This window comes from Lolium perenne, chromosome 2, assembly GCF_019359855.2.
Source record: "Lolium perenne isolate Kyuss_39 chromosome 2, Kyuss_2.0, whole genome shotgun sequence".
Taxonomy (NCBI): domain Eukaryota; kingdom Viridiplantae; phylum Streptophyta; class Magnoliopsida; order Poales; family Poaceae; genus Lolium; species Lolium perenne.
Window position 1 is genome coordinate 192,977,013 of NC_067245.2, and position 72,089 is coordinate 193,049,101.

Sequence of the window (72,089 nt, forward strand, 5' to 3'; positions counted from 1 at the left end):
ATCTTGTTATTCTTAATGCTTGTCACTAGGGCCCGAGTGGCATGATCTTAGATTTAAGCTCTATACTTATTGCTTAGATTGTATCTACAAGTTGTATGCACATGTCGCTGTCCGGAACCAATGGCCCCGAAGTGACAAGAATCGGGACAACCGGAGGGGATGGCGGTGATGTGAGGGACACATGTTTTCATGGAGTGTTAATGCTTTGCTCCGGTGCTCTATTAAAAGGAGTACCTTAATATCCAGTAGATTCCCTTGAGGCCCGGCTGCCACCGGCTGGTAGGACAAAAGATGTTGTGCAAGTTTCTCATTGCGAGCACGTACGACTATATACGGAAAACATGCCTACATGATTAATGAATTGATGTTCTATCTTAATGCTTTGAATCCTATCAATTGCCCAACTGTAATTTGTTCACCCAACACTTGTCACTTATTGGAGAGTTACCACTAGTGTAGATCGCTGGGAACCCCGGTCCATCTCTCATCATTATATACTCGTTCTATATGTCATTGGAAGTAGTATCAACTATTTTCTGGTGCCATTGCTCCTGTGCTACTGCTGTTGTGTTACTGTTACTATTGCTCTCATATTACTGCTACTTTCACATCACCCCTGTTACTAGTGCTTTTCCAGGTGCAGCTGAATTGACAACTCAGTTGTTAAGGCTTATAAGTATTCTTTACCTCCCCTTGTGTCGAATCAATAAATTTGGGTTTTACTTCCCTCGAAGACTGCCGCGATCCCCTATACTTGTGGGTTATCACACACCGTCACCGTCAGGCTATGAAAGGGGGAATAGATCGCATCAATACTATCATAGTAATAGTTAACTTCATAATCTACAAGAGATCACAATCATAGATTATACCAAGTACTACATGATGCACACACTGTCAACATTACATCATGGAGGAGGAATAGACTACTTTAATAACATCACTAGAGTAGCACATAGATCACAAAGAGAGAGATGAACCACATAGCTACGGTAGAGCCTTCAGCCTCGGGGGAGAACTACTCCCTCCTCATCATGGGAGACAGCGATAGCGATGAAGATGGCGGTGATGTCGATGGACATGACTCCGGGGGCAATTCCCCATCCCGGCAGGGTGCCGGAACAGAGACTTCTGTCCCCCGAATTGGAGTTTCGCGATGGCGGCTGTCAACACCCGGATTTTTAAGTCCGGATGCCTATTATGTCATACATCGCAATCCCAGGAATATTGTTGTTGCGAGGCATAATAGTTAAGTATCACAGTCATCATTCATTACAAAGCATAAGTCTTACAAATTTGGAATCACATGATCCATATTACACGAATAGTTGATCTATTGATCAACGAACAAACACAAGTTCATAGTTCAACATAGCGGAAGCGTAAGATACAAGGACTCTCTAGTCCACAGGCCAACGCTTGACGTCGGAAGGCGCTTAGTTGTCGTAGGCGTCCTGCTGGTCATCTCCTTGGTCATCTTCATACTCTGGCCATTTGAATAGCCAGGGACAAAGCCGTGAGTACTTTAAGTACTCGCAAACTAATACTAATGTAAGTGCTAGACATTCTAGTATGGTTTGCTAAGCTCTAGTTTATTTGCATAAAGCTAGTTTTAGTTCACAAAATTTGAGAAAAGCTTATTCAAGAGCTAACTAACTCAAGTGGGAACATTAGTGTCATTCCCACCATTCAAGTGGTGATTTCAATTCAATTCACCACAAGTCATTTCACCATCATCTTTCAACATCATTTTCAAAGATATGACATTGGAAACTGTATGGCCTTTCCAACCGTCCGTAACCGTGGACGCGGCTATTCGAATAGGTTTACACTCTGCAGAGGTTGCACACTTGTGCCACAACATTTGATTTCATCCGTCGGGATTACCCCGAATCATCGTAACACGCATCGCGGATCATCAACCATAACCTTTCACTTACAAATCCTAGTATGAGCACCTCTCCCCATGAGCTTGGCCTCCCGGTGAAGACAGACAGTCGGCACTGAGGCCCGCATTGTGGCTTGGGCCGGACATTCACCTCTTTTCACGTCATATCTCATCATTCCTTCTGTTGTAGAGGCAGCTTTCGGCATAACCCCGATGACGTTTGTTTAGAGGGAACCCATACTAAGACGCATAAACTTCCAGTTAAGCCCTACCCATAATCAGGTATTGTGGGGGTACTTAATAATTGGAAAGGTATCGCATTCAAACCAACACCATTGTTTTATCAAAAATCACCATCTTCTCTTGTTCACATTCACCTTTAAAAATCATTCAATGGAATGCATCTTCATTCCAAGGTTTCAAAATCACTTCAAATTCACATTGTTCCATTCTAGAGTAGTCAAGTTTTAATTCATTAGCACTAGCTCTAATTCATGAGGGGTGCTAACTTGCTTTGCTTGGAGAAGACTAACTCACTACTCTAGTAATCAACTTGTACTTGGACCAAAGTTAACTATCAAAGTAACTCATTTAGAAAACAAGTAAAAACTTGTAAAGTAAAAACTTGGGATGGGTTCATATAAGAAAAGATAAGAAACATGGTGCCTTGCCCCAAGGGGCTTTGCACTTTGCAAGAATATTAGCTTGCCTTGGTAGTTCTCAAACTGTTCCTCCTCCTCCTCTTGGTAGCAACCTTCTTCTTCGGCGTACTCTCCGGTGCTACCGTCTAAATTTGAATACGAGTATAATTACTCACTAATTCAATGGCTATTCCATACATCACATATAACACACAAACTACTCTATGCACACAAATAAATTAACTAGAGTACATGGGTTGTGGGGTTTAAATAGAATTCACTTCTTTGTATTTTATATGTAAATGATAGTTTCCATAGGGTTCTTGAGAAATAATTTCCTCTCATTGAAATCTTCTTAAGATTTAATTTCTCAAACAATCATGTATGAACTCATATTGACCTAAGTCAAATGTTCATCATCATCATTTGTGAAAAGGATTTATATGAGGTAGATCACCTCATACTATTTAAATAACACTACATTTGATTTAAATCTCAAGTAATTCATATAAGAGAGTTTGGGACCAGGGGTCCAAACATCCCATGAATTCATGTGAGACAAGTTTAAATGAAGTATAAGACTTCACAAAATTTACTTTAATAGTTTTGTACAATATCAACTAGTTAAACTAGTCAAATGATCCTTTAATTAAACTATGGCATGATCATGCAAAGTGACCACACCATTTTATTGCATAATCAATTAGTGTAAGTCAAATGTGAGCTATTAGAGTTGGAATTAACTTAATATCTATTTTGGTTGATTTTTAATAATTATTTGAATAGGGAAAAGTCCCTGCCTTGTTATTTTTATCACATTAATTCTACAAAGAATCTGGTCATGGGACCAGTGGCATTGGTTAGATAATTTCTCTAGCTGTCCAACCATATAAAGTTCATAAATTTTGGTTTAGCCAATTTAAATCTATTGAATTTCAAAGTGGAGGCAGTATTGAAAATCATTTGGAATTGTTTAAAAGGAGTTTGAATTAAGAGGGCCGGCGGGAAACAAAATTGGGCCAAATTCGAATAAAAACGGCCCAGTCCAGCCCAGCCACGGTCCACAGACGCGCAGCGCGCTGACAGGGTGGGGTCCAGGCGTCAGTGGCTCATAACGCCCGAAGCGGTATGTTTTAAAGTGGAGCGTTGGATTAGAACGCAGATCGACGGTCGAGGTTCATCGTCTTCTCCGACGAGAACCCGACGTGCTGGCGGCGAGGGTAGGGGGTCGGAGAGCTCACCGTGGCTCCAGCTAGGGTGGGCAGTGTGCGTGGTGAAGTTGTGGACGACGGCGGAGCTCCTGGTACCGGCGGCAGCTCCTGGTTCGGCTCCAATCGACGGCGGCGTCCACCAGGTACTGGCGGCTCCGATCTCCAAATTGGGGCGGCTCCGGCGACGATCGAGTGAGTGGAGTGGTGGTGGCGAAGCAGTGAGAGGTGGGGAGTGAGCTGGTGTGGTTGGTTTGGTCCAGGGAACCTCCTATTTATAGAATCGCATGAGGGTTGCGGGGCAGGGACGAAGTCGACACGCGCGCGGCATCTCCGGCGTGCTGTCGAGCTAGGCGGCGATGCTGTCGGGTTCTCCTCGTCCAGGCGAAGCTAATCGTGGCGACAGCGTGGTCGGGGAGGGCCTGGTTATGTCGCGTTGCTTCCGTGTCTGTCGCGCCCGCGGCGGAGCAGGGTCTCCTTCTCCGGCGGTGGTGGGCGCGGGTCGTGGTCTTCGCCGTGTCTGGCGGCTTCCAGGTGTCGAGTGCGTGCTCAAGGCGTTGAGAGCAGGGCCAGGGAGTGAGCGAGGTGGTGGCGCGGCGCGTGTGCTGGGCGTGTCCGCGTCGTGCATGCGTGCGACGTGAGCGGCTTTCAGGGCGTGTGCTGGCGCGCGTCGTCCGGCGTCTGGTCGCCGTTCCTTCGACCATGGCGGTGCTAGGGCTTGCTAGGGGACGCGTTGGCGCACGGTGGCGAGGTGGTCCTGGCAGAGGAGCAAAGGGAGAAGAGGGAGGTCGACGAGCTCGGGGACATGGCCGGCATGGCCATGCCCTAGCTTGCTCTCTCTCTCTCTTAGCCTCACTATGCTCCACTTAGGGCTTAAGGGGACCAGGGAACATAATGGGATAGGTTAGGGTAGTTTAGGTTAGGTAGATTCACTATTTGCAACTATTGCAAATAGTGCCCGAATTTGTGAAATTCAAAAATACCCAAATTTGAAATAATTCAAAAGGTGAAAGTTTTTGAAATGTGAGTGTTGATATAAGTTGTAAATGACCAGAGAGGTTTTGAGGTGGTGGTAGAAAAATTAGAATTCAAGAATTGGCCAAAAATTGCTAAGTGTAGAATGTTCCATATGTTAAAAAGTTGGGACTTTGGATGAGCATGGCTCTTGATCCAAGATGATTTTGGCATGGTGATCTTCACCAAAGTTGTTCACCTTGATGTATACTTTGAAATGGTGCAAAGAGTTAGCAAGAGTTGGTTTGGGAAAAATGAATGGCAAGGGCTCAAAGTGGTGATCAGACTAGAATTGTCAAAATTGACCATTATCATATGTGAGTGGGATTTGTGTTTGAAATCCATTTGAATTGTGAATCTTTGATTCCAAAAGTTGTAGTAAGTGTTTAATAACATTACCCAACTAATGGTGAAGACCAAATAGGTCTAGGGTCAAAATTCATAAAAATGCCATAGGGCATATGTGAGGGTTTTTAGGGTTTTCCATTTAATGGAATTTCTTCCTCTTTGATCTATTTGGGTTGGTGATCTTCATATGATCACACTAGGGTTTTAGAGCATATCAAATACAAGTAATAACAATCATCATGGCATATCACTCAAATGCACAAGTCCTATGCATGGTACTATATGCAAAAAGAAAAGTTTTTGTTGGTTTGAAATTTTGCTTTCTGGATTTCTCTAACCTTCTTTTTATTGAAATTTGGGGTGTTACAAACCCTTCCCCCTTACAAAAGATCTCGTCCCGAGATCGAAAAGAAAGTTAGGTACTAAAGAGATCTGGGTACTCCTTCCTCATGAAGTCTTCGCGTTCCCATGTGGCTTCATCCTCGGTATGATTCACTACTAGGAAAAGGCTTATTGCCGGCGCACCAAAATTGCTTATTGCCAGCGCACTAGCGCCCGCCGTTGGGAACAGGCTGGTGATAATGGCTTACCGCCGGCGCACCTGATGGTTCGCCGGCAGAAACTCGATTTATCCCCGGCGCACCTGCCTTGTTCGCCGGCGGTAAGTTATACCAGAAAACAAAAAAATTTAAATCTAGATCTAGATCTATATCTAGATCTAGATCTCGTGAGCTGCGGTTGTGGTGCCATTTTTGCGTCATTCTAGTAGGCTGAGGTTGTTGTTCTTGTTGCTGCGCCGGTGTAGGAGGTGGAGGAGTGGGAGGCCGGAGGTGGAGGAGGCCGGAGGAGGTGGTGGTGGCCATGCGGAGGAGGCCGGAGGAGGTTGAGGCCGGTGGAGGAGGCCGGAGGAGGTGGACGACACCGGAGAGGAGGTTGAGGCTGTTGGAGGTGGCCGGAGGAGGCCATGCGGAGGAGGCCATGCGGAGGAGGCCATGCGGAGGAGGCCGGAGGAGGAGGCATGCGGAGGAGGCCATGCGGAGGAGGCCGGAGGAGGTCGACGGTGCAGCAGTTGGTGGAGTCCGTCGGAGGTGGAGGAGGAGGAAAAGAGAAGGAAGAGGGGAAAGTGAGGAAAGTGAGGAGGAGGTCGACGGTTTGCATTATATATAGGAGATGTTACCGCCGGCGCACCAAGTAGGGTGGTGCGCCGGGGGTATTTTTTCTTTTTTTTTCACCCAAATCTTAAACCTCAAAAAAGTCCTGTTTCTGTTTTCCAATTGACGAATCCATTTTTTCTCCAAACGGCCGTAGGCCGTTGAATTCGATATAAAAAAGTTTCGCGTAGATCGATTTTGATATAAAAAAGTTTTTCATCGGAGGTCGTATGCAACCAGAAATCCCGTTTTACCGAAAGATGACGCCATTTTGCATAATACATCGAAATTCAAATTTTCAAATTTTTACTAAAACTAGATCACATATTACATGGGCATTTCAAAGGATTTTATTTTTTGAATTTTCTATTATTTTTTCGAAAACTGAAAAGGCGATTCCCGGGGGGGGGGGGGTGGAGAGAAAAATCTAGGCAGCTTACCCCCGGCGCACCTCTATGGTGGTGCGCTGGTGGTACATTGTCTACCACCGGCGCACCACCATAGAGGTGCGCCGTGGGTAAGGTGCCCAGATTTTTACCTGTTTCAGCAGATCTCTTCGAATTTTATCCCCGGCGCACTAATTTTTTTGTGCGCCGGCAGTATAGGTCCATCGCCGGCGCGGCGCTTATTTGGTGCGCCGGCAACATGTTCCACCGGCGCATGCCTATGGTGGTGCGCCGGCACCACTTGCGTGCAGCTATAGCCCTTTTCCTAGTAGTGATTGCTCCATTGGATCTTTAGAAACTTGATGCTTCGGGTGCGGGTGGTTCGGTAAGCTTCTTCCAGGATGCGAATCGGCTCTTCGCGGTAAGTCAGATCCTTGTTGATATCCACCGATCGGTGATCGATGTTCTTGAACACTTCGGTCTTCTCCGGGACTTCAAGGCACTTCCGGAGAAGTGAGATGTGAAACACGTCGTGCACAGCCGACATTTCTTCAGGCAACTCCAGTTGATAAGATACTTCACCTCGGCGGCTAAGGACTTGGAAAGGTCCGACATAGCGGGGTGCAAGCTTTCCTTTCATCTGGAATCTCTGCATTCCTTTCAAGGGGGATACCTTGAGATAGACAAAATCTCCGATCTCAAAGGTCATCTCCCGACGTCTCTTGTCGGCGTAGCTCTTCTGTCTGGATTGCGCAGCCTTGAGGTACTCTCGGATCTTGTGGACTTTCTCTTCGGCTTCGCGAAGAACATCTGGGCCAAAAACTTGGCTCTCTCCGACTTCCGACCAGTTCAGGGGGGTACGGCACTTCCTTCCGTACAAGGCTTCAAAGGGGGCCATCTGTAGGCTGGCTTGATAGCTATTATTGTAGGAGAATTCTGCGTAAGGTAGGCAGTCTTCCCACTTGGATCCGTATTCCAGTACGCATGCTCTCAGCATGTCTTCCAAAGATCTCGGTTTACTCTCTCAGTCTGTCCGTCGGTCTGAGGGTGATAGGCGGTGCTGAAATTTAGGCGGGTGCCTAGTCCTTCATGCACTTTCTGCCAGAACCTTGAGGTGAACTGTGATCCTCTATCTGACACTATCAATTTGGGGGTTCCGTGCAGAGCGACTATTCTGGAGATGTAAAGTTCAGCTAACTTGGGGCCTTGATAGGTGGTTTTGACGGCGATGAAATGGGCGACTTTGGTCAATCTATCGACCACTACCCATATTGAATCATTGCCTTTGCTGGATTTGGGCAGTCCGGTGATAAAGTCCATTCCTACGGAGTCCCATTTCCATTCCGGAATCTGGAGGGGTTGTAACAATCCGGCGGGTCGTTGATGTTCTGCCTTGACTCTCTGACAGATGTCACACTTGGCGATATAGCTACCGATCTCTCTCTTCATTCCGTGCCACCAAAATTGTTCTTTTAGGTCTTGGTACATCTTGGTACCTCCGGGGTGGATTGAATAAAGGGTGTCATGGGCTTCTTGCAGAATGACTTGTTTCAAGTCAGAGTCCGATGGTACGCAGAGACGTTCTTTGTACCAAAGAACTCCGGCTTCGTCTACGGTGAATCCGGGGGCTTTTCCTGCGGCTATCTGTTTCTTGATTCCGTCAATGCTAGCGTTGTCCTTCTGGGCTTCCTTGATTTGACCAACCAAGGTGGGTTGCAGTTCTATGCTGGCTAGGAATCCTTCACTTACAAGTTCAAGTCTGAACTGTTCAAACTCTTGATGCAAGCTGGGCTGTTCGGTTGCGAGCATGGAGTTCAACTGGCACGGCAGTCGACTCAAAGCATCCGCTACCACATTGGCCTTGCCGGGGTGGTAGTGAATCTCCATGTCGTAATCCTTGATCAATTCGATCCAACGGCGTTGTCTCATGTTTAGCTCTTTCTGGGTGAATATATATTTGAGGCTTTTGTGGTCGGAGTAGATCTCGCAGTGATTACCCATGAGGTAATGACGCCAAACTTTCAAGGCTAAGACCACGGCTGCAAGCTCGAGGTCATGGGTTGGGTAGTTCTGTTCATGTTGCTTGAGTTGTCTGGAAAGGTAGGACACAACCTTGCCTTCTTGCATAAGCACGCATCCAAGTCCAGTCTTGGAGGCGTCGCAATATACGTCAAAGGGCTTTGCGATATCTGGCATGATCAGGATTGGGGCTGTTGTCAGTCTACTCTTGAGCTGTTGAAAGCTCTCTTCGCATTTGTCGGTCCACTCAAACTTTCTGTCCTTTTTCAGCAGTTGGGTCATTGGTCGAGCGATGCTCGAAAAACCCTCTACAAATCTGCGGTAGTATCCGGCTAATCCAAGAAAAGCGCGGACCTCGGTTTGGGTGGTTGGGGCTTGCCATTCTGATGTCTACGTTCCCCCTCCTTTCCTGTAGACAGTGTTGGGCCTCCAAGAGCAGAGGTTTGTAGGACAGCAGCAAGTTTTCCCTTAAGTGGATCACCCAAGGTTTATCGAACTCAGGGAGGAAGAGGTCAAAGATATCCCTCTCATGCAACCCTGCAACCACAAAGCAAGAAGTCTCTTGTGTCCCCAACACACCTAATAGGTGCACTAGTTCGGCGAAGAGATAGTGAAATACAGGTGGTATGAATAAGTATGAGAAGTAGCAACGGTGCCAGAAAATAGCTTGCTGGCGTGTAGTTGATGGTGGTAGTATTGCAGCAGTAGTAACGCAGTAAAATAGTAAACAAGCAGCGATAGCAGTATTTAGGAACAAGGCCTAGGGATTACACTTTCACTAGTGGACACTCTCAACATTGATCACATAACAGAATAGATAAATGCATACTCTACACTTTTGTTGGATGATGAACACATTGCGTAGGATTACACGAACCCTCAATGCCGGAGTTAACAAGCTCCACAATAATGCTCATGTTTTAGTAACCTTATAGTGCAAGATAGATCAACATAACCAAATAGATCACATCAATACCATCATAGTAATAGTTAACTTCACAATCCACAAGAGATCATGATCATAGCCTACGACAAGAACCACATGGTGCACACACTAGTCACCTTTACACCAATGCAGGAGGAATAGAATACTTTAATAACATCACTAGAGTAGCACATAGATGAATTGTGATACAAAACTCATATGAATCTCAATCATGTAAAGCAGCTCATGAGATTATTGTATTGAGGTACATGGGAGAGATGAACCACATAGCTACCGGTACAGCCCCGAGCCTCGATGGAGAACTACTCCCTCCTCATGGGAGCAGCAGCGGTGATGAAGATGGCAGTGGAGATGGCAGCGGTGTCGATGGAGAAGCCTTCCGAGGGCACTTCCCCGCTCCGGCAGCGTGCCGGAATAGAGACTCCTGTCCCCCAGATCTTGGCGTCGCGATGGCGGCGGCTCTGGAAGGTTTCTGTGGTTTTCGCCGAACGTCTCAGGGTTTTCGATCCAGGGGCTTTATATAGGCGAAGAGGCGGCGCAGGAGGGTCGAAGGGGCGACGACACCATAGGGCGGCGCGGCCAGGGCCTGGGCCGCGCCGGCCTATGGTCTGGGGGCCCAGTGCCCCCCCTCTGGTCCTTCCCGGGTGTTCTGGATGCTTCCGGTGAAAATAGGAACTTGGGCGTTGATTTCGTCCGATTCCGAGAATATTTCGTTACTAGGATTTCTGAAACCAAAAACAGCAGAAAACAGGAACTGGCACTTCGGCATCTTGTTAATAGGTTAGTTCCAGAAAATGCACGAATATGACATAAAGTGTGCATAAAACATGTAGATAACATCAATAATGTGGCATGGAACATAAGAAATTATCGATACGTCGGAGACGTATCAGCATCCCCAAGCTTAGTTCTTCTCGTCCCGAGCAGGTAAAACGATAACACAGATAATTTCTGGAGTGACATGCCATCATAATCTTGACCATACTATTTGTAAAGCATATGTAGTGAATGCAGCGATCAAAACAATGTATATGACATGAGTAAACAAGTGAATCATATAGCAAAGACTTTTCATGAATAGCACTTCAAGACAAGCATCAATAAGTCTTGCATAAGAGTTAACTCATAAAGCAATAATTCAAAGTAAAGGCATTGAAGCAACACAAAAGAAGATTAAGTTTCAGCGGTTGCTTTCAACTTGTAACATGTATATCTCATGGATATTGTCAACATAGAGTAATATAATAAGTACAATAAGCAAGTATGTAGGAATCAATGCACAGTGCACACAAGTGTTTGCTTCTTGAGGTGGAGAGAAATAGGTGAACTGACTCGACAATGAAAGTAAAAGAATGGTCCTCCATGGAGGAAAAGCATCGATTGCTATATTTGTGCTAGAGCTTTGATTTTGAAAACATGAAACAATTTTGTCAACGGTAGTAATAAAGCATATGCATCATGTAAATTATATCTTATAAGTTGCAAGCCTCATGCATAGTGTACTAATAGTGCCCGCACCTTGTCCTAATTAGCTTGGACTACCGGATCATCACAATGCACATGTTTTGACCAAGTGTCACAAAGGGGTACCTCTATGCCGCCTGTACAAAGGTCTAAGGAGAAAGCTCGCATTGGATTTCTCGCTATTGATTATTCTCAACTTAGACATCCATACCGGGACAACATAGACAACAGATAATGGACTCCTCTTTTATGCATAAGCATGTAACAACAATTAATAATTTTCTCATATGAGATTGAGGATATATGTCCAAAACTGAAACTTCCACCATGGATCATGGCTTTAGTTAGCGGCCCAATGTTCTTCTCTAACAATATGCATGCTTAACCATAAGGTGGTAGATCGCTCTTACTTCAGACAAGACGAACATGCATAGCAACTCACATGAAATTCAACAAAGAGTAGTTGATGGCGTCCCCAGTGAACATGGTTATCGCACAACAAGCAACTTAATAAGAGATAAAGTGCATAAGTACATATTCAGTACCACAATAGTTTTTTAAGCTATTTGTCCCATGAGCTATATATTGCAAAGGTGAATGATGGAATTTTAAAGGTAGCACTCAAGCAATTTACTTTGGAATGGCGGAAAATACCATGTAGTAGGTAGGTATGGTGGACACAAATGGCATAGTGGTTGGCTCAAGTATTTTGGATGCATGAGAAGTAATCCCTCTCGATACAAGGTTTAGGCTAGCAAGGCTTATTTGAAACAAACACAAGGATGAACCGGTGCAGCAAAACTCACATAAAATACATATTGAAAACATTATAAGACTCTACACCGTCTTCCTTGTTGTTCAAACTCAATACTAGAAATTATCTAGACCTTAGAGAGACCAATTATGCAAACCAAATTTTAGCAAGCTCTATGTATTTCTTCATTAATGGGTGCAAAGTATATGATGCAAGAGCTTAAACATGAGCACAACAATTGCCAAGTATCACATTACCCAAGACATTATAGCAATTTACTACATGTATCATTTTCCAATTCCAACCATATAACAAATTAACGAAGAAGTTTCAACCTTCGCCATGAAAATTAAAAGCTAAGAACACATGTGTTCATACGAACCAGCGGAGCGTGTCTCTCTCCCACACAAGCATGATGTAATCCAATTTATTCAAACACAAACAAAAATAAAAGCATACAGACGCTCCAAGTAAAGCACATAAGATGTGACCGAATAAAAATATAGTTTCAAGGGAGGAACCTGATAATGTTGTCGATGAAGAAGGGGATGCCTTGGGAATCCCCAAGCTTAGACGCTTGAGTCTTCTTTATATATGCAGGGGTGAACCACCGGGGCATCCCCAAGCTTAGAACTTTCACTCTTCTTGATCATAGTATATCATCCTCCTCTCTTGACCCTTGAAAACTTCCTTCACACCAAACTTCTCATAAACTTCATTAGAGGGGTTAGTACATAATTAAAAACTCACATGTTCAGAGGTGACACAATCATTCTTAACACTTCTGGACATTGCTCAAAGCTACTGGAAGGTAATGGAACAAAGAAATCCACCCAACACAGCGAAAGAAGCAATGCGAAATAAAAGGCAGAATCTGTCAAAACAGAACAGTCCGTAAAGACGAATTTCTAATAAATACTTCCGTTGCTCAGATCAGAAAACTCAAAACTAATGAAAGTTGCGTACATATCTGAGGAACACGCTCGTAAATTGGCATATTTTTCTGATTTTTCTACAGAGAAAACAGCCCAGATTCGTGACAGATAGAAATCTGTTTCTGCGCAGAAATCCAAATCTAGTATCAACCTTCGATTAGAGGCTTCACTTGGCACAACCAAACACAAAACTAAGATAAGGAGAGGTTGCTACAGTAGTAAACAACTTCCAAGACACAAATATAAAACAAAGTACTGTAGCAAAATAACACATGGGTTATCTCCCAAGAAGTTCTTTCTTTATAGCCATTAAGATGGGCTCAGCAGTTTTAATAATCCATTCGCGGGAAATAGTATTTGAAGCAAAAGAGAGCTTCAAGAGGCAAATTCAAAACAAATTTAAGTCTAACATGCTTCCTATGAAGAGGAATCTTGTACACAAATGAATTCATGAAGAACAAAGTGACAAGCATAAGAGGATAAAACACGAGTAACTTCAAGATTCTCAACATAAAGAGGGGAAACTCAATATTATTAAGATGCATACGACCATATTTCCCTCTCTCATAATAACTTTCAGTAGCATCATTGATGAAATCCACAATATACCCATCACTTAAAACATTCTTATCATGGTTCATATGCATAGAAGTATCATTAAATTTGGCATAAGAAGAGTTCTTCTCATTAATAGTAATTGGAGCAAGATTATTATCAAGAATTTGAACATGGTAAACAAGTTGCATATTAAAAGAATTGTTTTTAGTAATCCAATCATGACTATGACAAGTTTCATAAGGGTAATTATAACCTATATCATAGCATTCTTTATAATAATCATCAAAGATCGGAGGCACAGTGTCATCATAAGAAATAGAATAGTTATCTTTCACAATCGGTTTATCTATGACCATACCATCATTGTTATTAGAAGGAGATGTATCAAACACATAATGATCAGTAGCAAAAGGATTTTCAAACACCTCTTCCCCAAGCTTAGAGCTTTCTATATCATTATGGGAGGAAGCATGGATAGCACTGACACTATGGCAATTATTATCATCATCATTTTCAGAATTAGTTTCCCAGAGATTTGCAATATCAAAAGTAGTGTGCTCATTCAAATCATGATCTCTAATGTATGTGAAGGGCATAGGAAGATCATCATATTTAGATTCATTATCACAATAATCATTAGGAGCAACATACTTACGGTTACTTAGCGTTATCTCATTCACGCGGGGATACGCCGTTACCTCTTTCTTTTTATTCTCCTTCTTCTTCCTCTTCTTCTTTTTCGTTCCCTTCTTCTTCTTCTTCTCTTCCTTCTCCTCATTTCCTTCTTTAGGAGGAAGAGGCTTGAAGGGTGGCTTGTCCGCATAACCTGATTTATTTTTAGAAACAATAGAAGAAACTTGGGAGGATTCCTCCTTTTCATTAATTAGTTCAAAACACATGGCGGTCCTATCATATTTTGGCAAGGTGTCATCTTCTAAAATATTTTGTATGTAAGTATTTGTATGGCTATTATCAATGCAATAAGAAAAACACCCATGCAGGACATCATCAATATCAGGATCACTCATATGTAACAAAGAGATTTTTCTCGACAGGTCTTCACACCCCAAAAACAAAGTAAGTTCATCATGCTGATTAGGAGTAATTTCATCATCACAATACAAATTTGCAGCACTCATTGGGTTCAAATTATCATTGGAGGAGCATTGAAAATTAAAATGACCTACTTCATGGCAAACTTCACAAATAAAAGGATAGAGGGCACAAACTTTTTTACCAAGATCATCTAGAGACCTAAGCCACTTTCTAGTTTTTTCATTAATATGATGGATGCAATATTCATCTTTGACTTGATTAATTCCACAAGGTCTATGCATTCCACAAAAATTAACATGCTTATAGGAAATAGCATTCTTAGGAGTTTGAGCATGCTTATTGCAATAATTAACAACAATTTCATTCTTCATGCAAGCCTCTTTAAAAGGTTCATGATACTTATCAAAATTATTTTTAGGCAATTCAAAATGAGAAGCAAAGGCTTTATAAAGATTTGCAGCAACTTGAGAGTCAAGACCATAAGTAGCACTCATATTTCGAAATTTATCGGTATCCATAAAAGCTTCAATGCATTCATAATCATAATTTATACCTGACTCTTTACCTTTGTCGTTCTCCCATCCTTCAGCGTTGTCCTCAATCCGATCAAGAAGGTCCCACCTAGCTTCAACCTCCTTGCTTGTGAAAGATCCCTCCGAACACGCGTCCAGATAGTCCTTGTGTTGTCTTGAAAGCCTCGCATAAAAATTGTTAACAATAACATTACGGGGGAGCTCATGAATGGGACATTTGAGCATTAGTGACTTCAGTCTCCCCCACGCTTGAGAAATACTCTCTCCATCTCGAGGATAAAAGTTATAAATATAATTCCTATCAATATGCACTTCATGAGGAGGATAAAATTTAGAATAAAAGAGAGATGCAATTTCCTCCCAACCAAGAGAATGTCTATTCTCCAACAATTTATACCAATGCGCTGCTTTACCGCAGTAAACAGAGAATAGCTTCTTCCTCACTTCATCCATAGAGATACCTGCACACTTGAATAACCCACATAATTCGTGCAAAAACAGTAAATGATCTCTAGGATGGACAGTTCCATCCCCTTTATAGTGGTTGTCCATAACACGTTCAATAATTTTCATGGGTATTTTATACGGAATACTTTCAGCAGGTGGATTTAAAATATCAGAAGCATTATTAGAGTTATCGCATATGGGAGATAAAGCATTATCAGAACAAATTTTCTCCCCTAAAGATGGGAAGCTAAAAAGATCACGAAAACTAGCTTCCCCAAGCTTAGACTTCTCCATAGCATCAGCAGTAATTGCATTCATACTAATAACATCGCTACTAACATGCAAATAAGGTTCCATAGGTTTTTTAATTTTCGCATCAAACAATTCTAAATCAGGAAAAAGATTAAAAAGCTCACCAATTATTTTGTTGTTTTCCATTATGCCTAACTAGTGTAAACAAGAAACAAAAAGTTGCAATTGCAGGATCTAAAGGAAATAGCTTCGAGTACTTACAACGGCGGAAAATAGCTTAGTAGCCGAGATCCGGAGTGTGAGTACCTTTTACCTTTCCTCCCCGGCAACGGCGCCAGAAAATAGCTTGATGTCTACGTTCCCCCTCCTTTCCTGTAGACAGTGTTGGGCCTCCAAGAGCAGAGGTTTGTAGGACAGCAGCAAGTTTTCCCTTAAGTGGATCACCCAAGGTTTATCGAACTCGGGGAGGAAGAGGTCAAAGATATCCCTCTCATGCAACCCCTGCAACCACAAAGCAAGAAGTCTCTTGTGTCCCCAACACACCTAATAGGTGCACTAGTTCGCGAAGAGATAGTGAAATACGGGTGGTATGAATAAGTATGAGCAGAGTAGCAACGGTGCCGAGAAAATAGCTTGCTGGCGTGTAGTTAATGGTGGTAGTATTGCAGCAGTAGTAACGCGATAAAACAGTAAACAAGCAGCGATAGCGATATTTAGGAACAAGGCCTAGGGATTACACTTTCACTAGTGGACACTCTCAACATTGATCACATAACAGAATAGATAAATGCATACTCTACACTTTTGTTGGATGATGAACACATTGCGTAGGATTACACGAACCCTCAATGCCGGAGTTAACAAGCTCCACAATAATGCTCATGTTTTAGTAACCTTATAGTGCAAGATAGATCAACATAACCAAATAGATCACATCAATACCATCATAGTAATAGTTAACTTCACAATCCACAAGAGATCATGATCATAGCCTACGACAAGAACCACATGGTGCACACACTAGTCACCTTTACACCAATGCAGGAGGAATAGAATACTTTAATAACATCACTAGAGTAGCACATAGATGAATTGTGATACAAAACTCATATGAATCTCAATCATGTAAAGCAGCTCATGAGATTATTGTATTGAGGTACATGGGAGAGATGAACCACATAGCTACCGGTACAGCCCCGAGCCTCGATGGAGAACTACTCCCTCCTCATGGGAGCAGCAGCGGTGATGAAGATGGCGGTGGAGATGGCAGCGGTGTCGATGGAGAAGCCTTCCGGGGGCACTTCCCCGCTTCGGCAGCGTGCCGGAATAGAGACTCTGTCCCGGATCTTGGCGTCGCGATGGCGGCGGCTCTGGAAGGTTTACTGTGGTTTTCGCCGAACGTCTCGTGGTTTTCGATCCAGGGGCTTTATATAGGCGAAGAGGCGGCGCAGAGGGTCGAAGGGCGACGACACCATAGGGCGGCGCGGCCAGGGCTGGGCCGCGCCGGCCTATGGTCTGGGGCCCAGTGCCCCCTCCGGTCCTTCCGGTGTTACGGATGCTTCCGGTGAAAATAGGAACTTGGGCGTTGATTTCGTCCGATTCCGAGAATATTTCGTTACTAGGATTTCTGAAACCAAAAACAGCAGAAAACAGGAACTGGCACTTCGGCATCTTGTTAATAGGTTAGTTCCAGAAAATGCACGAATATGACATAAAGTGTGCATAAAACATGTAGATAACATCAATAATGTGGCATGGAACATAAGAAATTATCGATACGTCGGAGACGTATCACATTCCATAACAGTTTTGATTTTGGCGGGATCTACGGCAATTCCTCCTGCAGACAAGATGTGTCCCAGCAATCCAACTTCTTCCAGCCAAAACTCACACTTGCTAAACTTGGCATATATATAACTTGTGCTGTCTAAGGGTTTCTAGGACAATCTCCAAATGTTGTTCATGTTCCTCTTCGGACTTGGAGTAGACGAGGATGTCGTCGATGAATACAACGACAAACTTGTCCAAAAAGTTCATGAAGATCTTATTCATGAGATTCATGAAATAAGCGGGGGCGTTGGTCAGTCCAAACGACATGACGTTGTACTCATACAACCCATATCTGGTGGTAAAGGCAGTTTTTGGAATGTCGGTGGCTCGGATCTTCAGTTGGTGGTATCCAATTCTAAGGTCAATCTTGGAGAAAACTCGGGATCCGGTGAGTTGGTCAAACAAGTCTTCGATCTTGGGTAGGGGGTATTTGTTTTTGATGGTGACATCGTTAAGTTTATGATAGTCCGTGCATAAACGATTTGCACCATCTTTCTTGTCTACAAACAAGACAGGGGATCTCCAGGGGGATGCACTTGGTCTAATCAAACCTTTGGCTAACATGTCATCTATTTGCTTCTTCAGTTCCACGAGCTCGGTTGCGTTCATGCTGTAAGCTATCTGGGCTATGGGTCCAGTTCCGGGGATTAACTCGATGATAAACTCGATATCCCGATCCGGGGGCATACCGGGTAGATCATCCGGAAACACATCAGGGTAGCGACAAACGACCCTGATTTGATCCAGAGTTGGCTTGGATACACTTTGGTTGCAGGTAAATTTTCTGGGTAGTTTTTCAGAGACGTGCTCAACTACGATGCCGGTGCTGCTAGTCATGGTTATGGCTTTCTTGGCACAGTCTATCAATCCATTGTGTTTTGACATCCAGTCCATTCCTAGGACAACTTCCAAACCTTTGGTTCCAAGTATGATTAGATTTGCAAAGAAATCTACATCATGGATTTTGATTGGCACATTTTTGCAAAATTTTCTGGCTTTGGTGGTTGATCCGGGGATTTGAACTATCATAACATGCTTCAAACTGAGGGGTTGAATTTTACTTGTTGATGCAAAGTCTTCGGTGACAAAAGAATGAGATGCTCCGGAATCAAACAACACTCTGGCAGGGATGTGGTTGACAGAAAACATACCCAGTACAACATCTGGTGCTTCCTGGGCTTCTTCAGCGTTCATGTGGTAGAGGCGGACGTTGCGGTTGTTGGGGTTGTTGGGGGCGAACTTCTTGCCGGTGGAAACACGGCGTTGCTGCTGAGCAGGTGCAGCGGTGTTGCCGGCGAGCTTGGCAAGACGCTTGGGACACTCGTTGGAGTAGTGCCCCACTACACCACACTCATAACAAGTGATAGTGGTCTTGTCCTGCTTGTTCGCAACGGGCACGGCATTGCTTCCGGTTCTGGGGGCGGTGTTGGTGTTGGTGTTGTTGTTGTTAGGGGCTCGGGGTGGAGCGCGGTTGTAGTTGTGGTTGTTGTAGTTGTTGTTGTAGCCTCCTGGCTTGGAGTTTCCTCCACTCCGGTTCTGATAACCGGGGCGAGAGTTCTGCATCTGGGGTTTGTTGTTTCTCGGAGTGAAACCTCCGCTTGAGCTAGGGCGAAACTTCTGGGGGTGGCTTGATCCACTCTGATTTGCCATGCGGCGCTTGCGGTTCTCATTGGCTTGGTTTAACTTGCCCTCCATCTGGCTGGCGGAGTCAACAAGGGCTTCGAGGTCGGCGAAGGGGATGTTGACGAGGACAGTCTGCATCTCATCATGCAGTCCGTTCAGGAATCTCTCCTTCCTCTTCTCAACGGTGTCGGTCTCATCAGGGGCATACCTTGACAAAGTGAGAAACTTGTCGCGGTATTCAACCACCGTCATGCGACCTTGTTTCAGCTCACGGAATTCATCCCTCATCTTCTTGATAAGACCCGGGGGTACATGGTACTTGCTGAACTTGAGTTTGAAATCCTCCCAAGTCATGAATTGACCTCCGTTCATGACACGGGTGCTTGTCCACCAAGCGTGGGCTGGTCCAGCGAGATAGTGAGTGGCGAACAGGACTTTCTCGTTGGCTTCCACTCCGGCTACCTCCAGATTGTTCTCCATAGTCTGGAGCCAATCGTCGGCGTCGAGGGGCTCCTCAGTCTTGCTAAACACCGGAGGGTTGGTGTTTTGGAAGTTCTTGAGCTTGGATCCGGGGTGGTCATGATTTCCATGGCCTTGGTTGGCGATGTTCTGCAAGGCGATGAGGTTGGCTTGGCGTTCGGCTCTTTCGGTTTCCCGGTGCAAGCATGGTTTGCGGTTGCAGCATCGCGTCGTTGGTGCGATTTGGAGGGGCCATCTGAAGATGTAGAAGATTATGAGATAAGAGGGAACATTCTATGGTTCATTTTGGTTAAGTTTGAAAACAATTTAAAAACTTGTAATCTTTTCATGACAAACATAACATTCATTCATTCATGCAACACATAGTACAAACTACACACATACTCCAATGGTTTTAAGAACCATTCTCATGCTACGATACAAAGGACGGGATACAACTCACACCTACTATAAGTGAACTAGTGCAACTACTCCTCATCATCGACATCGATCGGGACGTAGTCGTCGGGTCCTGCCTCCAGGAACTCGTAGTCCTCCTCCTCGGTGTTCTCGTCCTCCTCAAAGTCATTGTCGTCGCTCAGAAAGGCGTCTCCTCCCTGAATGTCGATGCCTCCATCGTCATCCTCCAGCTGGCGAATCTGATCCTCCTGGGCCTTGACAGTGGCCTCAACTGACGCGATCCGGGCGCGAAGGCGACGAATCGTAGCGTCCTTCTTGGCACGCTGCTGGCGAAGGCTCTTGCGGTCGTTGTTGAGTAGCTTGATCGCCTCACCCTGCTCGGTGATGTGAGCATGGGTCTGGTTCGCGTAAGCGCGAGAGGCGTCGAGGTCCCTCTGAGTCTGGTAGAGCATGAAGTCCAGGTGCTCAGCATGGTGCCTCAACTCCGGGTGCGGCTGCAGCTCCATGGGCACTCCCGCGGCATCACGCCTCACAAGGTGGGCGTAGCGAGAGGCGAGGATGCGCACCACGTTCTGTCCACAGAGGCGCGCAAGTGCCTCCTGAAGGCCACGTGCGAGTCCGTCGAGCCAGTTGCTCTCGCGGAAGGAGAAGAGGATCCTCTCCGAGGTGGGAGGCTCCATCTTGCCACTCAAGTCGGCAGTGATCACCCACTGCAACTCTCCTCCGGGCGTGTCGTCCAGCTGAACCCCGTGGAACTCGGGGTGTGGGCACCCAAGGAAGTCAGAGACGGCGTTGAGGTCGTGCTCGAAGATCAAGCTTCCTCCGTTCCCAAGCTGGTAAAACTTGGTGTTGATGGGTTCATTCAGCGCCATCTGAAAGAGAATTGGATGAGTAAGTTAGAGAGTGCAAAGTGTGGCAAAGTTTTAAGTTGATTCAAATAAGATAGAACATGATTCATCAAATTTTGGCAAAGTCTCAAAGACAAGAGTGTAGTAAATTTTCACAAATAGTTTCTTTCATTTGATTTCAAAGTTAAGATTTTCAGAACGCCCATTCTAACTAAGGTCTTCTAAGGTCAAACAATGGCTCTGATACCAACTTGTCAACACCCGGATTTTTAAGTCCGAATGCCTATTATGTCATACATCGCAATCCCAGGAATATTGTTGTTGCGAGGCATAATAGTTAAGTATCACAGTCATCATTCATTACAAACCATAAGTCTTACAAATTTGGAATCACATGATCCATATTACACGAATAGTTGATCTATTGATCAACGAACAAACACAAGTTCATAGTTCAACATAGCGGAAGCGTAAGATACAAGGACTCTCTAGTCCACAGGCCAACGCTTGATGTCGGAAGGCGCTTAGTTGTCGTAGGCATCCTGCTGGTCATCTCCTTGGTCATCTTCATACTCTGACCATTTGAATAGCCAGGGACAAAGCCGTGAGTACTTTAAGTACTCGCAAACTAATACTAATGTAAGTGCTAGACATTCTAGTATGGTTTGCTAAGCTCTAGTTTATTTGCATAAAGCTAGTTTTAGTTCACAAAATTTGAGAAAAACTTATTCAAGAGCTAACTAACTCAAGTGGGAACATTAGTGTCATTCCCACCATTCAAGTGGTGATTTCAATTCAATTCACCACAAGTCATTTCACCATCATCTTTCAACATCATTTTCAAAGATATGACATTGGAAACTGTATGGCCTTTCCAACCGTCCGTAACCGTGGACGCGGCTATTCGAATAGGTTTACACTCTGCAGAGGTTGCACACTTGTGCCACAACATTTGATTTCATCCGTCGGGATTACGCCGAATCATCGTAACACAGTACGCGGATCATCAACCATAACCTTTCACTTACAAATCCTAGTATGAGCACCTCTCCCCATGAGCTTGGCCTCCCAGTGAAGACAGACAGTCAGCCTGGGAACTGCACAGGGCTTGGGCCGGACATTCACCTCTTTTCACGTCATATCTCATCATTCCTTCTGTTGTAGAGGCAGCTTTCGGCATAACCCCGATGACGTTTGTTTAGAGGGAACCCATACTAAGACGCATAAACTTCCAGTTAAGCCCTACCCATAATCAGGTATTGTGGGGGTACTTAATAATTGGAAAGGTATCGCATTCAAACCAACACCATTGTTTTATCAAAAATCACCATCTTCTCTTGTTCACATTCACCTTTAAAAATCATTCAATGGAATGCATCTTCATTCCAAGGTTTCAAAATCACTTCAAATTCACACTGTTCCCATCTAGAGTAGTCAAGTTTTAATTCATTAGCACTAGCTCTAATTCATGAGGGGTGCTAACTTGCTTTGCTTGGAGAAGACTAACTCACTACTCTAGTAATCAACTTGTACTTGGACCAAAGTTAACTATCAAAGTAACTCATTTAGAAAACAAGTAAAAACTTGTAAAGTAAAAAACTTGGGATGGGTTCATATAAGAAAAGATAAGAAACATGGTGCCTTGCCCCAAGGGGCTTTGCACTTTGCAAGAATATTAGCTTGCCTTGGTAGTTCTCAAACTGTTCCTCCTCCTCCTCTTGGTAGCAACCTTCTTCTTCGGCGTACTCTCCGGTGCTACCGTCTAAATTTGAATACGAGTATAATTACTCACTAATTCAATGGCTATTCCATACATCACATATAACACACAAACTACTCTATGCACACAAATAAATTAACTAGAGTACATGGGTTGTGGGGTTTAAATAGAATTCACTTCTTTGTATTTTATATGTAAATGATAGTTTCCATAGGGTTCTTGAGAAATAATTTCCTCTCATTGAAATCTTCTTAAGATTTAATTTCTCAAACAATCATGTATGAACTCATATTGACCTAAGTCAAATGTTCATCATCATCATTTGTGAAAAGGATTTATATGAGGTAGATCACCTCATACTATTTAAATAACACTACATTTGATTTAAATCTCAAGTAATTCATATAAGAGAGTTTGGGACCAGGGGTCCAAACATCCCATGAATTCATGTGAGACAAGTTTAAATGAAGTATAAGACTTCACAAAATTTACTTTAATAGTTTTGGACAATATCAACTAGTTAAACTAGTCAAATGATCCTTTAATTAAACTATGGCATGATCATGCAAAGTGACCACACCATTTTATTGCATAATCAATTAGTGTAAGTCAAATGTGAGCTATTAGAGTTGGAATTAACTTAATATCTATTTTGGTTGATTTTTAATAATTATTTGAATAGGGAAAAGTCCCTGCCTTGTTATTTTTATCACATTAATTCTACAAAGAATCTGGTCATGGGACCAGTGGCATTGGTTAGATAATTTCTCTAGCTTTCCAACCATATAAAGTTCATAAATTTTGGTTTAGCCAATTTAAATCTATTGAATTTCAAAGTGGAGGCAGTATTGAAAATCATTTGGAATTGTTTAAAAGGAGTTTGAATTAAGAGGGCCGGCGGGAAACGAAACTGGGCCAAATTCGAATAAAAACGGCCCAGTCCAGCCCAGCCACGGTCCACAGACGCGCGGCGCGCTGACAGGGTGGGGTCCAGGCGTCAGTGGCTCATAACGCCCGAAGCGGTATGTTTTAAAGTGGAGCGTTGGATTAGAACGCAGATCGACGGTCGAGGTTCATCGTCTTCTCCGACGAGAACCCGACGTGCTGGCGGCAAGGGTAGGGGGTCGGAGAGCTCACCGTGGCTCCAGCTAGGGTGGGCAGTGTGCGTGGTGAAGTTGTGGACGACGGCGGAGCTCCTGGTACCGGCGGCAGCTCCTGGTTCGGCTCCAATCGACGGCGGCGTCCACCAGGTACTGGCGGCTCCGATCTCCAAATTGGGGCGGCTCCGACGACGATCGAGTGAGTGGAGTGGTGGTGGCGAAGCAGTGAGAGGTGGGGAGTGAGCTGGTGTGGTTGGTTTGGTCCAGGGAACCTCCTATTTATAGAATCGCATGAGGGTTGCGGGGCAGGGATGAAGTCGACACGCGCGCGGCGTCTCCGGCGTGCTATCGAGCTAGGTGGCGATGCTGTCGGGTTCTCCTCATCCAGGCGAAGCTAATGGTGGCGACAGCGTGGTCGGGGAGGGCCTGGTTATGTCGCGTTGCTTCCGTGTCTGTCGCGCCCGCGGCGGAGCAGGGTCTCCTTCTCCGACGGCGGTGGGCGCGGGTCGTGGTCTTGGCCGTGTCTGGCGGCTTCCAGGTGTCGAGTGCGTGCTCAAGGCGTTGAGAGCAGGGCCAGGGAGTGAGCGAGGTGGTGGCGCGGCGCGTGTGCTGGGCGTGTCCGCGTCGTGCATGCGTGTGACGTGAGCGGCGTTCAGGGCGTGTGCTGGCGCGCGTCGTCCGTCATCTGGTCGCCATTCCTTCGACCATGGCGGTGCTAGGGCTTGCTAGGGGACGCGTTGGCGCACGGTGGCGAGGTGGTCCTGGCAGAGGAGCAAGGGGAGAAGAGGGAGGTCGACGAGCTCGGGGACATGGCCGGCATGGCCATGCCCTAGCTTGCTCTCTCTCTCTCTCTTAGCCTCACTATGCTCCACTTAGGGCTTAAGGGGACCAGGGAACATAATGGGATAGGTTAGGGTAGTTTAGGTTAGGTAGATTCACTATTTGCAACTATTGCAAATAGTGCCCGAATTTGTGAAATTCAAAAATACCCAAATTTGAAATAATTCAAAAGGTGAAAGTTTTTGAAATGTGAGTGTTGATATAAGTTGTAAATGACTAGAGAGGTTTTGAGGTGGTGGTGGAAAAATTAGAATTCAAGAATTGGCCAAAAATTGCTAAGTGTAGAATGTTCCATATGTTAAAAAGTTGGGACTTTGGATGAGCATGGCTCTTGATCCAAGATGATTTTGGCATGGTGATCTTCACCAAAGTTGTTCACCTTAATGTAGACTTTGAAATGGTGCAAAGAGTTAGCAAGAGTTGGTTTGGGAAAAATGAATGGCAAGGGCTCAAAGTGGTGATCAGACTAGAATTGTCAAAACTAGTCAGCAACCCGTGCATCGCACGGGCTACACAATTGATGTCCACAGATAGATATGATGAAACTATTTAGTTCTACAATTTGGAATTCATCAGGTGTGCCAGCGTACCCTCTTGTCAAGCATACTAGGAGGCAATAGCGCGGCGGCACGCCGCGCCCGTGCTATTGATGTGTTGGCATTTATAACTGGCAAGCACTATTATTTACTCTTCAGTGCTAATTTTTTTAGAATGCTGATGTGAGTTGTTCACGTTTGGATTATTGCATGAGATATTAAGTGACAAAATGTCTCTCGTTTCGAAGGATGTGTAATCTGACTGTTGTTATCAGGATATTTGTAGGATATTTGTATGCTGATGACAGCCTTCGCTTTAGGCTTCATAAATTGCTAAGAATTGGTTTGAGTAGTCAGTACGGGAGCCTGGCAAGTGGCAAACAGGCAACAGTGTGAGAGACATCCCACGGTATGATTGCTGCACCCCCATGGAGCTCTCACAGCGCTTTGGATTTTCGGCCGTCCGATCGAGCTGACGTGGCGCGATCTCGGCCGTCGTTCCGTCCAGGGCGCTGAGGCCCTCCCACAAACCCGCGTTTTATCCATGGGTCGGTAAAAAGCCCGCCCGGCCCGGCCACGGTCTCTCCCCATCCCCGCGCGTGACTCCGCCGCCTCGCGCTCGCCGTCTCCTCCCCTCCCGTTCCAGTGCGCGTGCGGCGGCCGCCGCCGCCATCCCCGCCGCCAGCCCCTCTTCCTCCCCCACGTCCCTCTCTGGAGCCCCCCCTTTACCGGAAGAGAGATGGACTCCTCCTCCCCCCAGTCGCACCTCATCCTGTCGCCGCCGCTGCCCCCAAGTCGATCCCAACCGCGCCTCCTCCCGTCGCCGCTGCCTGCTTTCTTCGGCGTTCGTCCGCGCGCCTCCGCATGAGATTCCTCTGGCGCTCCCGCCTCGCCGGCCGCCAATCCCTCCCGAGCACCTCCTCCCCAATCCCCTCCTGCGCCTCCTCTTCCAATCCCGTGACGATCTCCTCCCCCAATAGCTCATGCCTGCCTTCCACCCCGAGCTCCGCCTCGCGCGTCTCTCTCTCTCGGTTCAGCAGCAGGTCTGCAGCCCTGTGCGTGGTGGAGCTGCACAAGGTATCATCGCTGAGGTGCAGGCCGGTGGAGTTCTTCGCGGGAGACCCCATGTCCCTGGTTGCCCTGTCAATCCTGTCGTAGATGCCGCCGATTTCTAGCTCTTTCTGCAAGGTACGACATTACTTCTCTCGTAGGTATCCCCCTGAGCTCACCTAAATTTATTTGGTTGAGTAATATGTTATAGGGTTTGAGCAATTCTTCTGCAAAAAGGATATTTTTGTTCTACCCCGTATTTGGTAAATCAACTCCGTAGAGAGATTGGGTCCTGTATGCAGAGATTTTTGTTTGATTTCTTCAATTTGGTCACATCACTTATGCACAAACCCCTCATTCCCCATCTCTTTTTGTTTAGCCACTTGGGAAATTATGCGGTAGGAAAAGAAGGAAAATCTTGTGTTTGGAGAAGAGACGTTCCATGGGAATTTGTTGGAAATTTGAGGTAGGAATGTAGGATAGCATTCATGTCCAGTGTACTACCATTCAAAACTGATCTGACCTGATCTATGGCATCTATCTGTGCAGCAACTCAGGGAGGAATAGTGTGTTGGTGGCTCCCGGAGTAAGAAGATGTTCACGGTGCGAACAACAAATTACAGAGGCTGGTCTTCTTTTCTCTCATTGGTTCCTTGCCTTTCCCTTGCATAGTTGGGTATTTCTCTTTTGTATATTGTTCAAGAGCATGATGTTTTGATTGTTTAGGTTCTGAACCTGGACCAAAAAGTACATCCCCGCTCTTAGTCTAATGGCGTAACTATGCCAGGTTTGGCAGCCAACGCTGCTGTCAACTACCATGGCGCCACTGTTGCTATCGTCACCGTCAATAATAAGTCCACCTCCTGGTCCGTCCATCCTCCCCCTTCCCCACTCTCTTCCTCTGTCTCTCTCTCTCTCTCTCTCTCAATTTAATCTTCGACAATGTTTTTGTTTGTGTAGATTCTGTTTAGATATGCCAGCAAGGTGTTCGACAAAAGTCGAGGCGGGATTTCACTCAATTGATATTTCTGTTGGGAAAATATGAAAAGGTTCTGGAGAACTCCGTCTACCAGTTTCTATGGGTCGTACAAGGCGGACCTTCAAGCAAATAATTTGGCGGGCCAAGCTAGCAAAGTTACTTAGGTAGGCATTAGTCAAATATACTAGGTACCTTTTGTGTCATATTGGTTCAGAACATGCATATATCTGTCAACAAAATTAAACCGTATATGGATTCAATTTGACCATCTGGCATGGAGTTGCATACTAGAAAATCATATTTTTATATCAAATATGTTTCTGAAATCTTCAATGCCATCTCCATACTTGTACTTCTCCAGAATTTGCTATTGACAATTTGAGTTTTGAAATGAAGCCGTGAAGTATAGTTTGATGGAAGTAAATTACTTGGGGTCTTACAGTGAGTGAAGCGAAGTTGGATGAGAGGAGTTGGTGTGCCATATGCGCCTCTGCCCTGGGGGCTGGGTCGCTGGCTCACTGCCTGCTCTAGGCTGCTGGTGCAGTATTGCTGAACCTCCATGTTGCTTCCCTAAACTAAGCCACAGTTGCTGCCTGCTGGGACCTGATACAACGAAGAGTCAGGGTGCCAAAGGGAATGGACGTCTGCAGTGCTGCCGGGTGGTAGGCTTACACTTAGAAATTTTTAGTTTTGCCCTGAAGCTGGCTGGGCCACGGCTCAATTTGGCCCTCAGTAGCTCCGCCGGTGCTCCCAGACAACGTCTTCAAACGGGAGCTTGACTATCGCATCCATGTTGCATCTGTACAGGTGTTTAAACCCCCAACTAATCCCCTTCCCTCATTCATCTCTATCTTTTTCAATTGTGGCCCCATTGTCATCTTTGGTCTCTCTACAGGTTTTCAGTAATTTAGTCTCTCTACAAGTTTTCAAGAATTTATCCGTTTGTGTTTCTGTCATATTACTTGCAATAAATTGACACTGGGACACGATTTCGTAATTCATTTGGTTGCTTGGGCAAGCCTTATTTTCAAGGAGTGTATTTTGTCAGTTTTTACTATTTGTTTCCTATGTCTTATTGCTTTATGCATTTGAATTATTTCAGAACTTATGCTTCTCCTGTGCCAACATCATGCAATCAAGTGTTTAGTTAGCTTGGTGAATAAGTGCTTCTATTTTGTTTGTTCACTGTCTCTATGTTTTAGAATTTGTGGAGGAAGTACTAGGGAACAGTTGATGCCTGACTCGGAGGAGTCGTTTTCATTGTCCTATTGATTAAGTCATGATTATTACTACTTTGGGTTTTTATTTTTCATCCCTGGTGAAAAATAACAAATCTTAAATATCACATGTAACTGGGCGTAGCAGTGACACTGTTGTAGCTGCTCCCTGGTACACAAATTGGTTCTTTGTTGTCCAAGGGTATTACTGTTCTGATTTTGTGTATTGGTTTTTTTTTCCATCTGGTCTGCAAGGACGCGGGGCTCAGTGGTCAGCATGGACGTCGCCGTCATCGGTTCTCCTTGTCTTCAGACCTGAAGTTTGGCTCAGATTTCGAAACAATGTAAGGTATGTTGCTTTTCTCCTCATCTCTTGCAAAGTTATGTGCTTTTGTTCCTAGAATAATATGTAGAGAATAAATACGGAAAGTATTTACGTCAACTTTCTTTAAGAATTTGAGTTACTTTATAGGTACTGGAGAAACTTAACTTAAAATCTACAATAGATTCTTCAGGTTTCTAAGGAGAACACTTAACACACATGAACAAATTGAAAGAGGAGAGGGGTATAAGAAATGTTCATAAATGTACTGAAGGACTAAACATGTGGGGTACTTTAAAAAATCAGGATCTACAAACAGAAAGGCAGCATATAGGATTTTATTTCAAGTCTGGTATACCATGAAAGCTTGGGGGCTGGGTAATAGACTCTGTGTCTTAATGGTGTAAAACATATTTAGCCATTTCTAAATACAAAAATAGATCATTGTCTCGAGGTAAGTGTATAATCAAATATTTCTTTTGTATGATGTGTAGCTGATTGTGCAGAAGAACAGGGCTTGTGAAAACATTCAAATATTTGATGCATCATCTCATATCAACCATTTGTCGAGGGAGAAATGTTGATATAACTGTATATAATGAATAGGAATGAGACCTGTAGTAGAAGATTATGCCCCAGCAATCAACTGATCTGCCCTGTTAGTCGACTTATTATGATCTCAAATTTTGAATTTTGACCCGACACCTTCCTAAAATATCTTTGTACAACCTACTGGAGTTCATGTTTTTATTTATTGCAATGGGGAGCATAGTTCACTTATTCTCGGGCCTGATCCTTAGAACTTCTGTATTGGTAAGAACATTTCATATTATCTTCTTTTATTATTTCTGAGTTCAGATATATGCTTTTGGCAGACCAAAGCAATTCATATACAGTGGAAACTTATGAAGATAAATCATGGCAAGTATAAGCTATATATACAGAACATCCATTGGAGAACAATTTCATGCTTACGAACAGGTGGAATGTACAACACCTCAAAGTGAGCTTCTTCTCTTCTTAATTAATCCAGATCCAGGTGCAAATCGTTGATGAGTGCCCAGATTTCAATGAGTGCTCAGATTTTTGCTTATGGTAGGTACTGTCTTGCTTTTGAATATTGTTGCAGATGAAGTACTAAAATCAATGTAGCATTATCAATTAGGTATTGTTAGTATCTATAGCAGTAGCTGGTGAGAACTAAATCTACGAGAGAGAGCAAGTACTGTTTACTCTACAAAGGTCTTTTAATCAGTGAGTTATATATTTTTGATAGATATACACATGATGCACCTGTTTTTGCTTAAGATAGGTTCTCACTTGCTTTTGAATAGTTGATGCCAACCTCTTCCATTATGGAGGATTTTCTTCATGGCTATTACTACAGTTGTTAGACTCAAGCCTTTCTTGTCTTGATACCTCAAAATAATTTTTATTTCCCATTGTTAGCATATGCTCTGCCTTTGGTAGGTACTGTCTCCTAAGAAGTAGTTTTTTCGCCATGCCCTCATGTATATTTGTGTTACAAATTCAGTGCCTTTGTGTGTTTCAGAGCGTGTTTCCGCTGAAGTCAGGTGTTTGCCTTTTCTCCACCCTGTACTTTTTGTTTACCTAGATGTTTGCATGTTCTGTTTCTAAAGGATATTTTTCATGTTTTGTGTTGGTTGGGTTCTTTTCATTTTATTCCTTCCATACCACATGGTGTTCTACCTACTCTTCCTCTATTCATTTGTTGTGATTGGTTGCTTCACAGTGCCATTTGCCCTCCCATTCCTACCAATGTCCAAGGTGGTGGTGATGTTTCTGCCCTTGGAGGTGTTGCTGATCTCAAGTTACAAACCTAGATAAACTGTTGACTCTATTCATGTGTCCATAATCTCCATGAAAGTTTCCCCGCTCATTGGTTTATTTCTAGATTATTAGTTCTTCATGTGTGTATGGACAATGTTGTCAGCAATATTGCAAATAGTTCAGATGATATCCCGAATTAAGGTTCGCTTGAAATTGTCAATGTGCACCTCATCTCTGTTCTTTTATGGTTGGGGTATCTGTTCTTCTGCACATAGACGAATAGGATCTAATCAAATGTTTAATTAGAGGTATTTATTGGTGGACTAATGAAAGAGCTGATTCAAGTTGTAGCCCTGTTGAAAGGATGAAAGAATTCAGGTTGTGGCCCTGTTGAAAGGATGAAAGGATGCACAGGTTATTGCCCTGTTGAAAGGATCAAAGGATTCAGGTTGTAGCCATGTTGAAAGGATGAAAGTATTCAGGTTGTAGCCCCTATTCTCTGCTTCGTGAACTGATGAAAGACTGCCCAAGCAGCACACCATTCAAGTTGTAGCTCAATTGGCGATTTATAGATCTATAGCCAAGTTTGCATCGTGCAGGTGAATGAAGAGTTTTAGAACCCAGAGATCCTAAGAAACTACTGAAATGACATGGTTTGGTGGTGTGCTATGCCGAATTGTCCATAGGCAGCCTATGTAGATGTTACTTTTTCACTTGTGTTGCTCTTGATAGAACCATCGAGCATTTGTGTGCCTTATCCAAATTTTATTATATATCGATTTCATTTTGTAAAACCTAAAGAATCGTTTCAACACCTTATTTATTTCTTTCTTGTACTAAAATGTTATACTAAAATGTTAATCTTCGTGAATTTCATGGGATCGTGCCCTAAAGTATGATACCAAGTGAAAGACGTTTATCATTTTGGAATGTGCAGAGGGTATGTATGAATTTGTATAAATTGTTGCTTGCATTCTGTAGTGGTAGTAGTGCTTTATATTGAATCATATTATTACGTCTTAGATCTAATCATCATATTATTACGCCTGGAAATTGGTTTGACTTATTTGGAATTTCAATATGAAAAACAGGAAACTGTGTGCAAACCCTAAAAAATGTATTATCATACTGGCAGCTATGTTTATCACTGTTATACGAAATAAATATTGGCATGAGCTCCACGGGATCGTGCGCCAAGGCGCACATCAAAATCTAGTGTGGATAACCAGTCCACCGTCTCGTTCCTCCGATTCCTCTTCTTCCCCAAATTTGACGACTGCCCCCCTCCTCCCCACTCCGGCGCAGCCTCGCCTCCCCACTCCGCGTCCAACCCAGCCCCAGGCAGCTCGCCAGCGTCTCTTGGCCCATCCTTCCATCTCCCCCTGCAGCGCCGCGTCAGCACGCTTGCGGGCCTTCTCCTCACCCGATGTCCATTGGCATAGCTCCATGCTCGTGCGCGCGCCCGGCCGCCAGCTCCAGCATTACCACCTGCTTGAGCTTGCTGTCCCCTGCGCCACGGATCAGCCAGTGGATGACCAAGTCGGCAAGCATCAGTTCCATGTCCGCGTCGAGGCCACCGCGCCGGAACATCGCCACCGAGGAGCTCGTGGTCCCCTTCTTCGCAGGAGGAGCTGACCAGCCCCCAGCTCCCGGCCGACGCCGTGAGCTGCATCGAGGTCGGCTACGTCGCGCTGCAGCTGGTCTGCATTGGCCGTCGTGCGGATCGAGCTTCTCCATTGTACGGAGATGGGGAGGGTGATGCAGTTAGGGGAGCGGGGGTCGCAGGGGAGGTAGTCGGGTCGGCTCCGGGTGGAGCATGATGCACTGGCCTAGGTGGCGGCACGAGGCGCTTGGAAGCTGCGCGAATGAGGGATGGCTGGATCCAACTGCGAGGAGTATTACTGGAGCAAGCGCGGATTGAATTCACAGTATAACTGGTATGTTGCTTTGCCCTATGTAGTTATTCAGACTAATATATGTAACTATGACTACATATTGTACATGTTTACTGCTGCAAAACGCAATGCAAAGATTAAAATAGAAATCATCGCTAAGGAAACTGAAAAGACCATGATACACAATTTATGTTTGCTAACTATGGGAAGTGGAGTTCAGCCATGTTGATATCACTTCCCTGCACACTGTCCGTAAATTTGAATGCTACGCTTATGTGAGATAGGTGCTAATGTTTCTAGTATGGCTAGATATTATTAGGGTATGCTTGGATTATCGAATATGGTCATGTGTACTTCAAATTTTCACCTTGTGATTCATCTAGTAAAAAAGCTTTATCAACAATTTATGAGACTACTATTGATATACGTTTACCTGTTAATTTCATGGTTGTGACCATGATGTGCATTGTTCTTTGTTCTACTGTTATGGGTGCTTCTTAATAACACTATTCCAGCTGGCAAGGGTAAGTTTCAATTCCCGCAAAATAAAGCAATGGGGCATTTCCTAGGAAATAAGCAATGCTCGCTGAACCTTGTGAATTAACCTTATTAACCAGAAAATCACTCCAGCAAAGCTATCTTACTATTTCCAGGGATGAGTAGAAAAAATTGTATATACACGGATCCATATGACAACTCGCTTATAGCTTGGCCCATGAGGTACACATATTAAGAATAGCAGACCATTCGATAACATGTAGAAATATCAATCAATAAGCTTATGTAGGAATAGATTATGAAAAGTTCATCAGCTTTAGGCAAGTATTATAAAAAGCATGGAGATACAGAAGATGAAATAAAAGAATATATTCATTGGTTGCAACTATATACAATAACACGTAGATACTTCGAGAACACTAACCAGAAAGGTACAGAGAATAGAGTACTGGCTATGTTGTTCCTTTATCTAAACGAAGGCGGCTATGTCTACGGCTGAACGATCTCTCCAGATAGCAGAGTTCTTTGAAGGAGATGCAAAATCGGTAGTTGCATACCAATCAATTTAGGCAAAAAGATCACCAACAGCAGGACCACCAATAGGCTGAAACCCAGCCTGAGCTGCCCCTCAACTGGACACATTCCTGTCAACCAATGGAACAAAATGTCGAAGTTTGTAAATTTAATACATAAGGAGTGGTAGTATAGTACCACGTCAAGACTAATATCATCTAATATTTCCCCCCGTTGATGTGATTCATTGCACATTTGATCTTGTGGGGAGACTAATACTGAAGGGTGCTCATAGCAAGTTTCCTGCAATGTAATAAAAGAAAAACATTCTTAGAAAGGTAAATGGAGAAATGTATCAATATAGTTGTTTCAGTGAATAGGGTCCAGCCACAGTTTAAGTTAAGAAGAATAGCGGTGACAGTATGTACAATAACCAGGTGTAACAAAACCTTTATCCTTGATCTCTTCTTTAAGTTATCATTGCAAATGACAGAAGACATGCTCTGCAATTGTGCAGCAATAGACGTAGAACACCAACAACTATTAAAATAGTTGCAATCGTTATGCTCTTCAAAAGTTGAGCAACAAAGAATAATCAAAATTACAGAAATTCATAAACTGGAAAACTGAAGTGAGAATCATATGCCGACATAACCTGATAATTTTTGTATTGCTTTTAAGGTCCTGACATGAGGACAAACATATTATTCTAGGAGATGCAAAATTGCAAGGCGAAAACAAAGCTAGGACTAACAAAGTATCTTTTGAGGTAGAAATTTGCAACAGCAATCCAAATCATACTCTGTAGCCCTCTATGTACAACATCACTAATAGCTTGCAATATCTAGAGGGAAGGTGCTTGCGATTTACCGCTTAACAAAGATGTAAAATAGAAGTATGCATGCAGTTTCATAATGGCCCGCTGAAGTATTGCTACATATTGCAAAAGCCATACCTAACATCTTTTAAGTGAACATGCCTCTTTGGCTGTTGATTCGTCTTTGACGGAATGATATCCACTAATAATTATCGGCATACAGTCTTTCATTGTGTTGCCCTGAAATACATCAGTTCGTTTACCGCTTAACAAAGATGTAAAATAGAAGTATGCATGCAGTTTCATAATGGCCCGCTGAAGTATTGCTATATAGAACATGCCTCTTTGGCTGTTGATTCGTCTTTGACGGAATGATATCCACTAATAATTATCGGCATACAGTCTTTCATTGTGTTGCCCTGAAATACATCAGTTAAGTCACAATTCTTGGAGAACAAATAATTATGTTAGCAAGCAATAGTAAGACAGATGTAAATCTAGCATTGGTTGGTTACATTTCGGAAAATCAGTCAGTTCAAATATAAGTGCAGTAAGCCAATATGCAGGGGTGTTTGTCGTGAAACAACATAGGTGTTTACTCTGAGTTAATTGTAGGCATTGTGTTTATAAGTGATAATATCTAAGTGAAGTGTCTGAATATTTAGAAAGAAAGTACCTCTCGGTAATAAAAATGAAGTCCAACTTCAACATTTTTTGTTGGGTAGCCTGATCCCTGTACTCCTAGATTCAAGCGACACACACAATGATCTTCATTGAAAGCCTCCAGGTAGCTATCCTATTGGTTTCCCTGCAAAATATATTATTTTTAGTATTAGTTCATCTGAATGGTGGTAGAAATCGTTCCAAGAATGCAGAAATCAAATATAAATTGCTCTCTTAGAATGGATGCTGAGAACACAACAACCTAGGCCAGCACGTAGGGGAACAAAAAGATGTAAATAAAATAAAAATCAATAAGATGGAGGAGAAAGAAGAACCTAGGCTCACGAATAGATTAAAAATGGAGTTAATAAGAGGGAAGAAAAAGAAGTCTCACCGGAGAGGAGGCACATGAACATCCAGCTACGCACGGCATCCCTCAACGACAGGGCAGTGCTCCCGTCCAAGTTCCAACATCGAATCCTGCAGCTTAAGCCCCCCACCAGCACCCCGCGCCGCCTCTAGTCAAAACACAGCGCGGCGCATCAGGCCGTGTCCATGGCGGCCAACGAACAGCTCGGCGAAGCCCTCCAGCATGAGGTACATGATCCTCAGGGCCATCCCATGGTGTTTTCGAAGACAGTAGATTTAGGGCCTCGCCACCATCTGCATCGTGAAGGAGGGAAAGCTCTGAGCTCCTCCGCCACGCTGCCGGCCGCCTCCGTAGGGGGCACAATGGCCGGAGAGGGAGAAGAATGCGCCGGCCTAGGGAAGAACGTGGGAGAGGATGAGAGATGCGTGAGGGAACCGCTTTGACCATCCGCCGCCTAGACCGAATCAACCGGAAGGTAATGGAAGTAACAGGAGAGATCCTTAATAGTAATAGGAAGGATGGGAGGTTACCAACCGGTAGCCGGTTGCCTGGCTGCCCCAGAAAAAACGATGGAAAATAACTTACCGTGATGGAGGAAAAAAAAGAGCTATGTGTCAGGCAATGCCTGGACAGAAGAATGGATAAATGTACATCTACAGTAGCTGAAACGTTTAGAGCGCGCTAATCTGTTCAACTTTTATATAGTGTATTATTCACGATCAAAGCTGAGGTATATATTTTAGAAAACAATAGTGAATTTATTCCATCTATTCAACCTTAATTTGGCAGAGACCTATATTGAATCGTTATCCATATTTTCTATAATTCGCTGAATCATATGTATGGAGCTAACGATTCTACATAATTTTTAAATGCACGTTGTTTTAATTTTTTCATCATCGTCTATGGATTATTTCCTTAGTCTGGAATTTCTATTAATATTCCTTTTAATCTTGAAAACAGTAAAAACATTTGAAGGACAAACTAAATATGAAAAATTGCACCAAATTTACATTTTATAATAATATATGACTAATACAGAAGAAAATACCTTTGCTTTCTTATCTTCAAGACTTCAACTAATGAATGAGTATATTTAAGAGAAACTTATTGTTGAAATGGTCATGCTTCTACCCCCCGTTTGGAGGGTTGAATACAAATGTAATTCTCTGGCAAGCTGTGTGCCTCAATTTGTACCGATTCTTTTGTTTTGTTGCAAGCCAAACAAAGCCAAGTTCTATTACTCCATCGGAACATATACTTGACCTATTTTGCGGACAATGAATAAGGCAGCTGTTTTAGTAGGAGCAAGTTCTAAAAACAAACAAAACTGTGTTCGGGTGTTACAAATTTGACATGGAAGTTATGATAAATAATTCTGGCAAAGCTCGGACAAATGTTAATGTTTTGTAGCACTTAATAAACTGTCCAACAGTGTTGTGTACCACTTCAAAGAATAAATGAAGCATTATTTTGTATGAATAAATAGATACAACTTTTATCCAGACCTCCTGCAGTTGTGAAGCTGCAAGGTACAAATATGCAATTGTTCATACATAGACATGTATATGTTGGCAGCTACCTTGCTTTCTATATTTAAGTTAGAGGATGTGTACATAACTATATATGAAATCATCTCCATGGTACCAAAAAATATCAATTAATCAGTTAACTGTAATGCAGGTCCTGAAAGAAGCAACTGATTTACTTGATGAAAGAAACAATCTAGAAACACGTATTAGAGAATGTGCATTTTTAGAGAGAACGCATGAAGCGCATTGAACTTATCTATATACTTCTCTAAAAGTCCTACACAATGTCTCCCATTTTCTAACACACAACAGATTTCTACATGTATTTTCAGAACAAAGGAGCGGAGTAGACAATACCTATAGAAGTGTAGATAATACCGATCAGTAGTACTGAACAACACTTATTTTGTGGCGTCACCGGAGGCCATGCAGCCTGGATCATCTTCCCTTCCTTTGGATCATAATCCGTTCTTGCTGCTAAATTGACAAATTAATTCCATTTAATATCTTCATAATCTGCACATCAAGGAATGCACTTTACTCCAATATCTTAATGTCCATTACATTCATTTTTATTTCAGTATAATCGCATTCCTTGTCATTGACGATGTACCTTCCTGACTCATCTAGATCACTGGGGATGCATGCGTAACTGCAGAAACCTGCTAATTAAGCTTACTGTATAACTTGATTCAGACTGTGAAGAACACCAAGCGGCTACAGCGGCTACACCTTGCAGACATAGTGGTCGATGCGGAAGGCGGCATGGCCATCGAAAACGTACACCTAGAACCTGGACGCTTGAGCGCCCACCAGTCGGCTGCTTCCTGCCATTTATTTTCTGCCGTTCTGAGTAAAAAAAACAACGTGATTGAAATTGTTATAAAAAAATGTTTGACATGAGTGAAAAATATGATTAATTCAGAAACAATCACATAGTGAGCAACTTATGGATAGATCAGATTAGGCCAAAAGGGAGTTGTGAACGCTAGATCTGCAGGGCTATTTTCAGATCCATCCATGACCGCCGCTGCTTGCTGCCACGCACGTAGCATTTATGTACTATGTGATTAGAGGAAGTATGCATGCATCAGATTAGGCAAAAGAAAGGAGTTGTGTACCTGAGATATGCAGAGCTATTTTCAGATCGATGTAGCATGTTTGGCCACTGCTGCCGGCTGCCGCGCACGTAGGCATGCACCGTGAGTCCGTGACTACAGGAGGCGGCGACTTTTCCCATGCTACTTTCATCGGTGCTGCACATTTAGTGGTGTGGCCGGGCTAATCTCTGAGAGGCCGGCACGAATATTACTGACCGCCAATTACCTGCGCCGGCGAGATCGGGAAGGACGATAGGAAAATAGGATTCACGTTTTACGTCGTCGTCAGGTGTCGCGCGGAGGATAAGGGCATCATCCAACGGCTTAACGGGGATCATCCGTTAATTGTACGGACACAATTGGTTAACCTTTAGAATTAACGTGGAGGCTTGTGGGGAGTCCCCAATTAGTAAATACTAGTTGAATGCCCGTGCGTTGCCACGGCTTCTGCAATTTATCTTTTCGTTGGACGTGAAAATTCATGTTTATAAAAAAAGGATAACCAAAAAGCTATAATTTGACATCATATGAATAAAATGAAACAACACAATAATTATATCTTTTTGACTAAGATTTTACTTCTCTCGTATCCTAAAGACAACCCAACAATGATTTTAGTTGAGCAATATTTCACTTTCTTATATGTTAGAGACGTCTTAAAATAACAACTTCATGTATCGGGAAGAAATTTGCAAGCTTGTCTTGCCATTGTTAGGACCGGGAGTCAATTTTTCTCTGCATGCAGGAAAAATTATATATCCATGTCCCATGTTAGTAATTAAACCCTATATAAAGTTTAACAATATCTTGTTTATAAATTTTATTTCCAACTATAATGGGCAGGGTGTGGCAAAATGTCGAGTTTTCTTTGGACATGTTGCTTCCTTAGAAGGTCACTCATACATAATTGAAATTAGATCAAACGCTTCCATAGAACAACAAAAACAAATAGAGATATCAACTCAAAGGTTGTTTTACTCCGCCATGACACACACTCTAGCTTAAGATTTTTGCAACAAAAAGGGAAATACTTTTATACTTACAAGCAAGGGTGTGGGTGTTTCGGTGACCTCACTTTTCAAGCCTACAAGTACAATTGTGCACCCTAGCAACTAACTTCAGTTAGCGTTATGCAGAAGTAAAGAAACCAACACGTGATATATTTGGGTGTATGTCAGTTAAGCTACGTCAAACATACTCTCTTTTGTGTTGATTCTTGTTCTTCAGTATTCTTTTCACATTTAAATCTCTGATACCACAAGTATCAATCTTGGAATCCCTTTTTCTTCTCCTCTGTCACTTACCTTCTGCTCTCCTGTAGTTAATGGTGAGTGTTATGCAAATATTGTAGATGGGGAAACCTGATCATATGGGGATGCAAGAAACCTATGAAGATGTGTCAAGTTTGGAGAGAAATATATTGCTCGGTCTATTTGAGGAGGCATAGGTTTTATCTTAGTTCAAAGCTCCTACTCAATCCGACACCTGCGCCCAAAAAAAAACATTTTGCCATGGCGAAAAAAGGATGATAGCAAAAAGCTATAGCAGTCTCGCAAGAAGTTGCATACAAGTTAAATCAATCCTAGTAGGTGATCAGATTCATAACCACAACCAAGGTGGCCAAATTTCTCAAGTCTACCAACCTGCAAGTGAAAAATATTTTTTCGAAAGAATTGCAAAGACAAAACAAGTGGGGTAATATACCGTCGTGCAAATTTTCCATAAAAATCAACCATGGTCAAATCATAGCAGTATAACATGCTAGTAAAGATAGAATATTACACTCTTGAAGTCCTGATACGCAGAATGCATTCATTTTCCAAGTATACTAAAATGAAAAGGTCTTCAATACCATCTTAGTAGAGGATTATTCAGCAAACTATATGCATCATTAAAACAGAACTCAGTCTGAACACCAAAATTTAAATGCATACATGTGGATATAGGTTTCAGCGTTCTTGGGAAAATCAAATTTGATTATAACATTAACAGCTTGAATATCTATTCCCCTCATCAAAAGATCTGCAAAAGAGAACACATAATAAGCTTAGAATCAAAAGATCTGCAAAACAGAACACATAATAAGGTTAGAACCAGGAGATCAAATGACCCATCCAGGTTGACAGAAATATGTCAAGAAACTAATACACCGTAATTAATGATTAATGAATGAAAACGCGAAGAGTAGTGATTCTGTAATGTTTTTCTAAAATCTTGAATACTATTGATTTATAAATGACATGCTATTGTAAGGTCCACTGAACATATATTCTACTACATCCAAACATATGAAATAATCACTAATGCACTACAGGTAAACACCACCACCAGCTTGGGCAGGCGACAACCAGTAATTCAACGCCGATTTCATATTTTAAGTGTTCAGTAGGATTATATTAAGCTTAGTATGAAAATGAAACTAATCTAGCAGCAAAGAGCTAACATGATCGACAGGTAAACTTTTGAGCTTAAGCACCCATCCTTTCGATGAGAAGATGGATCACAGTAAATTGGTTTACATGGTAAATTTGTAAGCAAGTACACATATGTATTTGAGGATATCTAGTAAGCTAATGCAGTACAATAGTGAGTCGAAATAGGCTATATATCTAAAGCTAGCAGGTAACTGGAAAAGTCAGGTACTAACTACATGTGCTGACTTTTACACGAACTGGGCTCCAAGAGGAAAACCATTTTATGCACCTTTTGTTTCTTCACTGTAGAAGCTGCTATCGTATATGGACCACAAGAAAGCAAGTCGTGAAAAGCCTGTACACTTTCTTGCATTAAGACAATAAATAAATCCTACACTTCGGAAGGTATAGATTCCATAGCACTAAGAAAAATAAATAGTTGTCTTCAGTCGAAAAAGAAAGGCGGCACCTACAAAGATAACAGGTACAGTTCCATACCTGTACACACAAGGCTCATGCATCTTTCCTTTAATTTCAACTTGAAACTCATAACTGAATGTTAGAGTCCAAATAGATCATTTACTTTTCCAATGAGTCGCTTTGTCAATTGTTAAGCATCTTCTCAACATTACTATCAAACTCCGTGCACCGCCTCATTATATAATCCCTTGACATGAGAAGGCTGCACAACTTTGATGCAGATATGGAGCCAAGATCAGTAGTTTCATAAAAAGACTGAAGCAATATAATCCTAACCAAAAAAGGAAATTAGAGAAGACTCATAAGTAGTATCAAGGAAAATTATATAACTGCCTAACATCATCCCAAATTTAGTACCGCCCGCCGGTCAGTGATGTCAATGGCAACCATAACAAAAGTGGAACATGGAAATTACTCACAACCAAAATTTAACAAAGATTAAAGCCAATATATGTTCATAATGATGTAACAATCGTGGTCAGACGCGAATGAATTTTGCCCTTGGAGAGGTGTAGACTTAAGTGGAGGCTACGGGAGAAGAAATATCAAGAGAACACTTACAATAGTAGTTGAGACGTGCGGGGGGCTTGGCTGCATCGGGAACAACAACATGGATGGAGAAGTTGTCTCACCTTCCAAAACAGGACACAAGGAAACGAGGATTCCAATCAGAGAAAGAGGGGAGCTCAAATTCCATATCAAATCCACGGCGTCCCTCCTGACGGCCAAATCAGGCCCTAGTAGGCCAATCAATATGAATTGTCACGATTCAGCGGCACTACAAAACAAGAGTACATGCTTGTATCATCCTAGTGGAAGTTTATTCAAGGATTGAAATTTCGCAGGAGGTCCCCTGGTTTGAGCTCGGTGAGTGCAGTCCAGGCACTTCGTAAAGCTGAGGGAGAAAATCTAGAGGAGAATAATAGTCAGCTGGATATAAATTCGTAAAAGAATGATGATCAAAAAACACAAGGAAAACCAACGGATACCAGCGGGGAAATGGTCATCAAAGATTCATAACAAATTCAGATGGTGCTTCAACATGCTACCATCTTGTCAATTACATGACACAGATTGTCATAGAATGAAAAAGTACAAGAGAACTGAACAAACATCGCATTAAGTTCCTCACATTCTATATTAAGTGATCATCAATGAGATATGATCAATGTGATTTGCAATTAGTTTTCTTGATCAAATTTAATACACTATGGATTGATGCGCCCTGCAAGTACATGAAATAGTAATCGTCAATTTACACCAAGCATCTTAGAGCTAGATTATAACCAAAATCCGTACAGAAAAAAGAAAGAGCTGGAGCAGTGCAGCAGACTACCTACATGTCATGTTGTCAGATCGATGCAATTTGATCTTTGACTGTGGAGTGCAGGGTGCGGGTGGGTGCAAAGGACGGGCGGGTCTAGGGTACTTGGCGACGGAAGGGAGGTACAGCGCAGGCGGCGTCTCACTCGCGGCGTGCAAGGTGTCGGCGTAATTTCGTTGGCAGGGCGGTTGCATGCTGCTGACGGGCAGATCATCTGCGTGCTCATGAGTGCAGGGCTGCGACGTGGGCAGGGCTGCTGCAGATCGCGACATGCATGTAGGGCGGAGGCCTTGCAGTTTTGGTCGCCGAGACAGTTTGAGGCGGAGGAAAGAGGGGTCGAGATGGAGGAAATGGAGACGGCTGATCATAAAGGGGAGAAAATACTCACCGTGCCGCCGTCAAACCTTTGTTGTCGCCGTTCCCTTGATCTTTCGCCTCACCACTTCAAGACAGAGAGAGAGAGAGGGGAGAGAGAGAACTGGGAGAACTCGACTCGTGATGGGAATCGCAAAAAAAGGCAAGAAACTAACGATTTGATTTGATGAGTGTGCACGAAATAGGAAAGGAAAACCATGATTTGATTTGATCACCCAATTATTAGCATTAAACAGCGGGGAAAAGTATCTGGCGCTGCAAATTTTTGGGGCAAGGAAAGATATCTCTCCTAATTAATTTCAATTATTTACCGTGATTGATGATTGATTGTAAAGAAAAGGCCGGACAATTTACCATGAACCAATGCAAAAATAGATCTGATGGATGGAGTTTGAGCGGAGGCTTTGATATTAGATTGAACGGACAGGATGACTCCAATGACGACCATCAAAGTGCGTTGAGTGTCAAACGACCAACTCCCATTTAATAGTAAAGATTTGAGGCGGAGGAAAGAGGGGTCGAGATGGAGGAAATGGAGACGGCTGATCATAAAGGGGAGAAAATACTCACCGTGCCGCCGTCAAACCTTTGTTGTCGCCGTTCCCTTGATCTTTCGCCTCACCACTTCAAGACAGAGAGAGAGAGAGGGGAGAGAGAGAACTGGGAGAACTCGACTCGTGATGGGAATCGCAAAAAAAGGCAAGAAACTAACGATTTGATTTGATGAGTGTGCACGAAATAGGAAAGGAAAACCATGATTTGATTTGATCACCCAATTATTAGCATTAAACAGCGGGGAAAAGTATCTGGCGCTGCAAATTTTTGGGGCAAGGAAAGATATCTCTCCTAATTAATTTCAATTATTTACCGTGATTGATGATTGATTGTAAAGAAAAGGCCGGACAATTTACCATGAACCAATGCAAAAATAGATCTGATGGATGGAGTTTGAGCGGAGGCTTTGATATTAGATTGAACGGACAGGATGACTCCAATGACGACCATCAAAGTGCGTTGAGTGTCAAACGACCAACTCCCATTTAATAGTAAAGATAAGATTGACCATTATCATATGTGAGTGGGATTTGTGTTTGAAATCCATTTGAATTGTGAATCTTTGATTCCAAAAGTTGTAGTAAGTGTTTAATAACATTACCCAACTAATGGTGAAGACCAAATAGGTCTAGGGTCAAAATTCATAAAAATGCCATAGGGCATATGTGAGGGTTTTTAGGGTTTTCCATTTAATGGAATTTCTTCCTCTTTGATCTATTTGGGTTGGTGATCTTCATATGATCACACTAGGGTTTTAGAGCATATCAAATACAAGTAATAACAATCATCATGGCATATCACTCAAATGCACAAGTCCTATGCATGGTACTATATGCAAAAAGAAAAGTTTTTGTTGGTTTGAAATTTTGCTTTCTGGATTTCTCTAACTTTCTTTTTATTGAAATTTGGGGTGTTACAGCGGCGGCTCTGGAAGGTTTTCTGGAGTTTCGTCAATCCGTCTCGAAGGTTTAGGTCACGAAGAGTCTTATAGGCAAAGAGGCGGAGTCGGAGGGGCCACGGGGGACCCACACACCAGGGGGCGCCCCCCCTCTGGCCGCGCCGCCACCATGTGTGGAGGCCCTGGGCCTCCCCTCTGGTCCCTCTTCGGTGTTCTGGAAGCTTCGTGGAAATATAAGATCATGGGCCTTGATTTCGTCCAATTCCGAGAATATTTCCTTACTAGGATTTCTGAAACCAAAAACAGCAGAAAATAGGAACTGGCACTTTGGCATCTTGTTAATAGGTTAGTTCCGGAAAATGCATAATAATGACATAAAGTGTGTATAAAACATGTGAGTATCATCATAAAAGTAGCATGGAACATAAGAAATTATAGATACGTTGGAGACGTATCAGACTACAATACAGTTGTACCACATGTATTGTAGTATGTAATATTTGTAGAAATTTGTAAATATACTTCAATAAGTGAGTTTGCATACTCACGTCGATACTGAGTATTGTAATAAACCACTTAAGTATGTATATACATGGTATATGTTTTGTATGATTGGATTTGCTTCTTGATTTCCATTGCGTGACTAGTTCTGTGCACAAAGATGAGCTCAGAAAACTTGCGCATGGAGTAATTATGAGTACCGCTTTGTGTTGCAAAACTAGGGGGAAATGTCGGGAGCGACGGGTGAGGAGAGTGAAGCACAGTGCCTCGAGCGCGAGGCCAAGCAGAAGGAAGAGGCAGATGAATCAGCCAGAAACCAGTTTCCACCACCACCACCACCTATGACGCAGCAGAATTTCCTCCAGTACATGCAAATGTTGGAGGAAAGGCAACACATGACTATGGAGCAGCAGGACAAGTTCTTTCAGGAGCTGCTACAGCAAAATAGGGTGGAGAGGCTGGAAAATCAGGGAGTCACTTTGTCGGACTTCCAGAATACGAAGCCAATATCCTTCGCGTACGCGCCAGAACCCATGGACGCGGAGGATTGGTTGATGGATACTGAGCGTAAGCTTTTTTTTTTTTTTTTTTGAGACCCCTCGATCTGTGTTACAGTTGTAGTATCTGAACTTATGCACTAACTCAACACCACACTCACACCACACACACGCACACCACTAGTGCACAAGTTAGACCCTAGAACTATACACATAGCACACATAATTTGAGTGTCCCTAGGAGCTAGTAGTTGTGGCACATATGTGTGGAGGGGATTTTATTCTGGAGCAAAGCCCCGGTGAGACACCTGAAAATCGTCCCCTGCGGGGATCGATCCCAGGCGGGCTGGCTGGCCACTGCCAAGCCAAGCCACTGCGCTGACCGCGCGTCCTCCTGAGCGTAAGCTCAATACTGTTGGATGCAACGACCTGGAGAAGGTCAGATACGCAACACATCTGTTGTGTGGACCCGCCGCATCTTGGTGGGATAACATAGTAGCCGTTTATCCGGCTGAGAAGGTGTTCATGTGGGAGGAGTTCAAACAGAAGTTCAGGGAATCCAATGTCCCTGAAAGTATAGTGGAGTTGAAGCATCGAGAGTTTGAGAGTCTCGAGCAGAAGGATAAGGCTATCCTGACTTATGTCAGGGAGTTTTCCAAATTGTCCCGGTATGTCGTTGAGGAGGTCAACACCGAGGACAAGAAGAAGAAGAGGTTTATGAGAGGATTGAATCCTCAGTTCAAGGTACAGCTCAGGATGATGAGAGCTACCGAGTTCCAGGAGTTGGTGGATGCAGCCATCACTCTTGAAGATGACTTCAAACAACTGCAGGAAGAAAAGAGAAAGAAGGCCAAATTTGAGCCTAAGAGATTTGTCAGCAACAAGCCCAATACCAGCTTGAGTTTCAAGCCGAAATACAACAACAACAACAACAACAACAACAACAACAACAACAACAACAACAACAGGAGGAACCAAGGATTCCAGGCGGCAAACCAGATCATTTGCCATAATTGTGGAATTAAAGGACATATCTCGAAAGATTGCAAGAAGCCCAGAATTATATGCTTTGGGTATCGTCGGGAGGGGCACATGCTGAAGGACTGCCCCAAGAGAAACAATGGAGGAGGTCAGTCAGGAGGAGGAGGAAACCGAGGCGGGAATTCTGGAGGGAATTGGAAGAACAAGAAACCCTTTGGAAAGCTGAAGGTCACCAGCTTGGAGGAGGTGGTGAACTCCGATCAAGCAGTGATAGGTATGCTTCAGATACTCACTCATCCTGGCAAAGTACTTTTTGATATTGGTGCAACTACATCATTCATTTCTCAGCAATTCATCATCAAACATGGGATTAGTTGCACTAAGTTAGATAACCCTATCACCATACTTTCTGCAGGGGGAACGATAGTAGTAACCCACACCAAACAAGGACAGGTCATTATGATCAATAAGTGTGCATTTGACGCAGACCTGTTCATTCTACCGATGAAGGACATTGATGTTATTCTTGGTATGAATTGGTTAGAGGCAAATGGAGCCTTGATAGATTGTGTAAACAAAACAGTGTCTCTGAAAAGCCCCGACGGAAGTAGAATGATTTATCAAGGAGATAAACATACCCAGATTGAGGTAGAGTTACAGTTGAATAGCATGAAGGAAGTAAACCTGGAGGATATACCTGTAGTTAATGAATTCCAGGATGTTTTTCCTAAGGAATTACCTGGAATGCCACCAGATAGGGAGATAGAGTTTACTATCGACCTAATTCCAGGAACAGCTCCGATTGCTAAGGCACCATACAAGATGGGGCCTAAGGAGTTAAAGGAACTCAAGGAACAATTGGATGACCTAGAACAGAAGGGATTCATTCAGGAGAGTATCTCACCATGGGGATCACCTGTGATATTCATGGATAAAAGAGATGGAGGCCGAAGGATGTGCGGAGATTACAGGAACCTGAATAATGTTACTATCAAGAACAAGTATCCACTTCCTAGAATACAAGATATGTTTGATCAAGTTAGAGGCGCGGGAGTCTTTTCCAAGATTGATCTAAGATCAGGGTACCATCAGATAAAGATCAAGAAGGAAGATGTTCCGAAAACTACCTTTGTCTCAAGGTACGGACATCATCAGTATCTAGTAGTACCTTTTGGATTAAAAATGCCCTAGCAATCTTCATGAACCTTATGAATAAGATTTTCATGCCATGTCTAGACAAGTTTGTCATCGTATTCATCGATGATATCTTGATATATTCCAAGGATAAAGCTGAACATGTTGAACATCTTATGATAGTGTTGCAAACACTAAGAGAACATCAACTCTATGCCAAATTCAGAAAGTGTGAGTGTTGGCTAGATCAAGTAGAATTTCTTGGTCATGTTATTAGAAAGGATGGGATAGCAGTAAACCCAAGCAAAGTAGCAGCAGTTTTAGAATGGGAAGCACCCAAGACTGTCAAAGAAATCCGAGGATTCTTAGGAATGGCAGGATACTATCGGAGATTCATTGAAGGATTCTCTAAGATAGCAGGACCAATGACTAACTTGTTAAGGAAGAACACACCGTTCGTGTGGTCTGATGAGTGTGAGAAGAGTTTTCAGACTCTGAAGGAGAAACTCACCACAGCACCGGTGTTAGCAGTTCCAGAGGTTGGCAAGGATTACACCGTGTATTGTGACGCATCCAAACATGGATTGGGTTGCGTAATCATGCAGGATCGGAAAGTTATATCTTATGGATCAAGGCAACTCAGACCTCATGAGGTGAACTATCCAACACATGACTTAGAGTTAGCAGCAGTCGTATTTGCACTAAAAACTTGGAGACATTTTCTCTATGGAGCCAAGTGTGAGCTCTATACAGATCATAAGAGTCTCAAGTACTTCTTCACTCAGAAGGAACTCAACATGAGACAGAAAAGATGGCTGGAGCTAATCAAGGATTATGACTTGACCATCAATTACACTCCAGGAAAAGCTAACGTTGTAGCAGATGCTTTGAGTAGGAAGAGCACTGGAGGAGTAGAACAAGAAATAGCACCGGAATTGAAGAAGGAAATAAGCCAAGCCCAAATACAACTTTGGGAGAAAGAAGCTCATGAAGGACTATCAGCTTTACAAGTAGCTGATGAATTAAGTGTTAATCTAAAGAATGAGATAATCATGGGTCAATTGGACGATCCATTCATCGTGGAGGAGATGAGAAGGATTGATGAGGGTAGACCATCGGAATTTCATCGAGGGGAGTTGGGATCACTTTGGTTTCAGAAAAGGATTTGTGTTCCCGATAATGATGAGATCAAGGAAGTGATACTCAGAGAAGCACATCAAACGCCGTACTCTATACATCCGGGAAGTACAAAGATGTACATGGATCTTAAGGAATTGTTCTGGTGGAATAATATGAAAAGAGAGATAGCACAATATGTGGCGGAATGCCATACATGTCAAAGGGTGAAGGCTGAACATCAAAGTCCGGCAGGACAGTTGCAACCTTTACTAATCCCAGAATGGAAGTGGGAAGAGATAGGAATGGATTTGATCACCGGACTACCCATGACTAATAAAAAGAAGGACATGATATGGGTAATCGTGGACCGGTTGACGAAGAGTGCACACTTCTTAGCAGTAAACCAGCAGGACAAAGGAGAAAAACTCATCGATCTTTACATCAAAGAGATTGTGAGTAAACACGGAGTACCCAAGAAGATAGTGCCAGATCGAGGATCCGTATTCACATCGGCATTTTGGAAACAACTACATGAAGCTTTAGGATCCAAGTTAGACTATAGCACCGCCTATCATCCTCAGACGGGAGGACAAACATAAAGGACAAACCAGATATTGGAGGATATGCTTAGGGCTTGTGCCCTAGACTTTAGAGGATCATGGGAGGAGCATTTACCAATAGCAGAGTTTTCGTACAACAATAGCTATCAAAGCAGCATCAAGATGGCACCGTTTGAAGCTCTATATGGAAGAAAGTGTAGATCACCTATCTGTTGGTACGAGGCAGGTTCAAGCAAGGAGTTCAATCCAGATTATGTTAAGGAAAAGCAGCAGATCATCGACATTATAAGAGATAGACTCAAAATCGCCCAAAGCCGACAGAAGAGCTATGCAGACCAAAAGAGAAGGACATGGGAGCCAAAAGTTGGAGACATGGTTTACCTTAAGGTAAGTCCGATGAAAGGTCTTCACAGATTCGGAGTAAAGGGGAAGCTTAGCCCTAGATACATCGGACCTTTCAAAATACTGAGTCAGAACCGAGGGTTAGCCTTTGAATTGGATCTACCGGGAAGGTTAGATCAAGTACACAATGTATTCCATGTGTCTCAACTTAGAAAATGTTTGAAGACCCCAGACGAGCCAGTATCACATGACGAGCTAGAGCTACAACCAGATTTGACATATATCGAGAAGCCAGCCAAGATTCTTGAGGAAAATTGGAAAGAACTCAGGAATAGAGCCATTAAATACTGCAAGATTCAGTGGAAACATCATCCCGAGAGGGAAGCCACCTGGGAGAAGGAAGAAGATCTGAGAAAATCTTACCCAGAACTGTTCAGGTATTACAACCACAACTTCGGGACGAAGCTTTCTTTAAGGGGGAAAGGCTGTAATGTCCCAGGTTTAGAGATGATCGAGGGGTAGAATTTAGAAAGGGATGTGCATTGCATCGTAAATCTGGGGAAATTTCGCGCTTTTAAAGAAAACTGCATCGAAGGGGGACAAGTTTCTCTCTTGACACCTTACAGGGTTAGGGTTTCGAGAGTGCGATAAACTTGTACCTCAATTAGTTCAATTAGGGTTTTTGAGAAGAGAGGGGAATAGTGCATCACCAATATTAAGTTGCATGATTGAATTCAAACAACTTGAGTTTGAATTTCAAATTTAAACATCTCATGAATATTTCATAATTCAAATTGAGGTAATTCATTAAACAAATATCAATAATCAAGTATATTAAATAATACAACATATAATTAAAGCTCATTAGAGAAACCTTGAGCTTTATTGATATTCACACAAGATACAATGTCAATTGAATTTACAACACATTACAAGAATTGAAGAAATAGAAAAAGAAAAAGGAAAATTACAAATAAATGATATGTTCTAAACTACACAAATTAATCTTCATGAAAGGCTTGTTCCATATGATCTTGAACTTCATCTTGAGCATCTCCTTGATCCCTGCACACACACACAAATCAAACACTAGGTTATGCCAAGTGGCATTGCCACTTGGCAGGTTAGAAAATAAAAGGAATTGAGAGGATATTATCAAGACCAGCCGAGCTGATCCACCAAATGGACCAAGTCCCAACATGGAACCACACAGGCAGCTCACAGGGCTGTGTGCATGCACACCAGCACACACAGCCAGGGGAGTCACCAAAATGGTGCCAGGCCCTGTTGTCGACCAAAGAGGCAAAGAGAGGGGCATATATAAACTTTTCACAGCCAAACCCTAGCCATTTCATCGACAGGCCTCAAAGGGTAAGAACACCAAGAACAGCAAGAACGGGAGAACAACCAGAGCTGTTCAACCTATTCCAGTAACCAACAGAAGCGAACCAAGCATCACCAGCAAGCCAGGAGGAGCAGGGCAAGCACATAAATCAAACCAGAAGCAAATCCACTACATCAACACTCATTCTAGGAGCTGGAGTGAGGTATACATAGAGAATCATGAGCAAGCATCAGTTTTGCTCATAAATAAGCATGTGCATCAAACACACACAAGCCATAGGTGTCGCGACCCCGGAGGTCAGGGCTAGACAAACCCAGATATCACATCTGGCATAAGCCTAACCTAGATCTCTAGGGCCTACAGGGTGAGAATCGGTAACACAACAGTGACTCTACGACTCAAAGCAAATATATTACAACTCTTAGCAGAGTTAAGATCCAAATTTATTACACGCAGAGGTCACTGACCACAATTCAACAAGCAACGGAAAGCAAATTATGTTATCTATATAACAAGACTGCAAAGGGCCTAAGAGGCCATAACATAAGGCGACGTCCCAGCCCATAAGTCTCAGGCTGCCGCCTGAGGAACTCCGAACTACTCGTCGACGTCAAGGTAGAAGCCGCCATCAGTTGGAAGGACTTCCTCTGAAACAAAGCATGCAAGGCTGAGTACAGGGACTCAGCAAGACTTAGTACAACCTGTTAGCAAAGCGGGTATGCGAGGCTTTATGTGGAGCTTATTTTGCGGAAAGCCAGTTTTCCTTTGTAAACAGGAGGGAGCAGAAGCTCGTCTATTCAGACCATTTTCAAAAGGGGTAAGAGAGCGATATCAACTCTAGCTCTAAGATCATCATGTTGAATCCACCGAATCTTCATCATCACCTGAACCTGTTACCTAGGATCACCCCTCGACACCCTGAGAAGGGATCCTTATTCACACATAATAGATATCAAGTTTTATGATCAGGTTCAAGTTGTCTATGATCATCACGTCCTTTCCCAAGTCGTCCTTAACCGTGGACACGGCTTTTCGAAAAGATTTACCCTGCAGGGGTGTACAACTTTACCCACACGCGCCGACCGACTCTTAATGCCAGAACGTTAGCACACTTCCTTGGTGTGCCGGCAGAGGGTGGTCGACCAAAACCTTTCCCTTACTTCGCCTATTCCATGAGTCAAACTAACTGGGGAGCTCCGTCATCGTAGGTAGCCATTCTCCGAGGCGGTCCCGGTCATTGTGCGCAGGGGATCCAGTTCAATGCCTCCAGCATCCTTCACCCCGGCCACGCCCTGTATGATGCACTTTGAAAACCTTTTCCACCTTTCCCCCATGCGTATGGCAAAATGGAACTCGCAAACTAATTGACTCATGGGTAAGCTAGGTAAGTTCGGGCCAAGGGGTTCCCATGGGCCCCGTGTGGCTGTACGCTCAGTCTTGGTTCCAGAGGCAAGAACTCAGGTCCTAGTATCAGCGAGAACGAGTCAAATCACCACATCCCCATGTGGCGGCCCATCCAAGCCTTTAGCATGTTTATTAACATCATCACTGATCTTACCACGTCATCCTGTCAAACTAGGTTCATTCGTAGCTGTGATTCATCAACCGGATGGATCAGACTTCAACAGCTAAGCATGGCTAAGCATAACACATATACGGCTCTAGCGATGCGAACAAGCTCAGACCTAGTTTTGCTGGGAGCGGTGGATGATGGCGTGTATTTCACACGTTCGTTGGGCAACCCCAAGAGGAAGGTATGATGCGCACAGCAGCAAGTTTTCCCTCAGAAAGAAACCAAGGTTTATCGAACCAGGAGGAGCCAAGAAGCACGTTGAAGGTTGATGGCGGCGGGATGTAGTGCGGCGCAACACCAGAGATTCCGGCGCCAACGTGGAACCTGCACAACACAACCAAAGTACTTTGCCCCAACGAAACAGTGAGGTTGTCAATCTCACCGGCTTGCTGTAACAAAGGATTAACCGTATTGTGTGGAAGATGATTGTTTGCAGAAAACATAGAAACGATTGCGATAGATTGTATTTCAGTAAAGAGAATTGGACCGGGGTCCACAGTTCACTAGAGGTGTCTCTCCCATAAGACGAACAGCATGTTGGGTGAACAAATTACAGTTGGGCAATTGACAAATAAAGAGAGCATGACCATGCACATACATATCATGATGAGTATAGTGAGATTTAATTGGGCATTACGACAAAGTACATAGACCGTCATCCAACTACATCTATGCCTAAAAAGTCCACCTTCAGGTTATCATCCGAACCCCCTCCAGTATTAAGTTGCTAACAACAGACAATTGCATTAAGTATTGCGCGTAATGTAACTAGTGACTACATCCTTGAACATAGCACTAATGTTTTATCCCTAGTGGCAACAGCACATCCATAACCTTAGTGGTTCTTGTCACTCCTCCAGATTCACAGAGGCATGAACCCACTATCGAGCATAAATACTCCCTCTTGGAGTTACTAGCATCAACTTGGCCAGAGCATCTACTAATAACGGAGAGCATGCAAGATCATAAACAACACATAAGCATAGCTTTGATAATCAACATAACAAGTATTCTCTATTCATCGGATCCCAACAAACGCAACATATAGAATTACAGATAGATGATCTTGATCATGTTAGGCAGCTCACAAGATCCGACAATGATAGCACAATGGGGAGAAGACAACCATCTAGCTACTGCTATGGACCCATAGTCCAGGGGTAGACTACTCACACATCACACCGGAGGCGACCATGGCGGCGTAGAGTCCTCCGGGAGATGATTCCCCTCTCCGGCGAGTGCGGAGGCGATCTCTGGATCCCCGAGATGGGATCGGCGGCGGCGGCGTCTCTGGAAGGTTTTCCGTATCGTGGTTCTCGGTGCGGGGTTTTCGTCACGGAGACTTTTTATAGGCGAAAGGGCAGGTCAAGAGGTGGCACGGGGCCCCACACCACAGGGCCGCACGGCCAAGGGGGGCCGCGCCGCCTAGGGTGTGGCCCCTCCGTGGCCCCTCTTCGTCTCTCCTTCGGACTTCTGGAAGCTTCGTGAGAAAATAGGCCCCTGGGCTTTGATTTCGTCCAATTCCGAGAATATTTCCTTACTAGGATTTCTGAAACCAAAAACAGCAGAAAACGGCAACTGGCACTTCGGCATCTTGTTAATAGGTTAGTTCCAGAAAATGCACGAATATGACATAAAGTGTGCATAAAACATGTAGATAACATCAATAATGTGGCATGGAACATAAGAAATTATCGATACGTCGGAGACGTATCAGCATCCCCAAGCTTAGTTCTGCTCGTCCCGAGCGAGGTAAAAGCGATAACACGAGATAATTTACGGAGTGACATGCCATCATAATCTTGATCATACTATTTGTAAAGCATATGTAGTGAATGCAGCGATCAAAACAATGTATATGACATGAGTAAACAAGTGAATCATAAAGCAAAGACTTTTCATGAATAGCACTTCAAGACAAGCATCAATAAGTCTTGCATAAGAGTTAACTCATAAAGCAATAATTCAAAGTAAAGGTATTGAAGCAACACAAAAGAAGATTAAGTTTCAGCGGTTGCTTTCAACTTGTAACATGTATATCTCATGGATATTGTCAACATAGAGTAATATAATAAGTGCAATAAGCAAGTATGTAGGAATCAATGCATAGTTCACACAAGTGTTTGCTTCTTGAGGTGGAGAGAAATAGGTGAACTGACTCAACATTGAAAGTAAAAGAATGGTCCTCCATAGAGGAAAAGCATCGATTGCTATATTTGTGCTAGAGCTTTGATTTTGAAAACATGAAACAATTTTGTCAACGGTAGTAATAAAGCTTATGTATCATGTAAATTATATCTTACAAGTTGCAAGCCTCATGCATAGTATACTAATAGTGCCCGCACCTTGTCCTAATTAGCTTGGACTACCGGATCATCACAATGCATTGTTTTTACCAAGTGTCACAAAGGGGTACCTCTATGCCGCCTGTACAAAGGTCTAAGGAGAAAGCTCGCATTGGATTTCTCGCTATTGATTATTCTTCAACTTAGACATCCATACCGGGACAACATAGACAACAGATAATGGACTCCTCTTTTATGCATAAGCATATAACAACAATTAATAATTTTCTCATTTGAGATTTGAGGATTGTTGTCCAAAGCTGAAACTTCCACCATGGAACATGGCTTTAGTTAAGCGGCCCAATGTTCTTCTCTAACATATGCATGCTTAACCCTATGGTGGTAGATCTCTCTTACTTCAGACAAGACGAACATGCATAGCAACTCACATGAAATTCAACAAAGAGTAGTTGATGGCGTCCCCAGTAAACATGGTTATCGCACAACAAGCAACTTAATAAGAGATAAAGTGCATAATTACATATTCAATACCATAATAGTTTAAAGCTATCTGTCCCATGAGCTATATATTGCAAAGGTGAATGATGGAATTTTAAAGGTAGCACTCAAGCAATTTACTTTGGAATGGCGGAAAATACCATGTAGTAGGTAGGTATGGTGGACACAAATGGCATAGTGGTTGGCTCAAGTATTTTGGATGCATGAGAAGTATTCCCTCTCGATACAAGGTTTAGGCTAGCAAGGCTTATTTGAAACAAACACAAGGATGGACCGGTGCAGCAAAACTCACATAAAAGACATATTGAAAACATTATAAGACTCTACACCGTCTTCCTTGTTGTTCAAACTCAATACTAGAAATTATCTAGACCTTAGAGAAACCAAATATGCAAACCAAATTTTAGCATGCTCTATGTATTTCTTCATTAATGGGTGCAAAGCATATGATGCAAGAGCTTAATCATGAGCACAACAATTGCCAAGTATCACATTACCCAAGACATTTATAGCAATTACTACATGTATCATTTTCCAATTCCAACCATATAACAATTTAACGAAGGAGAAACTTCGCCATGAATACTATGAGTAGAAACCAAGGACATACTTGTCCATATGCTACAGCGGAGCGTGTCTCTCTCCCATAAAGTGAATGCTAGGATCCATTTTATTCAAACAAAACAAAAAACAAAAACAAACCGACGCTCCAAGAAAAAGCACATAAGATGTGATGGAATAAAAATATAGTTTCAGGGGAGGAACCTGATAATGTTGTCGATGAAGAAGGGGATGCCTTGGGCATCCCCAAGCTTAGACGCTTGAGTCTTCTTGATATATGCAGGGGTGAACCACCGGGTGCATCCCCAAGCTTAGAGCTTTCACTCTCCTTGATCATGTTGCATCATACTCCTCTCTTGATCCTTGAAAACTTCCTCCACACCAAACTCGAAACAACTCATTAGAGGGTTAGTGCACATTATAAATTGACATATTCAGAGGTGACACAATCATTCTTAGCACTTCTGGACATTGCATAATGCTACTGGACATTAGTGGATCAAAGAAATTCATCCAACATAGCGAAAGAGGCAATGCGAAATAAAAGGCAGAATCTGTCAAAACAGAACAGTTCGTATTGACGAATTTTAAAATGGCACCAGACTTGCTCAAATGAAAATGCTCAAATTGAATGAAAGTTGCGTACATATCTGAGGATCATGCACGTAAATTGGCTTAATTTTCTGAGTTACCTACAGGGAGGTGGACCCAGATTCGTGACAGCAAAGAAATCTGGAACTGTGCAGTAATCCAAATCTAGTACTTACTTTTCTATCAACGGCTTAACTTGGCACAACAAAACACAAAACTAAGATAAGGAGAGGTTGCTACAGTAGTAAACAACTTCCAAGACACAAAATAAAAACAAAGTACTGTAGGTAAAAACATGGGTTGTCTCCCATAAGCGCTTTTCTTTAACGCCTTTCAGCTAGGCGCAGAAAGTGTGTATCAAGTATTATCAAGAGATGGTGCATCGTTATCATGAGCTCCCCCATCCATAGTGGTACTAAGGGCTTTGTCAATTTTAGGCCTATAATAATACTTCTTTGGTCTAGGCACTTTAGAGACATACATAAACTTTTGCTCCTTACCCACATAAGCTTTCTCCTTATATTTAAGAGAAGAAAATGTTGAACCCAAGGTTCCCATAGCTTTTTCAAGTTCATCAATCCTATTGATTTGATCATCATGGTCAGCATTAGTTCCTAGGACACTAATTCTTTCATCAATTCCTCCTAAGGATTTATCAAGTTCATCAGTTTTATCAAGTAAAAATTTTCTCTATGGTTTCCAATTTTTTCATAACATCTTCAAGAGAGATTTCAGTTTTAACTTTATCAACAGGGGGTATTCCAAATAAGCTCTCAATAATGCAACTAGCTTCTAATGCAGGAGTACTTAGGAAGTCACCTTTTGCGAGACTATCAAGAACATATCTATTCCAGCTAGATATACCAACATAAAAATTCTGAGTAAAATAATGGTGGAGTGCTTCTTAGTGCATCTATTATGAGCATCGCTAATTCTATACCAAGCATCTCTCAAACATTCTCCCCCTCGTTGCTTAAACGTGCGAACTTCAACTTCAGGATTACTCATTTTAGTAGCAGTAAATAAAGCAAACTAGATAAAGTAAATGCAAGTAAACTAATTTTTTTGTGTTTTTGATATAGCAAACAAGATAGCAAGTAAAGTAAAACTAGCAACTAATTTTTTTGTATTTTGATTTAGTGCAGCAAACAAAGTAGTAAATAAAACTAAGCAAGACAAAAACAAAGTAAAGAGATTGAGAAGTGGAGACTCCCCTTGCAGCGTGTCTTGATCTCCCCGGCAACGGCGCCAGAAAATATGCTTGATGGCGTGTATTTCACACGTTCGTTGGGCAACCCCAAGAGGAAGGTATGATGCGCACAGCAGCAAGTTTTCCCTCAGAAAGAAACCAAGGTTTATCGAACCAGGAGGAGCCAAGAAGCACATTGAAGGTTGATGGCGGCGGGATGTAGTGCGGCGCAACACCAGAGATTCCGGCGCCAACGTGGAACCTGCACAACACAACCAAAGTACTTTGCCCCAACGAAACAGTGAGGTTGTCAATCTCACCGGCTTGCTGTAACAAAGGATTAACCGTATTGTGTGGAAGATGATTGTTTGCAGAAAACAGTAGAAACGATGTGCAGTAGATTGTATTTCAAGAAAGAGAATTGGACCGGGGTCCACAGTTCACTAGAGGTGTCTCTCCCATAAGACGAACAGCATGTTGGGTGAACAAATTACAGGTTGGGCAATTGACAAATAAAGAGAGCATGACCATGCACATACATATCATGATGAGTATAGTGAGATTTAATTGGGCATTACGACAAAGTACATAGACCGTCATCCAACTACATCTATGCCTAAAAAGTCCACCTTCGGGTTATCATCCGAACCCCCTCCGGTATTAAGTTGCTAACAACGAGACAATTGCATTAAGTATTGCGTAATGTAACTAGTGACTACATCCTTGAACATAGCACTAATGTTTTATCCCTAGTGGCAACAGCACATCCATAACCTTAGTGGTTCTTGTCACTCCTCCAGATTCACGGAGGCATGAACCCACTATCGAGCATAAATACTCCCTCTTGGAGTTACTAGCATCAACTTGGCCAGAGCATCTACTAATAACGGAGAGCATGCAAGATCATAAACAACACATAAGCATAGCTTTGATAATCAACATAACAAGTATTCTCTATTCATCGGATCCCAACAAACGCAACATATAGAATTACAGATAGATGATCTTGATCATGTTAGGCAGCTCACAAGATCCGACAATGATAGCACAATGGGGAGAAGACAACCATCTAGCTACTGCTATGGACCCATAGTCCAGGGGTAGACTACTCACACATCACACCGGAGGCGACCATGGCGGCGTAGAGTCCTCCGGGAGATGATTCCCCTCTCCGAGCGGTGCGGAGAGGCGATCTCTGGATCCCCGAGATGGGATCGGCGGCGGCGGCGTCTCCGGAAGGTTTTCCGTATCGTGGTTCCCGGTACTGGGGTTTTCGTCACGGAGACTTTTTATAGGCGAAAGGGCAGGTCAAGAGGCGGCACGGGGGCCCCACACCACAGGGCCGCGCGGCAAAGGGGGGGGCCGCGCCGCCCTAGGGTGTGGCCCCTCCGTGGCCCCTCTTCGTCTCTCCTTCGGACTTCTGGAAGCTTCGTGAGAAAATAGGCCCCTGGGCTTTGATTTCGTCCAATTCCGAGAATATTTCCTTACTAGGATTTCTGAAACCAAAAACAGCAACGGGCACTTCGGCATCTTGTTAATAGGTTAGTTCCAGAAAATGCACGAATATGACATAAAGTGTGCATAAAACATGTAGATAACATCAATAATGTGGCATGGAACATAAGAAATTATCGATACGTCGGAGACGTATCAGTGGATCAGTAACTCTGGGCTACAAGGATGGAATTATGCACACATAGGATATCTACAACTGCCGATAAAACATATTTGAAGCGAATGCAATATGTAAGAACCAGAAGTAAAAGCATTTTGAAACCATATATGAACCAGGTTAGGGCTTGCCTTGTCCCTCGTTGTTCTGGTGCTGCTCTTCGGTGGCGTTGATCTCAGGTTCGCGTTCGGTCCCTATCGATGAAGAACCAAACACCGGAAATAAAGAGCACAATCAAGACAAGGTACAATGCAATGCACATACAATATGATGACATGTCATATTAAAGGGGTTCGGTTAATCCTAGGTGCATCGACTGAAAAAGAGGGGTTCGGCATCGACTCCGGCACATGAGAGGGGTCGATTTAGGGTTTCTACTAAGGCTCATATTTAATTGGTTCAAAGATGTATGAAACATGGATAAACAATTAGGAAATGTTTTTCTGATCATTTTGATATATAATTTCATGTTTTTCTCCAAGATTGCCAAGCCAATGACCGATCTTCTCAAGAAAGACAAGAAGTTCGAATGGTCAGAAAAGGCTGAAGAGAGTTTCCAGGTTTTGAAAACCAAGCTGACTACTGCTCCTGTGCTCGTCCTTCCGGACACAAGCAAAGACTTCGTTGTCTATTGCGATGCCTCTCTCCAAGGGCTCGGATGTGTGTTGATGCAAGATGGCCATGTGGTGGCCTATGCCTCTCGACAGTTGAAACCACATGAGCTCAATTATCCTATTCATGATCTCGAGCTTGCAGCTGTGATCCATGCTCTTAAGCAATGGCGACCTTACCTTTATGGTAATCGTTGCGAGTTGTACTCAGATCATCAAAGTCTGAAGTATCTTTTCACCCAGCCGGATCTGAATAACAGACAGAGAAAATGGCTAGAAGTCATAAAAGATTATGACTTGGGTCTCAACTATAAGCCCGGCAAAGCCAATGTCGTTGCTGATGCGCTAAGTCGGAAGTCCTATTGCAACAATCTTATGGTTAAGCAAGCGCAACCTTCTCTCTATGAGGAACTTGCAAAACTCAACCTTGAGATTGTTCCTAGTGGATTCCTTGCTAATCTTGAGGTGAAGACCTCTCTTGAAGACCAGATCAATAAGTCTCAGAAGGAAGATTCTGGCATTACCGAGATCAAGAAGAACATTGCTAGCGGAGTTGCTAAATGTTTCTCCATTGATGATCAAGGTACCGTTTATTTCGGTAAGCGTCTAGTCGTGTCGGATAAATCGGATCTCAAAGAGCTAATCCTTAAAGAAGCTCATGAATCACCACTCTCCATCCATCCTGGTGGTACCAAGATGTATCGGGATCTCCGCCAAAGATTCTGGTGGTCCGGGATGAAGCAAGAGATCGCTAAGTTTGTTGCTGAATGCGACGTTTGCCGTCGCGTAAAAGCTGAACATCAAAGACCCGCTGGCACTCTGCAACCTCTATCAATTCCAGAGTGGAAATGGGATGAAATTGGCATGGATTTCATTACCGGTCTCCCCAAGACCAAAAATGGAAAAGATGCTATATGGGTAGTGGTTGACCGTCTATCCAAGGTTGCTCATTTCCTTCCTATTCGGGAAGATATTCGTGCTAATCAACTGGCCGATCTATACACGTCCCGGATAGTCACTCTTCATGGTGTTCCCAAGAAGATCATCTCTGATCGTGGAAGTTTGTTTACTTCCAAATTTTGGGAAAGTTTTTAGAAAGCTATGGGAACTCGTCTTTCCTTCAGCACTGCCTATCATCCTCAAACCGGTGGTCAAACCGAAAGAGTGAATCAAATTCTTGAAGACATGCTCAGGGCCTGTGTTATATCCTTCGGTAAAGATTGGGAAAAGTGCCTTCCATTTGCCGAGTTCACCTATAACAACAGCTTCCAATCCAGCCTGGGCATGGCACCTTTTGAAGCTTTGTACGGCAGAAGGTGTAGAACTCCTTTGAACTGGTCCGAAACGGGAGAAAGAAAGTTCTTTGGACCAGATATGATCAACGAAGCAGAAGATCAAGTTCACATCATTCGCGAGCGTCTGAAAACTGCTCAGTCACGTCAAAAGAGCTATTATGATCGCCATCATCAAGAAGTGAAGTATGAAATTGGTGATCAAGCTTATCTTTGGGTCACTCCTCTCAAGGGTGTCCGTCGTTTCGGTATAAAAGGAAAACTAGCTCCTCGCTATGTTGGTCCTTTCCGCGTCCTTGCCAAGCGTGGTAATGTTTCCTACAAGTTGGAGTTACCTTCCAATTTTCCTGAAGTTCATGATGTCTTCCATGTGTCCCAACTCAAGCGTTGCTTCAAAGATCCTATCCGTGGTGTTGATCACGAGACTCTTGACCTTCAAGAGGATCTAACTTATCGAGAACATCCTGTTCGTATCCTTGATGAAGCCGAGCGTAAAACTCGACGTCAGAGCATCAAGTTTCTGAAAGTTCAGTGGTCTAATCATTCTGAGCAAGAAGCAACCTGGGAACGAGAAGATCGTTTACGATCTGAGTACCCTTCCTTCTTTTCTAAAATCTAGGAATCTCGAGGATGAGATTCTTGTAAGGGGGGTAGAGTTGTAACATCCCAACCTTGTTTATTTGAATAAATGAGTGATCATGTGCATTTCATGCATTTAGTTTGCATTTGAGCAAAATTTGCATCTCAATTTTCTAATTATGCAAATCCTTCTCTTTTCTTCTCCATTCAAAATCTCTCAAGTTTTTATAAAATAGACAACATGGCTTTGTTGTTATTCAATGAGCCATGTGTGTTTATTATTCTTGGACAATTTTTGAGTTTTCAAACTCTATTCAAAAACAGATTTGAATTTGGTTTAGAAATAGAAAACCAGAAAAAGAAAAGGAAAAAAAAGAGAGAGAAACCTCCCCTCTCTCTTCCCTGGGCGCAGCCCATCCCCTTTCTCTCTTTTCTCTCCCTGGCCGAAGCCCAAGTCGGCCCAACAGCAACACCCCACCAGCCCATACTTTTCCCCAAGGGGGTTTTTGCAAAATCACCGTCTTCCCCCGCGCACCGAAGCAGCTCGGTGGCCTGGCGCCGGCCGCCCGATGGCCTGGCCGGCCAGGATGAGCTCCGCCGCCCCCCGGCGGCTACAAGTACCTCCGCCGCCGCGCCCTGGAACCCTAGCCCCCATTCTCCCCTTTCCCCGTGCTCTCCCGCGCCCCCCCCAAACCTAACCCTAACTCGCAGGACCGGCCGACCACCTTCGATTCCGGCGCCGACGAGGCTCCCGGCCGTCGCTGACCTCTCCAACGCGCTCACGGTGAGCCCCTAGTCCTCGTGATGCCCTCGGCCTGCTCCCTCCCCCTCTCTAGCTCCGCCGCGCCATGCCTCTGCCCCGGCCGCCGCTCGGACATGGCCGACGGCCAAGCTCCGGCGACCCCCAGCCGGCGGCGCCGCCTCCTTTAGGTTCCCCGCATCGCGCTGATCATTTTCCCCCTCCGCACGCGCTCGATTAGTGGCCGAATCGCCCGATTGCGAGCCGAGCAGAGCTCACAGGGAGCCATGGCGCCGCTGACGTCATCATGACGTCAGCGTGACGTCATTAATAGCTTTTTCTATTTTCTGTATTTAATTTCTATATTTTTTAAATAGGAAATATTATGACAGGTGGACCCCATCTGTCAGGATTTTAATAATTTAGGAAATGTTTAGAAAAGAATAAAGTTATGACAAGTGGGTCCAAATTATTAAACTTTTATTATTTTTATTTAATTTTCAGAAATTGTTTTAAAATGAATTAAACTTTGGAAATTCATAAGTAATTCATTTTAAATCAGAAAAATATGAAATTATATATCAAAATGATCAGAAAAACATTTCCTAATTGTTTATCCATGTTTCATACATCTTTGAACCAATTAAATATGAGCCTTAGTAGAAACCCTAATTTGACCCCTCTCATATGTCGAGGTTCGATGCCGAACCCCTCTAAATTCTGTCGATGCACCTAGGGTTAACCGAACCCCTTTAATATGACATGTCATCATATTGTATGTGCATTGCATTGTACCTTGTCTTGATTGTGCTCTTTATTTCCGGTGTTTGGTTTTTCATCGATAGGGACCGAACGCGAACCTGAGATCAACGCCACCGAAGAGCAGCACCAGAACAACGAGGGACAAGGCAAGCCCTAACCTGGTTCATATATGGTTTCAAAATGCTTTTACTTCTGGTTCTTACATATTGCATTCGCTTCAAATATGTTTTATCGGCAGTTGTAGATATCCTATGTGTGCATAATTCCATCCTTGTAGCCCAGAGTTACTGATCCACCGCTCCCAGCAAAACTAGGTCTGAGCTTGTTCGCATCGCTAGAGCCGTATATGTGTTATGCTTAGCCATGCTTAGCTGTTGAAGTCTGATCCATCCGGTTGATGAATCACAGCTACGAATGAACCTAGTTTGACAGGATGACGTGGTAAGATCAGTGATGATGTTAATAAACATGCTAAAGGCTTGGATGGGCCGCCACATGGGGATGTGGTGATTTGACTCGTTCTCGCCGATACTAGGACCTGAGTTCTTGCCTCTGGAACCAAGACTGAGCGTACAGCCACACGGGGCCCATGGGAACCCCTTGGCCCGAACTTACCTAGCTTACCCATGAGTCAATTAGTTTGCGAGTTCCATTTGCCATACGCATGGGGAAAGGTGGAAAAGGTTTTCAAAGTGCATCATACAGGGCGTGGCCGGGGTGAAGGATGCTGGAGGCATTGAACTGGATCCCCTGCGCACAATGACCGGGACCGCCTCGGAGAATGGCTACCTACGATGACGGAGCTCCCCAGTTAGTTTGACTCATGGAATAGGCGAAGTAAGGGAAAGGTTTTGGTCGACCACCCTCTGTAGGCACACCAAGGAAGTGTGCTAACGTTACGGCATTAAGAGTCGGTCGGCGCGTGTGGGTAAAGTTGTACACCCTGGGGTAAATCTTTTCGAAAAGCCGTGTCCACGGTTATGGACGACTTGGTGATGGATTCTGTGATCATAGACAACTTGAACCTAATCGTAAAACTTGATGTCAATGTGTGATAAGGATCCCTTCTCAGGGTGTCGAGGGGGTGATCCTAGGTGATAGGTTCAGGTGATGATGAAGATTCGGTGGATTCAACATGATGATCTTAGAGCTAGAGTTGATATCGCTCTCTTACCCCTTTTGAAAATAGTCTGGATAGACGAGCTTCTGCTCCCTCCTTTTTACAAAGGAAAACTGGCTTTCCGCAAAATAAGCTCCACATAAAGCCTCGCATACCCGCTTTGCTAACAGGTTGTACTAAGTCTTGCTGAGTCCCTGTACTCAGCCTTGCATGCTTTGTTTCAGAGGAAGTCATTCCAACTGATGGCGGCTTCTACCTTGACGTCGACGAGTAGTTCGGAGTTCCTCAGGCGGCAGCCTGAGACTTATGGGCTGGGACGTCGCCTTATGTTATGGCCTCTTAGGCCCTTTGCAGTCTTGTTATCTAGATAACATAATTTGCTTTCCGTTGCTTGTTGAATTGTGGTCAGTGACCTCTGCGTGTAATAAATTTGGATCTTAACTCTGCTAAGAGTTGTATTATATTTGCTTTCATTCGTAGAGTCACTGTTGTGTTACCGATTCTCACCCTGTAGGCCCTAGAGATCTAGGTTAGGCTTATGCCAGATGTGATATCTGGGTTTGTCTAGCCCTGACCTCCGGGGTCGCGACAGGGTGTGAGTACCCTGTTTGTGTCATCATCTGGCTACCAAGTCAGTTGGTGCAAGCAAATATGGGTGAAGCCAATAGGAAATCACCAAGGGAACACTGGTTAGACCAAATCAGTGGCATAACCAAGGCAATCCAGCAAGGAAATGATCCTATCTAGCCAGCCAAAGTCACCTAGTGATACGTCTCCAACGTATCTATAATTTCTGATGTTCCATGCTAGTTTTATGACAATACCTACATGTTTTGCTCACACTTTATAATGATTTTATGCATTTTCCGGAACTAGCCTATTAACAAGATGCCGAAGCGCCAGTTCCTGTTTTCTGCTGTTTTTGGTTTCAGAAATCTTACACAGGAAATATTCTCGGAATTGGACGAAACAAAAGCCCACGATCTTATATTTCACGGAAAATTCCAGAAGTCCGAAGGGGAGACGAAGATGGGCCAGGGGGCCCCCACACCATAGGTGGGCGCGGGCCCAACCCTGGCCGCGCCACCAGGTGGGGAGGGCGCCCTGGTGCCCCTCCGACGCCGCCCTTTCGCCTATATATGCTCCCAGACGCGAAAACCCTATGAGAACCGACGATATTCCACGAAGAGTTCCGTAGCCGCCGCCATCGCGAAGACAAGTTTCAGGGGACAGAAGTCTCTGTTCCGGCACGCCACCGGAACGGGGAATTGCCCCCGGAGTCATCTCCATCGACACCACCGCCATCTTCATCGCCATTGCTATCTCCTATGATGAGGAGGGAGTAGTTCTCCCCCGAGGCTGAGGGCTCTACCGGTAGCTATGTGGTTCATCTCTCTCCCATGGTGTGATCTTTATGTGATCATGAGCTTTGTATCACTATTAATCTATGTGCTACTCTAGTGATGTTATTAAAGTAGTCTATTCCTCCTCCATGATGTAATGTTGACAGTGTGTGCATCATGTAGTACTTGGCGTAGGTTATGATTGTAATCTCTTGTAGATTATGAAGTTAACTATTACTATGATAGTATTGATGCGATCTATTCCCCCTTTCGTAGCTATTGTTGACAGTGTGTATGCTATGTTAGTACTCGGTCTAAATTGCAACGGTCTATTATGCACTCTAGAGGTTACTTTAATATGAACTACGGACGTTGTGGAGCTTGTTTACTCCGGCTTGAGGTGTGCTTTTGTAGCCCTACACAATGAATGGTGTTTGTTATCCAACAAGAGAGTGTGAGAAAGTAGCACAAGTGAAGAGAAGTTATTTATTTATGTGATCATTGTTGAGAGTGTCCACTAGTGAAACTATGATCCCTAGGCCTTGTTTCCAAATATCGAATCACCGTTTATTTACTGTTCTACCGCATGTTTACTTGCTGCCATATTTATTTCAGATTGTTATTACCACTCATATCCATCCATATTACTTGCATTTTACTATCTCTTCGCCGAACTAGTGCACCTATACATCTGACAAGTGTATTAGGTGTGTTGGGGACACAAGAGACTTCTTGTATCTTAATTGCAGGGTTGCTTGAGAGGGATATCTTTGACCTCTACCTCCCCGAGTTCGATAAACCTTGGGTGATTCACTTAAGGGAAACTTGCTGCTGTTCTACAAACCTCTGCTCTTGGAGGCCCAACACCGTCTACAAGAATAGAAGCGTGCGTAGACATCACCTAGCACCTAAAACCTAGTACACCATCAGACAGATAGACAATATGTGTCTATTCATGTTTGTCAACATCAAAGACCACTGGAAATCCAAAAAGGGATTAACCAGAAATGCATTCACCAAGCCACCACAAGCCACAGAGAGGGGAGCTACCCTGGAATAGCAGATAGCTACTGCTAGGGTCACCTCAGCCACAAGAAAATACAGCCAAGAAAATCTATCATCACCCAGATGGGTTCAAAGTGAGCTAGGGTCCCCAACAATTGTTGGCATTCCTCTACCTCAAGTCATTTCAATCAAAGAATCATAACTGCAGAAACAGTTCATCTCATTTATCCATTAAATCACGCCAAGCCATTCAGATAAATGAATTACACAAGCAACTAATAACTAGAGCACTTGCATATGAGCCAAATGATCATTTCAAGCATCAATGGATGCTTGAGCAAGCACCAGCAAGCATATGTCTGTGTGACACACACATCCCAGAATGAGCAGCAGTGAGGCACAGACACAAACCAGCAGCCTTTACAAGCAACTGATGATCAAATGATCATCAGGAACTTGCTAGAGCATGACAGAGCATGCTAAAGCATGCTAAGGCCTGCTAGAACCAAGCCTAGCACCAACACAGTAACAATATGAATTATATAGCCACACAACCTGAACAATTGCATCACAGATAAGAAAATAAGCTATATGCAATTGTATCCAGAAGCACACCATCAAGGGATGGAGCTGTCTAGTCAACAGCTGTGCTCAATTGAGCATTTCCAAGATTCACAGCCCTATACACAACAGCCCCAGCACCACCACGGCGAGGCACACGGCCGCGTCATCGCGTGTGGTTCGCCGGCGAGCGACGAATCGCCGCAGAACCCCACGGCCTTGCGGGCAGACGCGTTGGGGGCAAGTCGAGGAGGCGACGAGGGCCAGATCGACGCAGAGGATCTGATGCGCCGTCGAGAGGCGGTTCAGATGCGCCCCATCTCACCGCCGGAGATGGCCGGAGGTATCCGGCGAAGGCGACGGCGACCGCGTGTCGCCAGAGCTCGGGGTATTAGGGTTTCGCGAGGGAGAGGAGAAGAAGTGAGGGCGACCGAGTGGGCCGGACCAGGCCGAAGGGGTTGAGCCCAACCCACTCGGGTTCACCCTGACAGGTGGGCCCGAGGGCATTTTGGACATTTCCAAAATACCCAAATTAAGTGAATGTTTCTAAGAATTTTATAAAATAAATATAGCTCTAAAAAAATAAATAAAAATATGAAAATCACTCAGCATAAAATTCTCTATCATAATAAAATATGAAATGGAATTTTTGAGACAATAAAAAATGAGTCATATTTAAATGCAAGGAATTAATCATTAAAGATTAAACCTTATATTTTTAATGATAAAAATAAGTCCATAAATACTTTTGGACTTTAAAAAACACCTTGACAACATTTCAAGGTAGTATTTTTACCCTAAACAGAGTATCCCTAAATCATTCTTAGTATTCACCTCTTACATAAAATAATAAGCATCGGAAAGGGGGGAACAAACCCTAAAAATGGAAAGCATGCATAATTGCTTCTTTAACCATTGCCCTTATCGGACAATGATGCTATTTTTCAGCAACAGGGGACAAGGGTCAGTCCACACCACCCAACTGCAACACTATGCAGTGTTTAGGCAAGTTCATCGCTTGCTCATGTCATTTGAGTATTTTTACCAAATTACTTGCAAAGTACTATGTTTATCACTAATTGCATAAAAAGCAAAACCACTATTTTCATAACTATGAATATGACTATGTGGTGGGAAATGGAACCATGGATTGTGTTGATATGGCGGAGGTTCCATTGCAAGGGTTTATATCCATCTAGGATTAAACAACAAATGTCGTCCAGTGATTCTTGTGCCGTAATACCCGTGTTAACCATAAGATCTGGAGTGGGACGGAGTAGTCAATCGTATTTCCACCTCTTGTACATCAATGGATGCGCTTTACCGTAGACACTTGTATTCCAAGGGTGCAAGCGGTGGGCTGGGGAAGCCTAAAGTCCCCACGGCATTGTCCGTAGACACTTGTAGCCCGAGGAGCAAGCAGTGGGCTGGGGAAGCCTAAAATCCCCACGGTTATTGCGGTCTATGATGGGTTGCATCTCCCGGCGAAGGAGTTCATGGTAGAAAGCCCAGAACTGTTGTCGTGGTCGGGGGCCGTCCTTAATTGGTATAAGAACACCGGCGAGGACCCAGGGTCGGAGTTTGCAACAAAGGGTGGGTGTACGAGGTAGCGGAGGAATATGATTGGCTATGACCTTATACCGGGCCTCACACCAAAGGTAGTGTGGACGGGAAAGCTGCCCAGTTGGCACCAAGGTTAAGATCTCTTATGGGTAAAGCAACACACCTCTGCACAGTGTAATGAATCTTGACCTGTCACTCCCTGTTCCGGGATTTGGAACTGCGAACGCTGCCGGAAAGGAGCTCCATGAAGTTCTAGTAAATCGGTGAAGGCTGACGGACATAGTTCTTTGAAATAAAAGCAACCTCTTGAAGAAATGTTTATCAAAACTTGCATTGGTATTAGACTTTCTGGTCTAATATCGTAGCTAGTGCATTAAACACCTCTTTTCTATAATGAACTTGTTGAGTACGCTCGTACTCATACCAGTCTTAAATCCCCTACTTAGATTGTCTGAATCGACTTGAGAAGGACAACGATGACCCCGAAGGAGCAGAAGACGTCTGCTATGAAGAACCAGACCTCTCCGGAGGTATAGAAGGAGTTGACTACCTCATCGTCTACGGAACCGGGGAGGGTTCCGGAGGAGGACAAGCGTAGACCTATCAGATAGTAATAGTATCCGAGCAGTGCGAACTCTTAGTACTTAACTGCTCGTTGAGAATAAATGTATAACCTATTAAGACTTCTATATTGTAAGCTAAGTCGGGTTCACCTCGAACCCAGGAGTATTCCTCTTAGGACCCAAGAGGAACTCCGAGATGACATGTATATGTTGCTTGTAATAATAAATGAATGAGTTATGGACCTGCTATGTTCTGTTGTACTACTCTGAGGGATGTAATATTTGCGGATTGGTACTACGTGAATGTTATATCAACGACCGGCATACTACAACATGCAGTGGTATGCAGGGTCACCACACGACGCTTCAAGGACACCGACGATCTATGGCGGAGATACTCGAGGACCTGATTGCTTTCCATCTTCTGTTTTGGGCTATTTTTTGTAAATGTGCATGGATTATCTCATGATTCAGAAGTTGTCATTCCCGTTGTCCGTGGTTCCGTATCCAACGGTGTCTCATTGGCAGGTTTGGGCCAGAGAGAAGGGGGGCGTTAACCCATAACGTACCCAACGGGGACACCTAGGGGCGAAGCCCCCTCCCCCCTCCCTTGGGTAGGACCGTCGTCTCCACTGATTTATACCTCTTGTAAGCCGTCGACTAGGGTTTATCACTCCAACCCATTGCATTTATAAACAATCCCCATATAGCAAAGCGAGGGCCGTCGCTGGTAGACTTGGGCCGATAGTGAAGTTTTGCTGGCTGGCGTCCCTGGAATTTTTCACTCGTTGTTGGAGAGATTTTTCCACGTTAAAATTTTGTGTGTTCGGCTTAGATTTCATTTTCTTTCTTCCTTATTACCTATCGCGTTTATAACTAATATGCTTACGGGTTGGTGGGCGACCTTGTCGTTGGCAACCACACGATCGAAACCGGTAATGGAGGAAGACTTCGGGAAGGCTGCGAAGTGGCCGTTGTCACTGGCCGTGCAGGGTAGGACTCTTCGGAGCATGCTCCGCTGGCAGCAACGAAGTGGAGCACCTCATTGACGGGCCCGATGTGACAATCCTTGCAGCAATCGGACCGCATGCAGACGATGTCCTGTTGCTCAGAGAGCGGAACGAGCTAGCCATCGTCCAGCTTAAGGGCGCTTTCGATAGATGAAACTACGGAGAAGACCTCACAAGATCCGCATGGCCCGTGGCTCTTGACCGGAGCGACGGTGCTGGTCGTCCTCCAGTCGACGGAGGGCCGGATCAGATGTGCGTCGGCTACGGTGGCATGAACAGTGTCGGCGACGAGGGAGTCATGATCATGGACTGGTGGGTTGGCATGGTCGGAGTCGGCGAGGGAGCCGTGGTAGTGGACCGGTGCGCTGGCACGGTCAGACGTCAGAGCCAGCGGTCCTCATCCAGTGCGGTGTTGGTGGGGTGGCGCAAACAAAGAAAAAGTCTAAAGAAGCATCAAGGACAAGAGTACAACAGAGCTACTCGTAGTTCAGGGGAGGGGGTGCCACCCCCCGGCCCATGAAATTTTAGCAAACACCAAGTAGTAATTGGTCCATTTACCCCTAAATACAGTATTATTGCATCCATTTGACCCCTCCCACCTCCCCCCACCCAGCGCCTTAGCCCAAGCTCCGCTATAGGAGCGCAAGAGCCCGGTGCAACTAAGGCCCTACGATCGCCATGGTGGTTGATGAGTGAGGGAGAATTCTCTGCTCTATTCGTGTGTGTGGCATCGATATTTACAGCAGGAAGATCGGAGAAGAGCGGCGCTACTGTAGTAGAGCTTAGTGAGGGAGGGCTAGCTAGTTGATTATATGTGGCTTCGTGAGTTTTTTTTTCGATAAAGGATGCTTTATTACTTCAAGAAGCAATTACATCTAGCCTCTGCATAACCAGGATGCACACAACCGTTTGTTGTATGTGGCTTCGTGAGTTAAGTAACAATAAGCGTAAATTCCAAGTCCATGGTATTATAGCCCTTGTCCATACAAATCTAACGAGTCGAAAGACGCCTCCAACTAAAGTTTTTATGAGGAAATGACGCTCAGATTACTACGAGAAATCAGAAGAACTCCCTTATAATTAGATCCTTATAATCCAGTCCACACTTAACATGTGGAATTATTCCTCCCTTATAATCTGATCATGGGTTTAGCTTATCCATCTTTATCTCCTGAGCATTTGCTCTTGTTTTTGTGTTGTGCTCGAACACTCACTTTGATGTGATTGGATGCGGAGACTCAAAGCCCCCAATTAAGAACTTTAAATGTTTACTAAATTACTATGTTGTAATGTAAATCTCTCTGTCCCGTAAGCTTTCTCTAAATTAAGAGAAAAAAATGAAAGTATCTTTCTTCTTAGAAATCGCCATTTTAGCTGCATATGGTATTTAGGTTATAAAGAACTAGTAAGCGTGCCCATGCAATGTACATATGGACTAATATATTAGTCATGTTACAAATATTAAAATTATGATAAATAGATTGACAAACATAAGAAGCTAAAGTAATATCTGTAAACTGTAATGAACTATCTGTTGATTTGGTAATTATGTGTGCATCCATTCGCACTTTTTTCTTCCCCGTCAGAAGCATTTCCCTCGTACTTCTACTTCATGTAGTGTGTATCAGCTAAAAATAAACTTCATATTAAATTTCTCTTTACAAAAACATGTATAACTGTAATTGAACTCATCACACATTTTCCCTCATCTCTTCTCTCTTACTAAAACTCAAAAAACAGAACTTGCCTAATAGTTTGGAAAAAATGAGAGAATTCCTTATTTGACACTACTTAAAGTTTCAGTTTTTTATTTGGCCCTGGAAAACTTTTTCTTTCCTATTTGACATCTAACCTTTGTTTTCTTCCCTATATGACACTGCCATCAATTTTGTTAACTCCCTCTGTTACCATTGTTTTCCTGGACCATTATACCTTTGCCTCACTTGATATAGACGAAACTAGGAAAAAAAAAGAAAACGCTTGCGGCCGTGACCAATTCGGTGCAGAAACTGTGGTCCAGCGCGGCTAAACTAGCTACTTAATCTCCGCGTACGTAGCTAGTTTAGGATGTTGCTTTTTCCAAGCTAGCTCCGCTAGCTATTCTGTTTTAGTTCACCCGTTATGCATTTTTTCTACTACTTTTAATTGCTCTAGAATTACTGCTCCCATACATGCACAAGTGCAGATCAAGAACATGCTTCTATCGAGAGTTCTCTACCCATATCCTGCTATTTTGGCATGTAAAAAATTGGTCACATACTGAACTAGGGGCAGATCAAGAAAATGAAGTTTACATATCAAAT

At 43.6% G+C, this 72,089-nt stretch overlaps 2 long non-coding RNA genes across 11 annotated transcripts; one reads left to right on the forward strand and one right to left on the reverse strand.

Annotated features, from left to right (window-relative positions):
- The first annotated feature begins 25,539 nt into the window (after nucleotides 1-25,539).
- Nucleotides 25,540-31,177, forward strand: LOC127334251 (uncharacterized). Of its 10 annotated transcripts, none has more exons than XR_011752236.1 (8): nucleotides 25,541-26,164; nucleotides 26,406-26,492; nucleotides 26,576-26,651; nucleotides 26,753-26,892; nucleotides 26,987-28,571; nucleotides 29,420-29,639; nucleotides 30,298-30,679; nucleotides 30,714-31,177. It is a non-coding gene; the product is annotated as an uncharacterized lncRNA (long non-coding RNA). The 10 variants fall into 10 exon arrangements; XR_011752233.1 differs by lacking the exon at nucleotides 30,714-31,177 and having other exon boundaries at nucleotides 26,987-27,169; nucleotides 27,367-28,571; nucleotides 30,298-30,548; XR_011752240.1 differs by lacking the exon at nucleotides 30,714-31,177 and having other exon boundaries at nucleotides 25,542-26,164; nucleotides 26,987-27,812; nucleotides 28,478-28,566; nucleotides 30,298-30,548.
- A 2,014-nt stretch (nucleotides 31,178-33,191) lies between these two features.
- On the reverse strand, nucleotides 33,192-35,545 carry LOC127330335 (uncharacterized). The gene is made up of 3 exons (XR_007869237.1): nucleotides 35,116-35,545; nucleotides 34,735-34,866; nucleotides 33,192-34,477 (listed from the first exon to the last, which is right to left on the reverse strand). It is a non-coding gene; the product is annotated as an uncharacterized lncRNA (long non-coding RNA).
- Between the last annotated feature and the right edge of the window lie 36,544 nt (nucleotides 35,546-72,089).